This window comes from Lactuca saligna, chromosome 8 (assembly GCF_052625555.1).
Source record: "Lactuca saligna cultivar CGN05327 chromosome 8, ASM5262555v1, whole genome shotgun sequence".
Taxonomy (NCBI): domain Eukaryota; kingdom Viridiplantae; phylum Streptophyta; class Magnoliopsida; order Asterales; family Asteraceae; genus Lactuca; species Lactuca saligna.
The window spans coordinates 20,463,554-20,535,642 of record NC_136424.1 but is presented as its reverse complement, the minus strand read 5'-3'; the positions used below and the strand labels follow the sequence as shown (position 1 = coordinate 20,535,642).

The window sequence follows — 72,089 nt, the reverse complement described above, 5'->3', positions numbered from 1 at the left end:
TTGGGTGCAGCTTGGGTATGTTAGGCGTACACTTCGGTACGCTAGGCGTACCTATTCCCGTGCCAGTATGTTGCGTATACGCTAGTATGTAGGGTGTACGTGGTTTAGATATTTAAGGTTTTTGCACTATATAAGCACCATTATAGCCCCAAGACTTTTCCCTTTATCATCCTCCATCCCAAGATCGACCCTCCTTGCAAACCCTAATCTATTTTGAGCATTTTGAGCTTTTGGAGTGAGTTGTGGACTTTCTTGTTTGTGAAGAAAGGTCTTCAAGGAGTAGGCTTTGCTCTTTAGACTTTGGATCTAACATCTTCTCTTCATTGTGCACCATTTGGAGGTATAAATCTCCAACCTTGGCTCATATTGTTCTAGATCTTGGTTAAGCTTAGATTTTCTTCTCTTTTGTCCCAAAATCTAGGTCTTTATGGGTATAAGGTACTCAAAATCCTTTAAGTCGTCCTTTTATACATTCCAGAGCATTTTAGGTCATTAAAATGCAAGCATGGATCTTGGTTTATCCCAATGCAAGAGTTATAGTTTAAAAAAGGTTTGAGCAAGTTAGGTTTTTAATGTAGGGCTTCTTGTAGAAATGCAAAGGCATAAAGTTTGCAACTCTATGGCCTTAAGGATCTTATTAAGCTCAAATTTCAAATTTGAATGTATGGTCTTTAGGCATTAAGACCTTATTATGAGTTTTGCCTCAAGGGTACGTACATAGGGCATAATGCCCAATACGTTGTACATACTGCACCTCAGCCGCGATCCGTCCTCATTTGGTCGTGTATGTAGGGCGTACCAGTTGGTACGTGGGGATGTACGTCCCATACCCAACTTTTGGTCATTTTGGGCCTTGAATCATTGGACTTTTCTTGTTGGTCTTGGACTATATACTTTCATGGTAATGGGTCACTTTTAGATTTGGGCATGTTGGACTTTGGATAATCTTTAGGGTTGGGCCTAGTATTTTGTTTTGGGCTTAAATGATAAGGGTAAATTGGCCCTTTTACCTTGGATATTGGACAAATAAAGTAGAGTTTCAGCTATGGGTTATGTCCCAATTACTAATCGGGGATTTATTGTTTAGTCAGAGCGAGGATTTTTTTGGTCCAGTAGCCCATTGCTTGTTATGTACAATGTTAGATGCCTTGTGAGAATTATATGAAAGAATAATATTTGGCCCCTGACACTTGTATGCAAGACTTGGATTTGGCCCTCGACACTGAACGGAAAGACCATGGATTGGCCCAAGGCAGGAAATGATTATATGACTACGATTTGACCCATAGCATTTATTTTCTTTTATGTTTGGTATGTTGTATTTTGGGGGAACTCACTAGGCTTTATGCTTAAAATTTATGTTTATGGTTTCAAGTACTTACAGTTCAAAAGGGAAGGGCTCGGCGTGATGGCACAACATCCTCCCCTCATGATTTTACGCATTTGATATATGTGTACTCTGATGTTTTGGATATTATGACTTTGTGTTGATTATGAACAATTAATGAATGATTTGATAACCTTTTAAAAGAAATTTTTTATTACTGTTTTTGGGTCGTCATATATATATATATATATATATATATATATATATATATATATATATATATACACACACACACACACACTATAACACCCAGAATCTTGAAGAGCAATTGTAAGGAATGGATCACATTTTGGAGCAATGGACACGACATGTTGGAGGAACCAACACGACGTCTCTAGTTGAAGAAAAGTATGGTTCTCATTAAAGTCAACACGGCGTGTTGGTGTCTAAACGCGGCGTATTGGAAGCTGGGAAGGAAACCTAATGTTTAGGATGTTGCACCCTATATAATCTCTTTAAGCCGCAAGGGCTGGTCTCCTTACTAGCCTCAATTGACATTAAAACTCTAAAATCGGTCTTTAAGTCTCTTGTTTGTGTTCTTGAGCTAGTAAGAAGTTCTTGGTGCTCATTGTTGGTCTTTGTGAAGGAAAATGAGATCTTGAAGTTGTATCGATTGGGGAAAGGATTTACATCCAAAATCATCATCTTATGAGGAAGCTTTTTAAGGTATTAAGTTTACATCTTATCTTGTATGTGTTTATATCTCTTCTTTTTTGCTTTGTTGTGCTTTTTGTCCCTTTTGGGTTGAGGAGAGAGTGAAGACGTTTTAAGGGCTTATTATTCCATATATGTGTTTGTATTGGTCCCTTTGAGCATAAAGGTGCAAGTTTTATGAGATTTTAGGTGTCATGCATGCATTAAGTCAATTAGTAAGTCCCTTCTAAGCTTAAGAGCTTCATTTAGGCATGCATAAACATAAAGTTGGAAACTTTATGTGGTTTTCCAGCTCAAGGAAGTCAGATCTAGGTTTTAGGGTTATATCTTCAAGGACCAAGTGGTTATTGGTTAAGCCCTTGCATAATCAAGCTTTGTGGGTTGGGTTTTTGGACCTTTTGATAGTCGCTATGGGTAAAGATGGAAACTTTACCCTTCTAAGTCTCATTTTGGTGTATATCTAAGCTTTGGAGCTCTTGGAATCGGAGATAGTAGCTTAATGTATTAAGTTGTGGAAACTCGAGCAAACACGACATGTTTGCAAGCCAACATGTCTTGGTGGCTGGGGTTTTCCCAATTATCTGGATTATGGAAGAACACGACGTGTTTGCAAGTCAACATGGCATGTTTGGTCACCATGGATTGTTGACTTTGACTTTGACTAGAAGTTTGACCAGGGTTGACCATGGGATATATTGGGCCCTGGGTGTTTATTTGGAATTGGGCTTTTGGATTGTTGAATGGAGCCTTGGTTTTGGGCCAAGTTATGAAAAGGGTAAAAAGGTCTTCTACCCTGGTTTGGACACTTAGTGCGGGTCAGATCCGATTATTGATGGATGTTTAACTTGTGATTGATTACGTGGGGATTTGTCAAGCCAACAACCAGGAATTATCTGAATGATTCGACAGTGTGAGGTGATTTTTTTCAGTATGTTTAGTGGGTCGAAGGCACCAATGCCGGCCCATGGTTTGCAATGTAGGGTGCTAGATGTTTGTGTGGCTCTTGCATGCGTATGTGCTTGTATGCTTACTGGGCGGGGCCCAATGGTTATTCTGTATCTGGTTATACATATGCTTTGTATGTGGGCGGGGCCCAATGATTGTGCAGTATGTTATTATCTTTGTGATTTTTGCATGTCCGGATATTTATATGATTATATGGTTGTGTAAGCGTGGGCGAGGCCCGATATACGAGTGTGGGCGGGGCCCGTATCTCATTGGGCACGCTCATTATGCAAGTGTGGGCAAGGCCCGTTACACTCATTAGGCGGGGCACGTTGATTTACATATCCATATGCCAGAAGGGGTCCGATGTCGGGCAAGCCCGATGACCGGGCGGGGCCCATTATGTGATTATTTGTGTATGTATGGTATGTGGTATCTTTGAGAACTCACTAAGCTTTATGCTTACGGTTTTCAATTTATGTTTCTGGTACTTTGGTTTTCAAATGGAAGAGATCGGGATGATTGCAGAGCACACACCACATGTTTCTGCATTCTATTATTTACTCTGATTTGATGATGTTTTGATAAATCTTAGTTAACTTAGTTTTATGGAAATGTTAGGTATTAAAGATTTATTACTCTAAAAAAGAAAATTTTATGTCATTATTTTTGGGACGTTACACATGCTTGTCATTCGGATGTCTAAACCAAATTACTAGGAATATTTTACATATTATTCGATTTTGGTTTTTTCTCATACCTTTATTACCATTTTTTAGAACAAACTATCTCTCACGCATACACTTATATCTATTCATAAAATACTGCTTAAATCCATCTATTTGGCAAACATTGCATATATGATTGAGTTTATGAACCATTAGCAAACATGACCAAATAATTTTGCTATGCAAGATAGAAAGTTTTGATCAGGTTGTAGGTGCCCCTGAGGGTTCAATAAATTGGAAAAACTTCATAAGTATATCTTCAATATAAAATTCTAAAGGATCTTATTCGAACAAATTTTCAATTAAAAAAAAAGGTTTTGGAACCGCAAAAGTTTTCGATCAACAATGTATCATCTTTCACATCCCTAACATTTTTCTCTTCCACATCAAAGTCATATTAGTTTTTATCTCTCTTCTCTAACTATTGTTAATCATCTTTGAAACATGGAAATGTTCACCTTCCTCATCATTCCTATCCAACCAAAGTTTTTAGCATTGTCGCATGATTGAAACATTTTTAAGAACTTAAAAATAAAGGTGGAAGAGGAATAAGATTATATAAGACCGTGCGAATGGGTTGAAATGAATAAGATTTAGTGAGTGTTTAAACTTTTATAGAACCATTTATTATAAAACCCTAAAAAACTAGCGATAGTGACTTGGGAGGCAACTGTCCACTTGTTATTCGGTGCAGCCATGTCGTTGAGGCATTCGGTGCAAGATTTGAGCATACCACATTCTACGGGCGATGTTCCGATCGGCACCTCATTGCCCTCCTTCCACACCCTAAACCCTTATGTATATAAGTATAATATATATTTATGATTAAACGTAAATCCCGAATGGCTATAGAAGTTATTAACATTTCCCGCTTTCAAACTGTTTTCTCTCCGCTTTTTGGTCACCAACACTTATGTTAGTTAGTTTTATAAATAAAAACAACTATCACGTGATTAATATATTAAAAGCTTTACTTAATATTTTTAGATTTGTCTACCTTCCCTTTTTAAATAAAAAAATAAAATTTTTTGAAATGATGGAATAAAAATGTAATCGTTAAGCCTTAAAAATAGAAAACTAAACATGCATTTTGCCATAAAAATTGGATCGTATTATTCCCTTAAGTTTTAGCATTCTTGCATTACGCACTTGCAAGCAATGGTATTCAAAACTTAAGACTCCATTTAACACGTCCATGGATAAAATCGTTGGTGAGATAGATTGCAGGTATAGATTGTATTCAATCTTGATGAACCACCTGAGATCCGCCATGTTCAATGCACAAGAGAAGGCCCAGGATAGAGCCACAACTCAAATCGAGTGCTTGAACGAGAAATCCAAGTTTTACGATCTTGGTATCATCCAAATCGATGTCAGTTTTAAACTGATAAAAGAACAAGAACAAGAAGATCAAATCCCAGAAACCAATCAAAAAAAGATCCTTACAGATCTCATCGAGCTCAAAGATCTGTTTCTTAGTCGTCTTAACGATACGAAATGTTCCATAATCCAAAAAGATAAAGATAAGATAATGATGGAACAAATGAGCTCAGACCTCGACATGTTGAAAACAACACTCCACCGTGCATTTAAACAAATCCAGAAGTCTGAAGTTGACCCTTTGGAGAAACAATGGAGATTATTGATCGAGAAAGAAACAATTTTGATAGCCATCAAAGGGTATCTCCATGATATTAATGTAAAATTGAAATCATCGATCAAATTCCCGGTTTCCAAGAACCAGAAGCCGAATAAGATTGATGGTGTCGGGAAGAAAGACGTGATCATATCGAGACTGATGGAAGAAAGACACGAGTCGAAGCTACAAACAATGGCGATTGATGAACACTACATGGTTCTTGTAAACGAATGCTGTGATGAGTTTTTGTGTTATGAAATCGAGACAAAAGTTAAGGAAGACATGTTTGTATATATTTTACACGAAGTTACAAAGGATTGGACCGAGTATCAGGAAAATGAAAGCATCAAAACGCAATTGAAAGATGAAATATATGAAACTGTTTTTCTCGAGACCATAAACGATATACGGATCAAATTAGATTTCGAGTTGCAGAAGATTCAAAACAAGATTAACAAGTGTTGTATACAAAACGCAATCAGGTTGGAACAAATTACATTTTGAGTTGCGAAATATAGTATACTAGGTTCTATTCCTGAGGTGCTAGACACAGAAGTCTCTAATATATCATCATGAGATTATGATGCTTGTCGAATACCATGATAAATATGTTGAGTCGTTACTCTCTCCTTTTTCGAAAGTCTTTGAGATGAAATAAGATACTCCAAGTCTCTAATATATATTGAGGTGGATTCGACTGTGTTTAACCAATGTAAGCCTTCAAAGTTTCGATAATGAAATGAGGATTTGTGATTTCAGGTTGGAACACATTAAGCAACAAGTCAAATCGATCTTGGGGCCGGTGGCCTCGATCAAAAAAGAAGAGTTGGTATACAAGAAGGCCTTTGCGAGAAGATGTCAAAATCTTTTATTAGCCGAAACCGAGGTTCTAAACCATATGAGAATGCTAAGTGTTATACTAATTGTATGAAATTTATGAGATCATATTTAATGCAGATTTTTAGAAATTATTTGATTAATCATTTTAATGGCTGTGAAGGTCGATTTATTAGGAGATCAAGTTGAGGCACTTCAAGACCTACTTGGAAAGATTTACTATGTATTGGTGAAAAATTCTTCGGTTTTGTCGTATAATTGTGAGGTAGGTTTACAAAATATTATTATGAGAATGAAAGTATTACCTAGTTTGATGGATTATTATTTAAGTTATGTTTAAATCACGAGTCTAAAAGGTGTATGTTTTGATTCAGGTTATGGATATTTTGAAGTTGATTGAAAGAAAGTTGGGTTTTTGATATTCGGCCCAAATACTTTCAACTTGGACCCGGATTTAGTTTTTTCCAATATTTTGAGCTTTTGTGATTTCTATGTTGTTTCGTCTTCAATGTACAACGTGTAAAATTAAAATTGTCCGTCAATCACGTCTTATCATAGGGTTAATCGATTAATTTAGGCTTGAAATATTACTAATAAACAAAACGAATTATATTTCGAGTATTTTGGGTTCCGGTTTGGTATGTAATTTTTATTTATTTATTAGTTTATACTTTTTGTAAGGCTGAATTTTTATCAAGAAAAAAACTCTAGCATGAAACTAAAAAACTAAAAAAACACATCAAGAACAACGGATTTTGGAGTTATGAGATCCATATACACTTAAGTTAATTCATTTTATGCACTAAGAAAAACCGACTATATAGTCAAATAAAACATGTTTTTTTTGGACTTGTTTCTATAAAAAATCGTCGAATTTCTCAACTTTCAAATGCTCCACCAAGTAACCAAGATAATAACACGCAACATCAACTTTTTCAGACAGTTGAAATGATAATGTATTTCATTAAATTCTACAAGAAGAAAACGGGTCTATATATCGTATATCAACTCTACATGGGCTCAGGTTAGTTGCCCAATGGGCATCCATAAACCATTTTTTTATTGTTCTTTTTTTGTGGTATTTGTTCATTTGACCAAGATCCAATTTATTTTTAACGCAGACTGGAAACGGACCTTTGGTCCTTTAGGTGAGACTCAAGTACCCGGCTATTTCTTGAAGGTTATACCCGTTCTCATAAACAACGACAAACAAGTTATTCTGGTCTCCTGATTTCAATGGACAACTGGATGTGTCGAATAGGTGCACTTATTTCGAAAGTAACATATGCTAATGATGATAGTCTTTTTTGTTCAAGAGGACACTGTATCTAGAGTGCAGTAAGCCAGTAACCTGGTAAGCTTTTTTACACATGCACAGTACATTTGGTAGTAATGTTCCAGAATGGCCCAGTTGTTGTTAAAAGAAGTCTACGTCAACTTTAATTTATTTATTAGAAATAACACTAAACGTCATAACCACAGTACATTGTGTTTTAAGGAACAAAAAAGAAAAAGATCTGATAGGTTTGGTGGACATTCATGTGGTGTGGCAGGCTTATATGATGTCTGAGGATTATCAATTGATGGGGCTCTAGAGGTTGGGTTAAAAATATAGTACTTGTAGAATGTAGGTGAGTTTGGGAGGTAAAAGGTGTGTCATGTCAATTCTGCTAACATAACTCTTTGTCTTCTCAAAATCAATAACACATATTTCTTGTTGGGAATATTAGGGTTTGTAGTGGAGATCTCGATACCAGCTTGGATCGTGATATCACTTTCTGAACTGATATTTCTACCTTATGTCTGGGTTACAAGAAATTCAACCTAGGATAATTCAAGCGGACACTTACGTTTCTAGGCATAGAAAACGTAAGCTAATATGCTACTAATATGCTAAAGACTTCTATGAATGTGTGATGAAAAACGAGAGCTAAGAAAAGTCCCCCTTCTGGAAAGAAAGAGTTGTTTATATACTAAACACGATTAGGGTTTCATTAGGGTTGGGCCGTCATTAGTTGCTTTGGAAGCAAGTAATATTAATACGGATTAGGGTTACCAAAAACTAACGAGTTTCGTTAGTTTTACCATAATCACCCTTAAGAAATTGAGTTTTCCATTATGTTCCCACATGCAAAATTCGATGAGGTTTTGGGGCGCCAAGCGGGACCCCAGCCAGGGGCTCTGCCCCTTGGACCCCGCTAGGGGCGCTGCCTCTAGACCCCACCAAAGGGGCGCTGCTCCTTTGGAAACTGCGGACCCCCGACTAGTCGTCGAACCGGCTTCTGATTCGATCTTATACATGCGTGCACTCCGCATAACCCCCGTACATGTATTAGAGTACAAATCATGAAGCCCTTTAGCTTACATGTTAGTTCCAGTTACTTAAAATGATATGGTGACACTAAAATCATCAACATTTCTTTTACCACGCGTGATTTTATATACAGTGGTGTAGTCAAAATTTTAGTTTTGGGTAGGTCAAATAATATACAAAATATGAATGAGTGACAATTTTACAAACGATAACAAAATCTCTCTCTCTCTCTCTCGATATATATATATATATATATATATATATATATATATATATATATATATATATATATATATATATATATATAATTTACCTATATACGAGACGTTATTTTGGATGATAAGCCTATACACATCGTTATATATATGAGACCCATATTTAACAAGTTCATTATCTAAGTTTATGCCAAACTTTAAAGAATCTAAATGCAAAGTAACTTGCGAGTAATTTGGTTCGTTTATACTCCGAGTCCTTAGTCATGTTTAATAATAGGTTTCTTAATGAAAGATATGTTGGAATATGAGGATCTAAAACATGCAAATAGAAGCATTAAAAAACTTTGATCATCACATAGTGCCATGGATCCATGTTCAACGAATTACAAGCAATAAAAACTAATCTACACTTAGGGTTTAATGGAATACCTTCCAAGTATGAATTTTAAGATCACACTTATGGGTTCCGCTATTGTTTCACACCCTAATGTAGCAATCCATGCCAATAGCTTTAGAATCTTCTTAACTATGCGTTGCTAATGTCGACCACAAGAGAAAGTGATCAATGTGTCGATTTCTTGTTGACAGAGAAAGTCCAAACCCTACCTATAGCAGATAGGTTTCGGCCAAAGGTAAGAGGGAGGGAGGAGAGAGAGTATGAATGTGGCAGTATATAGGGGAGAGATGTAAAAAATGAAGCTTTATACATGCTCTAGCTCAATAATTTTTTTGGAAATATTGTCCAAGGTTATTAATTGTTTGACAATATTTATAATAATAGTATGGTCCTTTTGAGTCGGCTTCATAACATAATTAATAATAACAAAATAGAGAAAAATAAGTTATTAATTCATTAAGAAATTAATAAATTAATTGGAAATTATTTTTGGAATTAATTAAATAGTTTAACTAATAAAAGGACTTGAATATTAACTAAATCCTAGAGATTAATTGGAATATTCCAGAAGCTCTTTGAAGAATGGTAGGGGTTGTTTTCATGTCCTTGGATAGGGATAAGACATGTTTTGAATAAGGTAATGATTATCGTGGCGAATTTAAATTGCTTAAAGATTTATCTCCTGCCTATAAATAGACCATTAGGGATCAAACCCTAGCTGTCGATTCTTTCTGTAACCTGTCCACCCTCTCTCCTATTATTGTAAATTTTAGCCTCTCTCCTAGGGTAAGTGATTTTGAATAAACCTCCAAAGGGTTGTTGCTTATTAGCTTTTTGGGATTTTGGGTCTAACTACATTAAATGGATTCTCCATTAGGTCTTTTATTCATTGCAAGATTTGACAGTTACAATGTTTCAATCGAAGCAACAAGAGGTTAGTGTTTTAGCATGTCTTTAGTTTGATTTAGAGTAGGTTGTTATAACTAGTAAAATCTGGATCCTAGGGTGCATATACACATAGGTATTTTGTTTTGTTTTGGTTGCCTTAATCATGTGTATAGATACTGAGAGTTTCATTTTATTTACTTCTTTTTATAGTTTATTTTGCTTTTTTTTTTCATTCATAGTTTAGCTAATTTTTATGTGTATTTTCCTTTTTGTTATTTTATGTCATTTTGGGTACATTCTAGTTTCATGAGAATAATTGTATATTTTAAGGAGACTAGCGGATCGGGATCTTTAGGATGCAATTGGACTTGGAGGACAACAAGGATTTTGGGCTTGATAGCTATGGAGATGATTCATGGAGTGGGCTTGTTGAGTATTTGAAGGCTTGGTGGAAATGAACTTTAAATTTGCAAGAAATGGAAGAATATTCAAACGTGCAAAGCTTATGGATCGGGTGATTATGTGACCTATGAATCATTTGGGGGAGCCAAATTCGGCTTAAAATAAAGAGAAATTGAAGAAAAATGGGCTACAAGTTGATTGGACTCAAATTGGGCCAGTTGACTAAAGCAGTGTAGGCCCAACAAATGGAAATGGCCCATTCTCAGTCAGTTCATGCGGCCTGCACAAGAGTAAATAATACATAACTTACATTATCTAATTGTACTAATGGCATAAAACTCCCCGAACCTTTCAGTGAATTGTACCTTTGTATCGCTACCTATGATACAAAAAAAACTAAGTGGGTCATGTTGTGAAACCTAGTGACTACATAGGGATTTCAATCCCATAATGTTATAATATATATATATATATATATATATATGTGTGTGTGTGTGTGTGTGTGTGTGTGTTTCCAACTTAAATATCTATAAACTTGCATACCTAAACTTACCCACCCCAATCAATCCTCAAAGATCCTAGTCTACAATTATCAGGAAGGACTATCTTACCTAATAAATCATTTAGAATAATCAAGAGATTATTATCTGGAAGATGAGTAAACATACTTTTCTAGTTGCCCGATCTAGACCCACCATTTATGGTCATCCAAAGGATTATGCTGACATACCATTACAGTTGCCTAATCTGGGTCCACCATTTATGGTCACCCAAAGGTACAATAGACATACCATTAGAGTTGTCTGATTTGGACCCACCATTCCTGGTCATCCAAAAATGAATACGATTTATACTCCGATACGTATTTTGTAGCATCAACACTGGAACGTGTCATGGAGCAGAATTCTACTCTTCGTTCCTAGACTACATACGTATATCCCGAATGAGACTACCCGATATCAAAATTAATTGAACTAGGTATGTATAATAAGTTGTATCTTTATTAACAGGAATAACTACTAAACTCCTAATACGAACTCGGTCTAGAAAACACTATCCTATCTTAGTGTATATATTTAGCACAGAGTATTTTAGGCATTATAATACTTTTATTATTTTCCCTAATAATATTTCTATTATCGTTATTATATAATAATAGACATATATAGACCCATATATGGTTCGCATATCGTATATCCTCAAATACACTTGTAACAGATAACTAGGCAATGAGCATATAACTCATATATAAAATTTGTAATAGATATTTAATACTTTAATTAATACTTATATTAAAATCATGTTCATGAAAGCGACTATGTACTCACTTGAGATAGGTGGGCGATTGATGATCTAGGCAGAGTTTTTCCTAACACCTTAGATATTCCCTTGACGTGACCTACGTATGATTAATACATAGTTTTATTCTAATGATACCGATGAGTAAAAATTGTCTAGATCCTTACTACTCCTGATGTCTTCATCAAGATCTATCAAGTAAGGATCAGTTAGGCAAGAAAATTGGGATGCATAATTATTTCGGCATATAGCCATTCTGAAATCCAACAACCAATCCAATGTGACTATTCTAGACACCTCTCCTGTAAGTAGATCAATGAGTATAATGACTTAGAATCACTGATAAATCTTAATTATAGGTTCATAATAACAATTATGCTTATAATTAAAAGTTACACTTAACATAAACTAAGCGTAACTTAACTTACAGAGGTTCTTGATAAAAACTAGAACTAAGAAGGTAGAATACTGATTTGGGATCTCCTACTCGAATGACATTACTCAGTTGAGTACTCAGGGGTGTCGCAGAGGTAATATCTGACAAGCATATACAAATTGGAGTATTTATAGGCGAAAAAGTGATTTACATGCCGTGCACTAGGCTAACATGGCTCAATGCATGAGCTGACAAGTTTCTAATGACGGGTGGGGTTGCATGGCTACTTCTAGAACCTTGTTGTGCGTCGTGTGAGTGTCATTTATCAGATTTTCAAAATTGTGTAACGTCTTCATATGAACTTTGTTTTTTACGTTCCTTATATCCCCGGAAAGCTCTCGATGATATCTACAACTTTCTTTCAGACTTCGTCAGCTAACTTTGACTTTATTTTTTTCACACAGGCTTATATTGTTAAAGCCCGTATAAAATGTAGAACTTTCTTATTCAGAGTCCATTTTCGATTCTCCTTATATCATTGGGCTGCTATTAATGAGATCTTCAATTCTCATTTAGATTATTTTGGATAAAAATCGACCGATCTAAAATTCAATTTCTGAGTTGTAAATTGCTATGTTGAATCTTAGAAAAATCATAACTTCCTTTAATGAAGTCAGATTTAAATGTTCTCTATATGCACGCTCTCGGTTTAACGACTGCAACGACTTTCATTTAGATCACTTAAGCTAAAAAGTAATTTATCAAAAATTTAGTTTTTACAATACGTAGAGTCGTGCCGGTTTAATAGCAAAACTTGGAAAAAGCATGATTTTTTCATACGAAGTTGGAGTTCAACGTTCTTTATATGTACATAATCATTGTCACATACACTTTAACTTGGTTAAGATTATTTATCCTAAATAATATTCTATAAAATGTCATTTTTATAGCTTATTCTATTTAATTAACTATCCTGAATTTGAGAGTGTTACATTAATAAATTAATTGAAAAATATTTTTGGAATTAAGTAAATAGTTTTAATTAATTAAAGGGATTCAATATTAATTAATTCTTAGAGATTTATTGGAATATTTCATAAGGTCCTGGAAGAAGGGTAGGAGACGGTTTAGATGTCCCTTTGATAAACATAAGTCAGGTTTTGAATAAGGTAATGATTATCCTGGAAACTTTGAATTGCTTAAGGATTTATCTATTGCCTATAGATTGCTAAGGATCAAAACCCTAACTGATGATTCTCTCTGAAAATCATCTACTCTTTATCCCCTCTCTCATATTGTTGAAAATCATAACATCTCTCCTATGGTTAGTGATTTTCGAATAAGCCTCTCAAACTTGGAAAAAGCATGGTTTTGTGTCTAACTACATTAGAGGGATTCTCCATTGGGTCCTTCATCCATTGCAAGATCCGACAGTTATAGGATCTTATTCAAAGCAAAAAGAGGTTAGCACTTTATCCATTCTTCAATTTTAATGTAGGCTGCTATAACTAGTAAAACCTAGATCATAGGGTGCATGTACACGTAGGTATTCTGTTTTGTTTCCTCTGCCTTGATCATGTGTATAGTTAGAGGCATAGAAAACCCAACAAATTTTTTTTGATCATTAAGCAGTCTATATTTGAATAATGACATAATTATCTAACTACATGTTAGATAAATATATAATTATCTCGTTATATAATTAAATCAATTGTGACTATTGCAAATCAAGCCCTTTTATTTTATAGCTCTACTTAAACCATCAAAGTATTGATGAATAACAAACTAACCTTCATATTTATTATTCTTGCCATTTTAGGTTGTCTATTATATGCAACCTAATAGGCCTATGTATTTTAATTACTGGCACCAACTTGTTATGTCGGTAGGCATGTTTCTAATCAACTTCCACTTGCATATGACACAACTATATAACAACATTCCCAAAATAGGATAGGGTATCTCATACAGGACAAGTACTAAGATCAAAACCCTAAGATATAATCCAATCCTATATATAAGTGATCAAATATCACTTTTTTATATATATCCATGTGAAGAATAGACATGGAATATCGTCAATCTCATAGGTTCAATATTTTATTTCTCGGTAGAGATTCATGGAGACCTCAAAGGAAGACTGTAGAATTAATCCAATATCAATCCATGTTGAGTGTGGCCGTACTTTTATTTTTACCGTCAAATCATTAAGGGCCTAAGGATATCACTAGTGACATAGGTTAGAATGAAAAACTAAGCATTGAGTACATAGACCCACCTACTCATCATGTCATACATGATTGTTCCCTGTATAGCTGCCATTTATGGGCAACATTAGAGAAAATCAAAGCATAACAAATAGTGAGTCAAGAATCTTGTATATTTCCATTTAAATTCATAAGATATTACCATTCTGGAATTACTTGTGACATGTTCCATGAAGTAATATTCTATGCAGTTTCTATAGATAATTAACTAATATATCACATTAGTCGTAATTCACTACATCCTTCATGAAGAATGGCTGACTATAGAATTTTAGAATAAATAAGTATTTAGGGAAGTAAACAAACATGCAAATGGAACACAATAATGAATTAATGAAAGTAGTTGCTCTCTAACAGATATTATCATCTCCAATTAATAATCATTATAACAAATAAAGTGCATATTGTAAAAGTCAAACATAAAAGAAACTAAAATGATTGCATTTAGCCAAATTCGGCTTGTTACAACTCTAATAATGTCTACTTTTTTACAACCTCGTGATATTTTTTAAGTATATGTTGTGTGCGCTTATTTTTGGATCGGGTGTCTAAGCCCATAACAATAATTCGTATGTACTTGATTTGATAGTAGCATGGTCCTTTTGGGTTGGCTTTACCCTAGCAACTTGACACAATGACTGTTGGAGTGAGAGGTTGAATTTATTATTTGGAATAATAAATTGATTTATTAATGTATTATGAAAATAATATATTAATTAGAAATCATGTTACTTAAGTAGTATTTAAGCATAAATTAATTTGGAATTAAAGGAACTTATTAAAAGAATAGGGGTTGTTTTGCAAATCATTGATAGTTATGAAACTAGCCTGATGGACTACTTAATTAGGAGTGGATGAAAAACTATAGAGAGGCCCTATAGATTTCATCCAAGGCTTCTTAGTAGGAGTCCATCGGTTGCTTAAGCCTTAGGCAGAAAATTAGGGTTTCCTCCAGAAACCCTAGTAGCCCTCAGCTATATAAAGACCCCACAGGCTTAGGATTTTCGACTAATGCTTTCTAAGAAGAAACCCTAACCAAAATTCTAAGTGCATCACTCCTCTGTCCTCTCATCTTCTTGCTAGTGGTGTTTGTAATCCATTAGAGGTGCACAATTTGAGGCACTAAGCTTTCAACAGTCAAGGATCTACAAGGAGTTCATGTTATTGCTACATAATAAGCAAGGTAATCATCAAAGCCCTTTTGTTATATGATTTTAGAAATTGTATGCTAGATCTAGGGTTTATTGCTTTGGTATTCAATTGCATGTTCAACTAGTGAAAAACTTAGATCCAAAGCAATTAAGATTGCATGATCACATTGGATGTAGTTATGCTCATAACCCATTAGTGATATCAGAGCCTAGGATATTTTTCAGTTGAATCCGATGCATATGTGAATTGTTCAAAGGAAGAGGGAACAGATTCGTCAATCTGTTCATCAGACTTGACTAATTCATAGAGGAACTCGATGAGTTCATTGCAATAACTCGACGAGTCGGGCTGTCAGATCCCTAATTTTTCGATTTTGTTATCTTTGTTTGATTAGGATAATTACCAAATTCGTTTTAAATGTCTAAAATTGAATTTTCTGGAAAAGTAAATCTGTATCCTTATCAAATTAAGAGATTCTGGTGAAATTTTAAGATAAAGACAAAATTATTTGATTATTTTAATTATTTAAAATTTGATCTAGCATTTTTAACAAGTTTAAAAAATACCCCTTTGGTTTCGGAATTGAAAATTTAATTAAAAGTTTAATTTTGAAATCTTATATTCTAGAACTCTAGTATTTTAAAAGTTTAAAATACACCTTTATACTATTGTAAGATTAAAAGTTTAATTATATATATATATATATATATATATATATATATATATATATATATATATATATATGTATGGGAAAAGTGAATATACCCTTAAGGGTATATAAGCTTAGGTACCCAAACTCACCATACTACATCATTTTGTATCATATATAGACATTGTAATTGTCCAATGTTCTTATAATTCAACTTCTAACTTGAATTACTTCAAAGATTTTTATAAATTTCATATTTATTTTCCTCTTACATAATTGTCATTTTCAACAATAATATATATAGCCTACTAAGTATTCGACAAAAAGATGTGATGTAAGAGGAAGATGATAGTGAAAATTTAAAAATATTGAATATAAATCAAGTTAAGGATTGAAGTTTAACAATATTATAATGAATATATCAAACAAAACGACGTATTATTATGAGTTTGGGTACCTAAGCTTATATACCCTTAAGGGTATATTCACTTTTCCCTATATATATATATATATATATATATATATATATATATATATATATATATATATATATTTGAAAGTTAGTGTTACCGTTAATAGGCTTCATTTACGAAGCTGGTCTATAAGGGGTGCTTAAGGGAGCGACCTATAAAATGACTGTCATTAGGTATCCATTCTTACCCACCACACTCTTGACTAGTGAAGGATCGTTAGCCGAATGGGTAGGCTATGACATTAATCTCTAATAAGTATAATGATTAATAGAAAGTAAGTAGATGTTTTTATAAATTCTGAATCTTAGTTACTTTAGGAAAATATGAATTTGATGCTAATCCATGAAATTGCACTTTGTCAAGTTGTTAGAGGAGCATGTATGGTTAACGGGCACACTAACTTGGACTAACAAAGGGTGACAATGGGCAGCTCGTAAATTATCATTGATCAATGGAGCGTGTGTGGTTAACCGGCACATTGATTAGGTGGCAAATGACATCGAGAGTACAAAATGACATCGAGAGTACCATGCTAATTTGCATGGTTATTTACACCTTGTTTGTGATCCTCGGTATCCCGGTCACAAATTTGAAGGGCATAATCGAGATTAAACATGCAATTGAATAGTTAAATGAATCTCAGAGGATCTAGGAATTTCATTTCATTCAAAACCTAATTCATTTAAATATTCGTTTTCATGGTGGAATTGGTAAAGCGTCATTTACCTACCTTCAAATATTTTACAATTGGATGACGTCATCCCTTTTCTGAATTGTGAATTATTGTGTTGGTTCCTAGCCTGAATATTTCATTTTGGGTGTTATATTTAGTATTTCCTATCTAATCTAAAACTTCTTCTTCTTCTTCTTTCTTAGATGTCTACCTCAAACAACGCTTCCAGTTCTTCCAACACTTTCTCGCTCTTGAGTATCTATGCCAATGTGACACTCGATGGATCCAATTTTAATGATTGGATTCGTAACATCATAATGGTATTGCGTTTCAAGGACAAGGAATACGTCCTCGAAAAATAGCTGAATAAGATAGATGAATCACAAGCTACTCCTGAAGAAATAGTTAAGTATAGGTCACACTATAAGGATGCTACCAAAGTATCTTGCATTATGGTGGCCACTAGCTTTAGTGATTCTATGAGGACTATTGGCCTTAAGATATGTACAAGGACTTGATGGAGAAGTACCATCAAAGAGCATGTCAAGAAAGGTATGAGATAGTCAGGTCACTCATTACCACCAAGATGAAGGATAGAGAGTCCATCACGACCCACATGCAACGCATGCAACACTATGTGGATTGTCTTATGAAGCTCGATGAGAAATTTGATGAAGAGTTAGCTATTAATATAGTCTTGCACTCTTTACCTTCCTGCTATGATCAGTTTAAAATGACTTATCATTTGAGCAAAGATGAAGTCACTTTGATTAAACTTCAAGGCTTGCTGAGAACCACTGAAAGTGGATTGAAAGGAAAAGCTATTGACTCCACTCCTCCTACTGTTGTTGCTTCAATGAGGGGAAATCTCCCTCAAAGAAAAATTGGAAGGGAAAGTCTCATGATGGGTATTCTAGTAGTGGACCCAAAGGAAAAACCAATTCTGCTCTCCCTGCCTCACATCCAAAGGATGCAATGTGCTTCTACTGCCAAGATAATGGGCATTGGAAGAGAAGTTACCCCAAGTACCTGCAGGACATTAAGGATGGCAAGATCAAGCCTACCTCAGCAGGTATTTACACTATTTTGTCTAAAAATTCACCGCATTCTAATTCTTGGGTCCTTGATACATGATGTGGTTTTCAGATTTTTTCTGACTTGCAGGGATTAAGAGAAAGTAGGAATGTGGAGCTTAGGAAGATGAACCTGATAATGGGCAATAGAAGATCGTCACATGCTACCAAGATCGCCATTTATTCTTTGAAGCTTAATAGTATATTATGTTTAGACTTCAATAATTGTTGCTACTCATCAAAAATAACAAGGAATATTATTTCTTTTCATGGTTTGTACAAACAAGGTTTTAGATATTCTTTTAATAATGAGAATGGATCTATTAGTGCATATTATAAATGTGTATTTTAATATGAAGCAGTGCTTTGTGATGGTGTATATGAAACTGTGATGATAGCAGACAATTTAAGAAATAGTATGTTGCACATTCATTCATCTAATGCTTTAGACAAAGCATGTTTGTGGCATTTTCGTCTTAGACGTGTCAACAAGAAGCGCATTGCCCAACTCCAAAAGGATGGAGTGTTGGAATCATTTGACCCAAGGTCGGATGATACATGTGAGTCTTGTTTACTTGAAAAGATGACTAAATCACCTTTCACAGGTTCATGTGAAAGAGGTAAGGGATTGTTGGATCTCATATACATCGATGTCTGTAGGCCCTTCAGATCCACCACGAGGGATGCGAGTCGATTTTATGTGACTTGTACCAAATGATTACAACAGATATGGATATATCTACTTAATCAAGCATAAGTCAGAAACCTTTGAAAAGTTCAAATAGTTTAAACATGAAGTCGAAAATCAATTGGGTAGGAAGATCAAGATGCTCAGATCTGATAGGGGTAGTGAGTATCTTAGTATTAGGCTCCACGAATACCTCAAGGAATGTGGAGTTGTTTCACAACTGACACCTCCTTGGATGCCACAGCTTAATGGTGTGGCTGAGAGGTGTAATTGAACCTTGTTAGACATAGTTTGTTCCATGATGAGTCGAGCTTCGCTTATGATATCCTTCTGGGGGTATGTATTAGAGACTATTGCCCATGTCCTTAATCTAGTCCTGACAAAGAAGGTTGCCAAAACACCTCACGAGATGTAGACAGGAAAGGTTCCCTCATTGGCACATATCAAGGTTTAGGGTTGTGAAGCTTTCGTTAGACGAGAGACTCGGGACAAGCTTGAACTTCGAAGTGAACGATGTATTTTCATCGGCTACCCACAAAAGTCCTTTGCATAGTTGTTCTACAGACCTAGTGAGAACGTGGTCTTCATAGCATGAAGGGGAGTTTTCAGCTAGAGGGAACTCATATACAAAGAGGATAATGGTAGTATAATTGATCTTGAATAAATTCAAGAGTCAAGAGATGAAGGAACCTCTAACACTAGCGCTCAACCTGAGGAAGAAATTCCTATTGAACCAACTAATAGGTCGTTACCTCTTAGGCGTTACAATCGATTTAGAATGGCACCAAAGTTTTATGGTTTTCATATTACTATAGATGGTGATACGTTTATTAGTGATAGTACACTGATAAATTTGGATGAGCCTTCTATCTACAAAGAAGCCATGGTGGGCCCTGAGTCTCCTAAATAGAAAGAGGCAATAGACAGTGAGATCTAGTCTATGTATTAAAATCAAGTTTGGAACTTGGTTGACAATGTACCAGGTCATAAGACAATTAGGTGCAAATGGATCTTCAAGAAGAAGACCGACATGGATGGAAAGGTGCACACATTCAAGGCACGAATGGTTGCGAAGGGCTTTACTCAAACCCCAAGGGTTGACTATGAAGAGACATTCTCACCGGTGGCTAAGATCAAATCTATTACCGTTATGCTAGCCATAGTTGCATTTCATGATTATGAAATATGGAAGATGGATATCAAAACCAGTTTCCTTAATGGAAAGTTGGCTGAAGATGTTTGCATGAGTCAGCGAGAGGGTTTTGTGAATGTTAAGTACCCTAATATAGTGTGTAAGCTTCAAAAGTTAATCTTTTGATTGAAGCAAGCTTCTCACAAATGGAATCTTTGCTTTGATGAGAAGGTCAAAGAGTTTGGCTTCTCTAGAAGTGAGGATGAGTCTTGTGTATATGTCAAAGCTAGTGGGAGTATAGTTAGTTTTCTAGTAGTGTGTATTGATGACATACTACTCATAGGAAATGGCATTCCAACCTTGCAAGAAGTTAAGTCCTGGCTTGGAAAGTGTTTTGCCATGAAGGATCTAGGATAGGCTGCTTATATTCTGGGAATAAATTTTTTGAGAAATAGGAGTAGAAGACTAATTGGAATTAGTCAAAGTACTTACTTAGATAAAGTGCTAAAGTGTTTTAGCATGGAGAATTCCAAGAAAGGATAATTACCTATCCAGAGCAACACCAAGCTGAGTAAGACTTAGATTCTGAGTACCGATGCCGAGATAGCATAAATGCGTTAAGTTCCATATGCTTCCGCCATTGGCTCGGTCATGTATGTTATGACATGTACTCGCCCTGATGTGGCTTTTTCTTTGAGCATGATCAGTTGATATCAAGGGAACCCGTGTAATGCTCATTAGATAGCAGTTAAGAACATTCTAAAGTATCTGTGAAGGACTAAGGACTGGGTCATTATACTTGGTGGCAGTGATGAATTGAGAGTTACTGGTTATAGTGATGCCAATTTTCATACAGACCGAGACAACTTCCATTCTCAGTCTAGTTGGATGTTTACACTCAATAGAGGAGAAGTGACTTGGAAAAGTTTCAAGAAGGAGACTGTGGTTGATTCAACATGCGAATATATAGCTGTGAGCGAAGCGTCAAAGGAGGATATATGGTTGAATAATTTCATTGGATACCTTGGAGTTGTGCCAGCCATAAAGGAGCCAATGGAAACTTGCTGTCATAATGAAGGAACGGTTTCCTTGACCAAGGAACCAAGGGATCATGGAAGATCCATACATATCGACATAAAATATCACTTCACCAGACATCGGGTAGATGGAGGACTCCTCGTCGTCAAGAGGGTATCGTCAGAAGAGAATCATGCAGATCTCCTCACAAAGGGTCTAAGTAGGATTAAGCACGTTCAACATGCAATGAGCATTAGTCTGAAGGACGATATTAGTTTTAGTTATTAGATAGATATTTTAGAAACTTGTAAAAATATAAATGTAATTGACATTTAATGATTAAGTAATGGAGATTTATTTATACGTATTGTTTACTATCACTTGTCAATTGTTTATTTTGTGTTTCAACTTTGCATATTTTACTTCCGAATAATTGGATTATTCAAATTATCCATAATTGATCATACTTTGGAAGTAAGTAATGAATTAAGACTTTCATGAATTAGCTTGTATATTGTCTAAGTGTTTAGACATATCAATGGTTTGATGCAGCGTTCATGAGTACTCATGAAATGGGAATTTGAGTATTGGATTAAACCCATGCTCATAGAATTACTTCATGGAATTTATCATGAGTAGTTATGAGACGATAATATCATTTTTTAAACTGAAATATATGAGTTGTTGTTTACGAGTTGGTTTTGCATTGATAATGCGTAGACGCATCAGTAACTTGATGTTATAAAACGTATTGTTATGTACGATTTTATGAGTAAATAGTACAAGAATATAAGTCAAAGTTTATCTATTCCTTTTATCCCAAGGGGTAAAAGCGATATCTTGGGCCCCTCGATGATTTGGTGTTGACTTATGTGTCAAGCCTGATCAGTACTGAATTGATGTGTTCAATTAAGTTCTTCATCATACAAATCAAAAACCGAGAAACAAACTACTAGAAAATGAGAATGATTATGTTTCATGTCTTTGTCCACATGATATCTTGCACAACAAAGGATTATATGATCCCTTATCTTAAGGACACACAACTGACTAGGTCAGAGTTCGACAACGGCTTTTGAAAACTACGATTGCTGGTCAAAATTTGAAGTCATATGTGAAATTATAGATATTAGACTTATCCAAGTGGGAGACTATTAGATTAGATGTCTAAGCCCATAACTATAATTGGTATGTACTTGATTTGATAGGAGCATGGTTCTTTTGGGTTGCCTTCACCCTAACAACATGACAGGATGACTTTTGGAGACAGAGGTTGAATTTTTTATTTGGAATAATAAATTGATTTATTAATGTATTATGAAAATAATATATTAATTAGAAATCATGTTATTTAATTAGTATTTAATCATAAATTAATTTGGAATTAATTTTGGGATTAAAGGAACTGATTAAAAGAACAAGGTTGTTTTGCAAATCATTGATAGTGGTGAAACTGGGCTGATGGACTCCTTAATTAGGAGTGGACGAAAAACTATAGGGAGGCCCAATAGATTTCGTCCAAGGCTTCTTAGTATGAGTCCATGGACTGCTTAAGCCTTAAGCAGGAAATTAGGGTTTTCTTCAGAAACGCTAGCAGCCCTCAGCTATATAAAGATCCCATAGGCTTAGGATTTTCGGCCAATGCTTGCTAAGAAGAAACCCTAGCCACAATTATAAGTGCTTCACTCCTCTTATCTTTCATTTTCTTGCTAGTGGTGTTTGTAAGCCATTAGAGGCGCAAAATTTGAGGCACTAACCTTTCAAGAGTCAAGGATCTACAAAGAGTTCTTATTATTACTACATAACAAGTAAGGTAATCATCAAAACCCTTTTGTTATATCATTTTCAAAATTGTATGCTAGATCTAGGGTTTATTGATTTGGTATTTAATTGCATGTTTAACTAGTGAAAAACTTAGATTCAAAGAAATTAGGGTTGCATGATCACATAGGATGTAGTTATGCTCATAACCCATCACTTATGTGACCACACCAAGATCTCAAATGAACTCCTTCATCTATATAACATCCTTTACAAACCCATTAGCTAAAATAGGTTTAACCTATGTTGTCAAATAAACTATGCTATCTTACTTGGAACTCCTCCAAGTCACCACTCCCCTATTTAATAAGAACATGAATTCTAACTACAAGGAGGAATCGTTTTTCTATCAATTTTGGAAGCTTTCATTAGTCTAATCCTTTAGTTGGAGCTATTCCTCATAAGTATTTATTCATGAACATGTCTTTTGTGCTTCTCAATTACTTGATAATGCTCTTGATGTCCATCCACATGGCTTCTCCATGATTGACCTAATATTGACTCGTTATGCTCAAGGTATACCACATATCATGCTTAATAAATATCATTACATACATGGTTCATACTATAATAGAAGCATATAATACTTGATCCATCTTTTCTAGTTCCCTGTCTGAACTAGGAAACTGATTTATGCTTAATGCCAAACTATGTTGCATAGGTATGGACCTCTTCTTGGAGTCATGGATCTTGATTTTATTCAAGACCTTATTTGTATTTGTACTTTGGCTTAACCTAGTAAGGTGTCTAGATCCATCTCTATGGATCTTGATACCCATAAAGTATTCTACCTCTCCCATGTATTTCATAGAAAATCAATTACCTACCCAAGTTATTATACTTTGGAAAGTAGGGACATCATTATTATAAGGATTATTACATAAACAAATAGAACAAAGAAGACTATAATGCTACCACTATCCCTCACATATACAAATGGTTCATCTTCACTTTTGGAAAGATCTAACTCCTTAATTTCTCATAAAATCAAAGATTTTAATTGCAAGATGCTTTCTTGGGTCAATAAATGGATTTCTGAAGCTTACACATTTTATTTGGATTATTGGGATGTACAAAACCCTCACGTTGTGTCATAAACACATCCTCTGAAAATTTTCTATTAAGGAAAGTAGTTTTTACATCAATTTTCCATATTTAAATATTTAATAGTTATGAAATGCTCCTATGATGATCGGTATCCTAATAGACTTTAAAAGAGAAATTAGTAAAAAAGTTTCATCATTGTTACACCATGAGTTTGTGTGTAACCATTTGTCACCAGTTTGTTTTTATATGTATGTGACTTGCCATCTATGTTGTTTTTTTTGAAGACTCATTTGCATCCAAATGTTTTATATTCGGGTGATTTATCAACCAAGTCTTGTACTTGATTATTATGCATGGATTATATCTTTTCTTCATAACCACATTCCATTTAGTAGATTCTAGGACGTCATGACTTCATGATAACTAGTATATTAATTTATCATCTACAAATGATTCATTACCATTAGATATGAGCAAACCATATCTTTCTAGTTTATGATATATTCTACTATACTACTGACGGATAATAGGTGATACTATATTTACGTTCGTTAATAACTCTTTTATGAGAGACTCAATAGGTTCTAGAACATCTTGTTGAGTTCAAATGTTAATGTTGGTTTCTTTCAAAGAATATGGAGAATTTATATTAAATTTATGTTTTATATTAAAATTGCATTTTACATTAAAAAATAAACGTGTTATATTAATATTTAGGGTACCGCAATATTTATCCAAAGCAAAAGCAAAATCAAATTTACATTTACCTTCTTCCTTATTTTTTGAGGATTAAATTACCGAAATAGTTACTATGGTTTGGTCGAATTCTTAGTTTTGGTTCCTAAATTTAAAATTTGATATGTTACATCATTGTGGTTTGTGAAAATTACATTGTTGGTCTTGGATCAATATAAAAAGATCAAATTACCCTTTCCTTCTTTTTTCTTTATATATATATATATATATATATATATATATATATATATATATATATATATATATATATATATATATATATATATATATATATATATATATATATAAAACTATTTTTTTTAAAATCAATTATCTAAATTATATAAAATCATATTATTATTATTTATCTTTTGCTTTATTTATTTATCTTTACTTTTGTGTATTAAAAATCTTTTTATATTTTTGACGTTTTATTTTAATATATTTTTTAATGTTTTTTTTTTTGACGTTTTGTTCGTCAAATATAATTATTTAATGTTGTTTTTTATGTGTTTTTTGCTTACATCATTCACTTATATGTACGACTGTAAACTAACAGGATGTTCGGTGAACTGTTCGTAAATTGTTCGGCGGAAAGTTTGTTTATGTTGTTTATTTAATAAATGAACGAACATGAATAACAAATATTATTCATTTAGTTAAACGAAAAAACATGAACAATTGTCTCGTTCAATCATTTATGTTCGTGAACATTCATTTATGATGCTTGTTTACGTTAATTTATGTTCGTTCGTTTAATTTATTTATATTCATTTATGTTCACTTTTTTTTTATTATATTATCATATTATATGTTCTTTTATGTCCATATATGTTCAATTGTATTTATTTATTTTTGTTCATTTATGTTCGTTTAGTATAATAAGGTAATATAATAAAAAAAATTAAACATATATGAATATAAACATAAACGAACATATAATACGGACATAAACGAATATAAATGAACAACGATAAACAAACACAATGAAACATATATAAACATAAACGAAGATATAATATGGTAATATAATAAAAAATTAAACATAAATGAATATAAATAAATTAAACAAACGAACATAAATGAACGTAAACAAATATCATAAACGAACGTTCACGAACATAAATAAATAAACGAGACAACTGTTCATGTTCGTTCGTTTAACTAAACGAACGATAACTTTTGTTTACATTCGTTCATTTATTAAATAAACAAACATAAATAAATAAACATTAAAAATAATTATATTGGAGGAACAAAACTTCAAAAAAGAAACATTAAAAATATATTTAAATAAAACGTCAAAAACATTAAAAAAAAGTTTTAATCATAAAATCAAAGATAAATAAATAAAATAATAAATAAATAAATAAATAATATGATTTTCTATAATTTAGATAACTGATTTAAAAAATAAAAATAATTTTAGAAATCTTCCTTAATAAATGAAGGTTTTTTTTGCCACATGTCAATCTCTTATGAGTTTTGACACTTGTCATTTTGTGGTATTTTTGAAATAAATATTATCCACTTGTCAATTTTTGATTTGTTTAAGTTTTTAAAATTAAAGTCATATATTTATATATGTAAAGTATTAAATATAATCTATATATAATTAAATTGCAATGAATACATTTTTCCTTTCTTATTTTAAAGTTTTACATTAAAAAAATATTTACTGTTTACATTTTAATGTTTAATTTTTTTTAAATTAACCCGTATAATATACGGATCTCATACCTAGTCTTCTCTAATAAATGAATGTTTTTTTACACTTGTCACACTCTCATTCATTTTGACACATGCCATTTTGTGGTTATTTTGAATTAATTTTTATTCCATATGTAATTTTGTGGTTTTCCTATTTTATTAAATTGTATATGGTATTTAAATTTAATAATAAATGCATATCAATTTTATTAATGGATTTTCTTTATAATTTCAAAACTTTAAAATAAAATGTGATTAATTTGCTTTGATTATTTTATCTAAATGATTTGTTTAAATTTAGAAAAAAAAACACTTTAATTTTAGTAATTCAATATTTTTCTTATGTTTCTTATAAATTCAAATTTCTCAAATATTTATACATATTTAATTAATTTAAATATACCCATATAATACATGAGGCTCACACCTACTACTCCTTAATAAATGAAGGTTTTTTTTTTTTGCCACTTGTCAATCTCTCATGAGTTTTGACACGTGTCATTTTGTGGCAATTTTGAAATAAATATTATCCACTTATCAATTTTTGGTTTGTTTTAATTTTTAATTAAAGTCATATATTTATATATGTAAAGTATTAAATATCATATATATGGTATTAAATTATAATAAATACGTTTCCTTCTTTCTTATTTTAAAGTTGTAAATTAAAAAATATTTCATTTTTATATTTTATATTTAATCATTTTTTAAATTAACCCGTATAATATACGGGTCTCACACTTAGTAATATATATAGTAATTCTATTAAAGTAAAGATAAAAACAATAATATAGGTGTATAATTGTAAATTAAAAAAAATAATAATAAATGTAATTTGCGTGATCAAGAACGGGTACAATTTTTACAAACAAAAAAATATAACCTACTAAATTTGATCAATCCTCATTCCTCAGGGATCATTTCTATAATCTACTCCTTTTTTGTTTTTTTTGTTTTTTTTTTTTTTTTTTTTTGCAGTAACAAAAGGGGTAAACGGAGGTGACGCACTTCCTGGACCCAACAGAACGGCAACTGTGAGGTGGCCCTGACTTTTTTACGGTACGTCATCCACTTGAAGGCAATTAGGTGGATGGGTGACCCGCTCCGGGATATTTAGTGGCTCTCCGTTTTCATTACGGCGTCGTTTATATCGTCCACGGCGTTTCAAGTTGCCGCCGGGGAATATTTACTCTGACAAACTCATTTTCCGGCCGTTGATGTCCGCTCAAAAACAAATCAATTTCTGCACCTAAATTAGATTGGACTTCTAATGAATATTGACCATTGGATTTGTCCATATCGACGGTGACTATACTTGATCTAATCTATATATACAAATTACAAAGTATTTAAAAAACGTAGAACGACAACTTCAAAACTGTAAACACTCTCATATTTTACACAAGTTAGACCATCATTGATTATCATCATTGTGAAATGTGATAGCATCATAAGGTGTAATCAAACCGGATTCAATTGAATACTGGCAAACTTGCAACTCGATTCGATTAAAAAACTTGAGCTCGAAACTCTGCTCGAGCCTTAATTTTCTAGCTCCTACTCGATTTAATAATTGAGACTTTTGAGCTTTGCTCGAGTCGACCTGATTAGCTAATAAAAAGATATAATTACATTAAATTGTGATACAAATATGATTAAGCTCTTGAGTTTTAATAAACTCTGTACTATAATATGAAAATATGAATAAAACAAATGATGAAAATGTTAATATAACTATGCTCGATCAAGCCTGTGAGTTTCATGAGCAGAGTATTCTAATACTCGAGCTCGGCTCAATGTTGTATTCCAGTATTTTCCGAGTTGGTCTCAAATATGTTACTAGATGGCTCAACTAGTTATACTCCTACTATCATTCACCGAGTTATCATTACATATAGTTAAGGGAATAAAATGTAAAGACCTAAAACAAAAGAGACTAAATTTTAAAATATTTACATCATCAAATAAACTCGTCAACTATGGCTCTCAACACCCGACCATGGTTAAATCTGACAAGAAACAGAGACAAATCGACTACAAGGAAGACGACGTTCTCTACAAATATTATACGATTTTTTTATTGTTTATAAAAATTGTTGTTGGTGAATGTCTGCTCCTTTTCATATATAAATAATAAAATCTTGAAGAATACATATATTCTGGAATCGCTGTGTTCTTTCCTTCTCACGTCCTCCATTTGTCACTTTTCTTGAATTTCTATAGACTCGTCTTTTTCATTCTTCGTTCCTTCTTTCCTTTTTGATGTTATTGTTGAATTCCATGTTGAATTGACTTTCAAATCAACGAAAGGGAACTGATATTAAGTTCTTTAATTGTGATAAGGAAATTTGACGACTATGGTTGTGAAATGAGATCGTGTTTCTTTTTTGGCGGGAATTATGTGGTAAGATTTACCTACTATTCTTCTTCTGGTTGATTGAGTAAAAGTGGTAAAAGAACTGAAAGCTATATCTGTCCGGAAATTGAATGCAGAGGTAGACATAGACTTTAGGGCTTTGATTTTAAGGAGGTTGCGTGTAAAGATTTACGAAATCATATTCATAGCTGTTGCTATTTGAAGTAAGGAAGATCTGTTTGGGGAAAAATGGATTCGAATCGTGAATCGATGGAATTGGTGCAAGAGCGTAGCATGGACACCGATAAGCTCAGCTACGAGATTTTTTCGATCCTCGAAAGCAAATTCTTATTTGGTTACGACGAATCGAAGCTTTGGAAACCTAAGCAAGTTTCTCCGGAAATATCTTTCACGCCGACGTCACTGGCGGTGGCTGATGACGGTGGTGTTCAATCTACGACGAACCAGAGAGGTAAAATCTGTGTGCTCTCGATTGATGGCGGAGGAATGCGGAGTATTCTAGCAGGTAAAGCCCTAGCTCATCTAGAGAACGCGTTGAAAACGAAATCCGGCAATCCGAACGCGAGAATCGCCGATTATATCGATGTCGCCGCTGGCACAGGTGTCGGAGGTGTGTTCACGGCGATGCTATTCGGAAGCAAAAACCAGAGTGTTCCGATTTTCAAAGCGGAGGACACGTGGAGGTTTCTGGCGGAGCAAGGGAAACGGTTGTATCATCAGAAATCGAGTTCCACCGGCGGCGGCGTTGGAGGTTTATTGAAAAGGATTTTCCGCGGCGGAGGCGGAGGCGGTGACGGAGGGATAAACCATGCCACGGCAGCATTTGAAAACGCAATGAAAGAAGCATTCGTGGTCAACGGTGAGAGTTTGACCTTAAAAGACACGTTGAAGCCGGTTTTAATCCCCTGCTACGACCTCTCCAGCTCAGCTCCGTTTCTCTTCTCCCGAGCGGACGCCATGGAAACAGACAGCTTCAACTTCCGTCTATGGGAGGTCTGCCGCGCCACGTCAGCTGAACCGGACTTATTCCAACCTGTCCCAATGAACTCCGTCGATGGAAAAACCCGATGTACTGCAGTTGACGGCGGTTTAGCCATGAGCAACCCCACAGCGGCGGCGATCACCCACGTGTTACATAATAAGCAGGAATTTCCATTCGTGCGCGGGGTGGAGGACCTTTTGGTACTTTCACTGGGCACCAGTCAACTTCATGAAGGGAATTATGATTACAATCAAGTCAAAGGGTGGAAGGCTAAAGATTGGGCTCGACCCATGGCTCGAATTTCCGGTGATAGCTCCGCCGACATGGTGGACCATGCCGTCGCCATGGCCTTCGGTCAGAGCCGGTGTAGTAACTACGTCCGTATCCAGGTATCTTCCCACTTCCATAGTTTCATATCCAATTATTCATGGGTGTTTCACTTTCCACTTTAACATTTTTTTTTTTAAATATAAACTTATGTAAAGTAAAAGATGTTAGTATATAATGATTTTACACTTCCCTTAACAAAATGACTTATTATTATTATTAATCACGTATTCACGTTTCAGAATTGTCTTGATCTATTTTTTCGTTGTGTTTATCTAAATATAAATTATATTAATTAAGAATAGTATAATCATAAAAGTCTACTACACGTGCAAAAAAAAAAAAAATTACAAGGGCAATACAAGGTTGATGGAGAAAACATGTTGTTGGTAGTCAATCACTATATATAAATAGGTAAATACCGATTTGTATGGTACGAAAATAGTGACGTATTTATATTTTGATAAAACTTTCGGTTTATTTTTTTAAAATATTTTTTTATTGGTTGAATTTGATGTCAATGTCAACATGTCATTAAAATCTTGGAAAGTGGAATACATCTGATGAAAAAGATGGTATTTTTAACTCATTTCCATATGTAATTGAGAGTTGGCAAGCGATTAAAATGGTTTTCTTTACTTTGGAAAGGGAATATACCCATATGGGTATGGAAAATGATGTGGATTTCTTTTTAGATAAAATCCGTTTGTACTAAAATATAATTTCTTTTTGTTTCATATTGTTACCAATATAAATAAGACTTTTTTCATATAATGTTTTATATAATTTTGATTAAATTTTTTATTTCATAGGCAAACGGGTTCACCATGGGTCCTCAAAGGGCCAATATTGATGCGGATCCTTGTCCCAACGATGCTAATGTACTTATTGGAATAGCTGATGAGATGTTGAAACAGAAAAACGTGGAATCAGTATTGTTTGGGGGTAAAAGGATCGGAGAGCAGACTAATTTTGAGAAACTGGATTGGTTTGCCGAAGAGGTCGTGTTAGAGCATCAGAGAAGGAGTTGTTGCGTTGCACCTAATGTTGCATTTAAGCAACCTACTTTCAAACAAACATAATCGCTTCATCATTTAAAAAAGTTTGTGAGGGCTATGGACCGAATATTTTAAAAACATTGGGGACTGGTTTTGGAAATAATTGTTTGCTTGTATATTTGAATTTTTCTAAAAGTCAAAATGATGTTTTTATTGAAAAACCGAAATTTTAAAGTCGGTTTTTTTAATATAAAAATCGAATCACACCAAAAAGTCTAAAACAATGTCACCATATTATTAAAAAACACGAAGGTTTCATTATGTGTATATTGTTATATTTTTTTTAAGAACGGTCTAATCTTAAATTACTATATATGTACATCACATCTCAATTAAAAAAAGTCACTCATTACTGCTAGAACAAAGACCTTTTGATTTGTATATAGTTATATAATATCCAACTGTTATAGAAATAAAGTTAGTATCTCATTTTTACAAGACTAGACTCATAGACATGTCATTGTTGTAGTTACATATTTTTAGTTGTGTAACTTTTTTGTTTTCATAGTCTTATTTTTATTACAAAACGTTTTCACAATAAAATACAATATCAACATAGATTTTATTGATTTAAATATCATATACAATAGAAGGACTGATGGATGTATCATTACGAAAAGGACTGTGGATAAGAAAGAGATTAAACATACTTAAAATTGAAAGTTTGGTCCTTATGTATGTCAAAAATTAAATATTTGGTCTAAATTTTTTTGAAGTTACACAAGGTCCATAATGTTTTATTTGTTGTGAATTTTGAACAAAATTATTTGAAAACATTTAAAATACCGAATTTGTAATTTTAATCTAGTTTTTTTTAATTATTTTCTTTACAACAATTAAAAAAAGAAAATGCCTCTCATTTAAATTCCTTCCCGGACCAAAATTACAACAAATTTTTTATTTTGGCCCACTAATGCAACTCTAAATCATTTTGGATCAAACATCACATTTTTAAGATACCACATGGACCAAACTTGCAATTCCAAGGTTTTAGTTTCCAACTTTTTCTCGTATTCCATCTTTAAATAAACCTATGTTCATTGGCCTTGCTTTATATTTATACTAAATTCTCACACATTGCACAAAATTTAATTATATAGCTTAAATATTAGAATTATATCCCATTTAAAATAATTTAAGAGCATTTGGTTCTTAGGTTGTTGTATTAGATATTACACTTTAATATATTTTTAATGTCCCTTACAAAAAAAAAATGGTGTTCATGCTTTGAATATGACATGATATCCTATAATGTTTAGGATCAAACTTATTATGGATGAAGTTTATGGCTCAAATTTATCTTTTTCATTGGATCTTTAATTTGACCTTGTGTATTTAATTAAAATATGTTATCAATTCGAGGTATATTAAAAATGTGACTGTTGATATGTGTATTTCTATGGATGAATTAGTTGTAAAAAAATATAGTATGAAAAGAAATTTAAAGAATTGTTTTATAATTAGACTTTAATGACCTTAGGTACTATTTATGCAGGTCAAATTAGATTTAAATAATGTTGAACATTTAAAGATTATTAAGTGGTCTAGTTGGTAAATCATAATTGATAGTATTTGGATAAATAATAAATTCCTTATTTACTTAAATATGTTGTTTGTAGAAATTTTATTTTAAAAAAATTGAATAAAATAAATAGTACATGAAGATATGAAATGGATGTGTTCATGTATTCATATAAGAAATATACAATTTTGCATCAAATCTAGTTTTTCTAAGAATAAACATTTTCAAATATAACTAATGCATGATTGGATATCTATTTTAGAAGGTTTGATAATTTACAATTTTACATATCAATATATCATATATTTAAATTTAAGATCGCATATTTTATAAGCTTTTAATGTCAACTTTTGTATTTTTGTCCATATTAGGATGATATTCGATAGTTATTTAAAGCAAATAATATTTTGGTAGATGTATTATATATAATATATGTTTTCCTCTTTATTATATAACTAGATTATAACCTGCATTAAACGCGGTTAACGTATAAAAAGCATACAAATGTCTACAGATATTACATAATAATTATAAAAAAAAATTATAGTAATGGTATTATTGAAATGTGTAGAACGACCTTTTGTATACAATATTTTTTATTTTATTAGTTGAATGACCTTCTTCATTACATATGGTTATGATATTGTTATATAAACATAAGTATTCTAATTAGACGTTCATTCCATAATAATATTACTTAATTTGAGTCTATATTGATAACCAATATACCGTTTTTTTTCACTGAATTAAATATTGACAACTATTTCATTTATTCAAATAAAGTCATAGAGTATAATTTATGAAATGTTAAATGTTATATGGATTTAATTTTAGTATATCAACAATGAAAATTCTCTTCTAAATCATGATTGATTTATTTTAAATTGATTATGAATATATGTGCTAACTTTTATGTTTGTTCTAATTTATTTGGTGTTCACAAGAATTTTACATTAGTTTTGGTACAACTCAGAATAATTTTAGTATATCAACAATGTAATTTAGTATATCTTTCAACAATATGAAATATCAAATAATGTCATTTCATTACTATTGTGATAATTTAGTTTATATATTGCATTTTTACTAATCTTAACAATCTTATTTTTTTTCTAATAACCGTAGTGTTTTTACTAATTGTATTTATAAATCTCCTAATATATTATAAATTTTATCTTACTTTCTAATTTTTCATAACTATACTATTTTCAAGATTTGCTGTCTTAATAGTTTTTTTAGTCTATAATTTTATATTTCATTGTACAACATTATCGTTTGTATGTATTCTGAATTTTTATTTTAAAATTGCTTAATGTTTATATCTTGATATTTTTTTTAATAAACTCGTGTAATAATTATGGAATATATATCTAGTTTGAATTAATATTTACTTCATTCACTAAATTAAATTCCTTATTAAACGAATATATTTTGAAAAATAATAATTATAATGTGGCAACATTATCTAAGACATAAGTGATTGATATACTTTTAAAGGGAAAAAATCAGGATCATTAAAAAGATTTATATAAAGAAAATACAAATTTAATTTGGATGAAATTATGGATGAAATTACTGACGGAAATTATTTTGGAGGGAATAGTATTTTGTAAAGTATAATACTATGACAAAATTCGAAATATGTATATTGTTCTGTAAATTTATAAATTTTATTGTTACTATATAAACATAAAACATAGTAGGTTGGTATGTTAAAAGAAAAAAAAAAAATTCAATGTATGTAACTAAAAAATGGAATTTGAATATGAAAATTTAAAACTTAAAAGTATGAAGACATGTTATAAAAAAATGATTGAAAGAGCTCTAACCACATTTGACCAATTTGTTAGTGAGAAGATCATAAATGGATCATTTGATAATGATCAACGAATTATTTCCTGTATGAAATAGTGGATTCGAAATGTTTTAAGTAATGCTAAAATAAATATGTATATTGAAGTGTTTTAAGTAATGCTAAAATAAACATGTATATTGAACTGTAGATGAACATGTCATTTTCATGCAAACGACATGTTTTATGGTATCATCTAGAAAAAAACTTTAGAAAATAAAATTTTTTAAGCACATATACTTAACTTATATCCTGATCAACAAGGTTCATCAATTGTTTCTCCCTTGAATTTTTAATAATCATTTTCATGAGATTAGTCGACGCAACCCGACTAAGAAAATCTGGAACAAAAATAAATAAATAGCGGTTGTATTATAAATGGGTAATACAATAAATATTTACGTGTAGATAATGTAGAATGTTAAAATAAAATATTACCAAATGCAACACGAGTGTCGATTCCTGATTATCAAATACTGGAAAAATCAAAAAATCATAAGGATCCACCATGACCATAGTTGTCAACAAAATTGTTTCCATATTTAATTTCAAATGATGCATAAATAGATTATATATATATATATATATATATATATATATATATATATATATATATATATATATATATATATATATATATATTATTTACTATTAAATCAACCTAAAAATGTAATAGGATCAAACCAAAATATTTTAAAATCATACTAAAGTTAACTGAATTCTTATGACATAATAATAATAATAATAAAAATAATAATAATAATAATAATCATAATCACCTCTAATATATAAAAATAATATTTTTCTAAATAGTGTCAATTCCAAAGATAGTTAATTTCTGTTTTGTTAAAGGTGTGTAATATCTTTTCCTCTTTATTTGAAAAGTTTCAGAAAAGTAGTTAACCAATTTCATGTAATTTGTGACAAAGAAAATCGAAATATATGAATACATATATTTGATATAGGAACAAAAAAATAATCAAAAAAATATAAAAAGCAAAAGAAGGTGCTGATCTTCTATTGCACAACAATGGAGCTTTGAAACAAAGAATGATGATGGAAGTTATAAACAATAAGAATGATGTTGTAGGAGAATGTTTGAAGAAAAGAAACGATTGAAAATACGTTTGAGCCGCGAATTCAATGATGAATCGTATATGTATGTGATAATTTAAATCTGATTTTTTTGTATTAATGGTTTCCTAATAAAAATGGATTTTTGATATTAATGGTTTACTAATATAAACATATTTATATTAATGGTTGATATTAATGCCTTAATTAAAATGATTTGTTAATAATATGTTCTTAAAGCTGATCATATTAAAACCTTTATAAGAGGAAATTCAAGATTTAAAATATGGAAATATTTTATTGGAATTATATACATTCCATTTTAAAGGATGTAAGTTAATTTTGTTTAATAATTGGAAAACTTTTCTTGGAATTAAATACATTCCATTTGTGGAAGATGATGTTAGTAATTTGATCTAAGGGTAGAAGACATAGGATTGAAATAAAATCAATGGCCCAGATTGTTGTATCAATCCGGGAAATCAACAAATGATAAAAGTCATAGGCGTACAAAGCCGTAAAGCTGAGAATAAGAAATGGAAGTGTCAAGCCTAAAAGGAGCGCAAGCGATCCTAAAGACTTGCCATGCAACATCAACAAATGGAGACCTCTGCCACTTCAGCATCGGTCAAATAATATGAAGGAAAACTCCCGAAGTGTAACAAGTGTAGCTTCCATCATAATGGAGCTTACCGTGAAATGCAATGCTGCAATTGCAACAGAATAGGGCACCTTGCTCGTGGTTGTGGAGCACCAACACAACCCATCTCCCAAGTCCCTAGCACCAGAGTCAACCAAGCTTGCTATGGTTGCGGTGAAATCGGACACTTTAAATGGGATTGCCCCAGAAGGAGGAACAACGAAAGCACTCGAGTCTGCATCACTCCGACCCTGCACACCACTTCAACCACCGATGTTGGTGTAAGCCATATATGTAATATATGCGGTGAGATAGGACACCTCAAGAAGAATTGTCCAATAACAAAGAACTCGAGCGCAGAAGGGAAAATTCTAAGGATCACCGCTGCTGGAGAGACTACTCCAGATTCACGTTGAAATTCTAGTACGTTTCGTAGCGTTAATGTTAGACTTATAAACTTTTAAAAACTAGTGCAACTAGAGTCATATCTTTTGCGAGATCCCATCAGTATTAGGGATGGTGGTGCTGCTTGTACTTACTTGTTGGCAATATACTTTTTTCGTATCTGTAGTATCATAGATGAAATAATATACTAAAACTCTTTCGTAAGTTGCACCGTTGTGTTTTGTAATATCGTTCTGAAATAGTCTAACGTTAGTCGTTCTGACTAAGCCCGACATTGTCGTGTGACTTGAGTTGATCCGACCCTCACAGTGCCCATTTTGTGCGGAAATTCTTTTCCGTGTAATCAACTTTCTAGTCGAGCCATCATTCTAGAGCTCCGAAGTACTCACACATAGAGTGCCATATGTTTTGTATCCTTCCCAAAGTAACCTCAGCAAACCTCCCCGGAATACCACTCGTACAGTACGTCAAGTTCAAATCAAAAGACCCATACGGTTAATCGATCACTAAGGAATGTATATGCAAGGGTAGTACGTAATCAAAGTTCTTCAGGCTTAAAATTGATGATTCCACTTTAACTTCTTTCCTAGTTTGGATGTGAGCTTAAGGAAGAATCATTTATTCGACTGCCTTTTCAATCTTAATTATATACGACTCGTATACGCAAAACTGTGATTGATGAACCATGTATGAGTTCTAATATGAACTTCAGGATGGAGACTGCTTAAGATTACGAGTGATCGTGCTGCCATGCGAATAAACTTAGAAGCCAAACACATGCCTTTCCCGCTGATTGGGAAAAGAGAGACAGATGGAACAAAAGTACATATCCTTTTCCTTAATTAATGAGAAATCATACTTTCTTTTAGATCTTCACAACATCTAATCAACCACAAGGTTTTTATGTCATAACCAGTATGAATTAGTTGAGTCTACATCAAGCCGACATCAAGCGCTTTGAGAAAGCAGTTCATCTTAACCTCCCTATCGAAGAATCTCTAGTTATTTACGACGACAAATCAAGTACCAACCTTCAGATCAGTTCGTGTATTCAAACTCAGAAGTACTTACGAAAGGAATATCATGCATTCCTTGAACACATCGACAAGACGAGCCGAGAAGTGAAGGACATTCAGAACATCCCAAAAGTACGCGACTTTCCCGACACCTTTCTAGAAGGACTACCGGGATTACCACCACAACGTCATGTTGAGTTCATAATCGACTTAGTTCCAGGGGCTACCCTAGTAGCCAAATCACCTTATCATCTAGCTCCAACTGAAATGCAGGAACTCCCCAGTGTGCTTAACGAACTCCTCAGAGGGGGATTCTTTAGGCCAAGCTTCTCACTTTGGGGAGCACCAGACTTTTCTGTAAACAAGAAAGAGTGTTCCAAATGCTAAAGTAAGCCTGGTGCACCGCACCAATATTATCCCACCCAAAAGGGATAGAAGATTTCGTGGTGTAATGCGATGCATCCAACCAAGGGCTTGGTTGTGTTCTTATGCAAGAGGAAAGGTCACTGCCTATATCTCAAGACAGCTTAAGACGCAGAAAGTTAACTATACAACACATGATCTTGAGTCAGGAACAGTGGTAATTGCTCTGAAGAGCTGGAGACACTACTTGTAGGGTACAAGGTGTAATATTTTCACAGACCACAAAAACACTCAACACATATTCAACCAAGAAGAGTTATCATACCAGTGAAGTGAAACGAAAGAAGCAAAGCCGTATCCCGATAGTGAATGGTTCGCTAGAATGCCAAGCGAGGACCTGAGTTCACCTGGGAACGTGAGCATCAAATGAAACTTCTATCTATAGCAAAGTGATCAATTCTGCTTAAACTCTAATTTCGGGACGAAATTCCCTCTAATGGGGGGATGATGTGACAACCCGATATTTCAAGACAATGTAATGTAACACCAGTCAATTTTTAACTCTCCTAAAATCTTATTTGGGTTAAATAAAGTGGTAGGAATCTTATCAAGGTTTTCGTACATATAAAGAACACTAAAATCCGAGTTATAACGAAGAAGTTATGACTAATCTAAGATTCATAGCAAAAACTGACAACACTGATAGACGTAAAACGCGAAGTTTCAATACAACAATTTTTAGCCTTAGGTACCTAAACGAAAGTTGTAGACATCATTAAAACGTAAACGTACGTAAAAAGAACGTCAAAATCTGACTTCGTATGTGGAAGTTATGATTTTTCCAAGATCTGGATATAGCAGTAGACAGCTAAAAACTCGAAATAGAGATCGAGAGACTTTTGGCTGAAACAACCTAAATGAGAATCGAAGGTCTCAACAATAGTAGCGCAACGGTAAAAAGTCTGACGAAAATGGACGTCAGATGAAGAAGTTATGGATTTATAACGGAGTTTTCGTGTCCCGACCTACTAGAAATAATATATTAAAAATAAAGTCATAATTAGCCAACGGAGTCTAAACGATAGTTGTAGAGCATAATCTCACCTACGTGTCGATATAAAGAACGTCGAAAACAGAGTTCGTATGCGAAAGTTATGAATTTCTGAAGTTCGGGGCGCGAACCCCAAAGTTGCGTCAGACACCACGATGTGGTAACAGTGCCACGACATGGCAGGTGCACTGGAGTCTGTCAGAACCACTTGCGATGATGCATGCAGCGATGACCAGCCACTACGACGTGCGAAAAGGTGCCACGACGTGGCGAGGGGCAAATTCAGCCTTATAAATAGAAACCGAAGGTCTTAGGTTTTGGTTGTTCAATTCTACCTTCCTTGCTACTTTTACTCTGTGTCAAGCATCCGGAGACTACCCCGAATTACCGGTAACACCTCTAACACACGACGCAAGTCCCGAAGTTCCGAGATTTCCGATAAATTGACTTCTTTCCAGTAGAAGTTCTGCGCGACTTTCGTCCCACCTTTTTCAATCTATCAAGTGAGTTCATACCCCTATAAACTACACTTTCAAAAGCTTTATAAATGATTTTTATACACTGTTAAGGGGGGGGGGGGGGATACAAGTAAACACACGGTTATCCTCGTGTGCAAGACATAAATATTTTGTTATACTTTTTATTATATAATCAATCATATGTGATTTATAACTGTGTTTCAAGCAAAGGATTTCATATACTTTATAACTGTGTTTAGAGCAAAGGTCTCTTTTACTTTACACTGTCTTATCAAACAAAATATTTTTTAATCATTTTATACATTGACATGAAGTCATCAACATTTATTATTACACTCTTTAAATGTTTTACAAAACTTCCTTTTAAACTTATATATTTTGTGTACATATGTAGATATAAAAGTACTATTCAAACAGTTGAACTCACTAAGTGTCACCGCTTACCCCTCTCAATGTTTAATAATTGCAGGCAATAAGCAACAAGTATAGTCATATATTGTTGGAAGATTTAGAATAGTTTATAATATTACTTTTGTACTTTGGTTTATGTTTGTATAAAACTTTAATATCATGGGTAGTTATGTAATATACTAAAACTTAGTCGGTTTGTATCCAGTCGTTTGTAATCAAACTATTAATGTAAAATATTGTTTATAAATATGCATGTAGCTTGTTTTGGAGTAACATTGTCAAGTATGAAAGTTTGGGACTTTCACTACCACATGATCGGATCACTGTGGAGGTTTCGTGAGCCCTACGAGAAGAGTTACCCGACATCAATAGGCGTGTCACTGATAGAGTGGTTGCTAGATTCGAGGGGCAGGCCCCAGTTATACAAGCGGTTGATGGGGTGCTCAAGGTAACTCGGAAGAGGAAGTTTGGTTTGGATGGATAGTTAGGTAAGAGGAAGTGGTAACATGGTCTGGGTTGACGAACCGAGCAGTTGAGTGCGGCGAAAGCAAGTGTTAGAAACCCAAGGGGTCGCGGCGGATGCACGAAGGACAAAGGGGTACAAAAGGATGTTCACAACTCGTCTTAGTGCGAAAGGTGCGGTTGGAAGGGTCACCTCCACCGAGAATGCACGTTGGAAGTAGAGTTGTGCCATCGTTGTCATTAGACTGGTCATTTTAGGGCAAATTGCCCCGGCATAGTGGTTAGGACTACTCAGGATTTATCGTATGTACTTCTGTAGGAAGTCAAGATCAAGCTGCAATAGATCGCTGATATGTAATTTGAATTCCCCTTTCTGTAATAAAATTATGTTGTAATTACTCTTGATCAAGTAATTGTAACTAATTTGGATTCTCATTGAGTTGTGGGTAAGTGTATCTTGGGATCTATTTATCATCTTTTGTTTGGATTATATTTTCAAAGAATATCAAATGCCAATTGTATACCATGAATTTCTAGTAGTTAGTGAAGGATCGTTTCCTTTTTGCTGGTTTGGGGTGTTCAGTGTCCTCCTGGTTCGTAGTAGAAATCGGTCAGGGGTATTATATGGAAGGTTTGTGGTTAGCTTCATCAAGCTAGTCCATATGTATCGACGGGATATAGTAGTTTCATCATCTATTTCGATATGAGCGATGGTGGCCTATGGGTGAACTTATGGGTTCTAGAATTATTGACATGGGGAGAAGAGTGGTAGAAGAAGGATACGGGTGTAGTTGCATGAGTTGTTTGACCAGTGGATGTTCCATGAGAATTGTATTTTTTGCATGGTTCGTGTTTGATTAGAGTTCAGTGGTTCTACGAGGATTCGTCATCCAGAGTAAAGGTTAAGGTTTATAGTCGCCAGCATGGGAGCTTAAGGGCATGGTACAGTAGCATGAGAAGTGGATTGAGGTGTCGGTCTGGACCAGATTTCAAGGGTGCACTTCAAGATTTCATAGGAAGGACGATCATAGGTTTTAACTGGTAATTGATCGTTAGCTTTTGGTAAGCACAGGTTGTTAACAACGAATTATTAAAAAGCAATAAGGATTGGGAATCATTCAATTCTCACATTCTGTGAAGACTTAGTAGAAGCTAAGTGGGGGAGAAACGGTCATGTACTTTGAAGAAAGAGCGATTTTGAAACTGGGATAAGCTTCACATCCTTTTCAAGAAGAAAGATGGCCTAAGAGGCTGTATGGATTGGGGATAATGTGAATTAGAAGTTCGGAAAACTTGCCATTAATGAGATCGCATTCTCGGAATGTTTGATAGCAGGCTTTAGAAAATCAGGTTGGGAATTTCAGTCAGGGCATGAGCTCAGCTTGGGATATTAGATCGTGCATGTATGCTCGACCTTAGGTGTGCTCGGATTAGTAGTCAGAGAAATACCATCATCAGCGGTCGAGTTAGCATTGGAAGTGTTGTAAGATTGTGGGATAGCCGTATTATTCATTGGTAGCCAATCATCATGGAAAGTGTTGTAAGACTGCGAGATAGCTGTAGCATTCACCAGTGGCCAGATAGTAGGAGAAATGTGGTAAGATTGTGGGGTGGCCCATAGCATTAGTCAACAGATAATGTAGAAGTGTTGTAAGACTGTAGGGTGGCCCATAACATTCACTAGTTAGCAGATAGTGTTAAAGTGTTGTAAGACTATGGGGTGGCCCGTAGCAACCACCAATTAGTAGATAGTGTAGGAGCATTGTAAGATTGTGGGTGGCCTGTATCTTTCATTAGTTAGCTATTAGCATGGTAGTATAGTAAGACTGTGGGGTGGCTCGTAACATACAGTAGTGGTCAGTAAGTATGGTAGCATTCACCGATCCTTATTCGACAGTGAGAATGTGACAGATTTGTGATTCACTCACGAATTCCTTCAGATAGTTTAAGCCAGTGCGGGTCAGCCACACGAATGCGAGTAGGCTACAATATGATTGGATTCGAGAAGCGATAAGTCGTTGGAGACCAGGAGAGATGTAAGACTATAGTTGTTCTGGTAGCATTCACCTTTTGTAGTAGATTCGGTTACGACAGGTAGCCGGACAATATGATCGGGAGGATTAGCAAGAATAATGGAGCCATAAGTGGAAATATGATTAGAGCAGACTTCGATAGCCGAAGTTATCTTTGGAAGTCGCAGGAGGCGGCTATGAGGTTGTTCTTGAGCTCAGCAACCAGGTAGGAATCCAGAATTCTGGATAGCGGCAGAGAATTAGGATTTTGTATAGAGCAGCTTGTGGACAGGAAAATGCTAAGTCACTTGCAGTTAGATTAAATAATCTCAAAGTAATTGATTTGACCCTGCTACGCAGCACTCATATGAGTCTAACCGCTGCAGGGATAAATCTTCTACTCGAAGGATTATCTAAGCCTTCTGTCAAGTATAAGAATTTTGTAGTAGGGGTTATGGTTAAGGGCTTTATTTTCTAAGGTTGCATCAAGATCATTAGAGTTGGAAGTTCTATGGTTGATCAGTTGTTCGATGAGTTTTGAGCATGGTAACAAGGCAGTGCAAGCGGTCTATCAGGGAGACAGACCATTATGGAATTCAGACTTTAGGAAAGCAGAAGTGGTTTACGGAAGCTTGAGGTTCGTTTCTTTGGGATGGAAGTTCGGATCGATTTCGGTTGACTTGAAAATATTGTCTTATGTGCAGGATCATCGGTTGCATTCCTTGGATCAATAGTTTTGGATATAGGTATTGGTAAGGAGTGATTTCTAGGATGAAATCTAACTTAAGTGTGGGAGAGTTGTAACGCCCTGTTCCGAAACTCTTTCCTAATTTGGGATTGTGGCTTGAAGATGGGTTATCATAAGGCTTTTTAGAGAAGAGATATCTAGACCTATTTAGGTACAGACAAAGTAACTGAGGTGATCTGGGAGTTTGGATTGTGCCTTAGAGCTAAGGAGTAAATCGATAAAGTGGCAGTTCGAGCTCCTTATCAATTTTGGATTTTTGTTTGGAAGGTTTTGAGGTGAGGATAGGTTTATAGATGTGTAGAGCTTCTTGCCACCTTTCCGTGGATATAAAGATCATCAAAAATGGAGTTGAAACAAAGAAGTTATGGCCGTTTGAAGTTGGAGTGGTTCGGGTGGTTGATCGTTGACTTGTTGACCGAGCTCATTTAAGGCTCACGACATGAACAAGGAGTGCTCATGACGTGAGGAGCTTCTGATGCACTAAAACCCTAATTTTGGGGTTAAAGGTATGAGATGATTAGGGTTGCTCCTCCTCAGCCTCTTTCACTCCCAAGACCTTTGGAAACCCTAATCTCAACCCCCATTGAAGTTCTTGGTCATTTTGGTGTTATTCAAGATTTTGGAGGCTTTGAAACTCATTAAGGAGAAGAAGATCATTGGTGGTGCATTTGTTGACATCTTGGTTGCTTTATCAGATAGTTGAGGAGCTTTTGGACCTTTGTAAGTCCTCAAGCTCATGCCTTTCCTTTCCTTGCTTGCTAGATCTAAGTTTCCATGCATTTTATGACTTGTAATGTTGGTTAGCATGCATGGAATCCATAAAGTTAGCAACTTTATGGATTATGATGGCATCTTAAGTCTTATATGTTCTAGATCTAGGCTTTGGTCATGGTTTTGGACTCCAAGTTTGAGTCTTGCCCCTTTTTCCTTCATTTTGACCAAGTTGGTGTTTAAGGTATGTATTGGACATATTTGAATGAAAAGCTTTGATTTTATGCTCCTTAGGGTCAAGGAAGACCCTCTAGACTGTCCCATGTTAAGACTTAATGGATTATGAACTTAATGCTCATTTTTGGTCAGATCTACACTCACGGCGTGAGGAATGAAGCCTCACAAAGTGAGAAAGCTTTAAGGAAGTTTCGGACAATAATCACGACCTCACGACGTGAGCAGTCCCTGAGCAAGTTTTGGACTCTTGGATTGTGGGCTAGCTTGGAATTGGACCTGTCCTTTGGTTTTGGCTGATAATGGACGAAGGATTGTAGAGTAATGGACTTCTGGTTAGGCTTGCCTTGATGGGTTTTCCTTAATGGGTCTTGGATAATGAATTGGACCTTAATGGACCCAATGTAGTTAGGCCTTGATTGGGCCCAATGAGCTTGGACCTTTGGCCCATCGGAAAAATCATAGGTTCAGAAAAGTAAATGGGCTTTAGGGAAAGGCCCATGTACGGATTTGGGCCTAATTTGGAAAACTGGGCTATTGATGGGTTTTTATGGCTTATATAGTTTTGGACCTTAGTTATGGTCTTGTTGGGCCAGGGTTTAAATGGTCATTTTACCCTAAGATTTGGATTATGGTTCATGGTTGCTAGTTGGATATCGTGTTGGTAATTGTTAGTTTGGGCATCAGGGCAGTAGCTAGGGAGTTCGGGCAGCGAGCTTCAACATTCGAGATGAGTCTCCTCACTGTGTATGGGTCTAAGGCACCAATGTCGGCCCCTTTATGTATGGTAAGAAGACCCGGGGGTTATACCTAGGCATTATGTATGAAAGACTAGGAAGCGGCTCCTGGCATACAGTATGCTATTATGTATGGTAGAAAGACCAGGGGGTGTTTCCTGGCACACTGTATGCTAAGTAGCTAAGTATAATAGATTGTATGCTAGTTATATTTGTGATTGCTTGCATGGAAGACCCGAAGGTAGCTCCTGGAACTTGTCTGTAATATGGCTGCCAAATATATACCATGGAGAACCAACCAACATGTTACCATTACAAATTTTTAACTTTTGAAAGTTAGAACAAAGTCGGTAATATACCATTACCAATTTGTACCAACCAAACTTGTTGGTAGCCAAACAAGTTGAGACCAAGTATAGATAGTATGGTACTGGTGGCAAAAAATTTATACCAACTATAGTTGGTATGGTACACGATTTGAGTAAAAATCAACTGATACCGTACCATGTCCAGCCCTAGTCGGTAAGATCTAAGGGGTGGCCCCCAGCTTGGCAAGAAAGACCACGTGGCGGCCCATGGCATAACGACAAGATGATGTGTGGCACATAACATCTTATTTGATTATGGATATGTTTGATATGTATGGTATGTATGGCTCAGTGGATATGTATGGTATGTGGTATTTGGGGAACTCACTAAGCTTAGTGCTTACGGTTCACAATTTTGGTTTCAGGTACCTTCAGTTTTCAGACATGGAGCTTGGGACGATCGCATCACATTCACCTATATTATTTCGCATTACGTGATCTTTGGGATTAGACTCTGATATATATTTTAAATGAAACGTTTTCAATGTTTGAAACAAAGTTATTAAGTGTTTCTTATAATAAAAATGAAATGTTTGGTCTTGAATTTTGGGATGTTATAGTATCACATCTCAACTATATGTATGTTGCATGGTATTTTGTGGTTGTATGTTATGTGATATTTTGAAAACTCACTAAGATTTTGCTTACAGTTTATTTGAGTGTTTTCAGGTACTCCCGTTACTAAGGGGAAGGACCCGGCTTGATGGCGCAACGTTCACTCTAGCATTTTCCGCATTTATCTTTTTGATACTTTGATATTTGATACATTCTGATTTAATGAATTTTTGGGAACAAATTATGGTTGTATTTTATTCTCAAAAATGAAAAAATTTATCTGGTTTGTGGGCTGTTACAATTTTTTTATAAAAAATAATGGCAAATGGGGAACAAAAAATATTGGAGCTAAGCAAACTCATACGTAAATGTTGGGACTAAATACAAACTGTGAAAAATATGAAACTGACACATCATCAAGACATGTTGGTGATGAGCCAAGGGCTGAAAAATAAAATATTTTTAAAACATATTAGCAAATAAGGAACAAAAAATAAAATTGGGGCAAAAAAAGAACAATGTTGTAAATATAATAACTTTTGTGGAATAAACCCTATAGGATTAGGGTAAAAAAATTAGTCTCTGCTCTCTAAGGACTACAAAGTAAAAGGGGTTATGTATCGGTTATATCAAATTTCATATATGTACTTTTTAGCTATAAATGTGGATTCATTATTGAAAGGGGGATCAGAAGAACTTCAATCTTTTTAGTGGAATAAAAACAGATTAGTAAAATCGCACAATAAAGCTTTAGTGACATATAAAAAAATATATGATATAAAATATAAAGTTTTTAGTGGCATTTTAAATTTTTATGTCATTAAGAAATTTTAATATTAGTGATATAAATTTTTTGGTGGCATTAAATCTATTAAATTTATAATGATATAAAATATACCATTAAAAACATTCTATAATGCATAAAAAGATATGTTGTCAAAAATATATGCTACTAAATGTTATTTTATTTGTAGTAGGACATGGAACATGGAAAATGGAAAAACAGAAGAAAAGACAAAAAACAAATAAGAAACTAAAAGCTTGATGGCTAAATTTTATCAAGAAACAAAAGAAGTTTTGAATGGATCATCATCAAAGGTTAAACCTTACTTATACTAAAAGGAAATTGAAACTTAGTCTAACAGAGGAAAAAGAAAGATCAAAAATAAAATAAGGAAAGTCGCCAAAACAAATTCGTATTACACCAACAATTTATACATCAATATAGGCACATGCATTCTATCTACCATGCAAAAGTGTAATCGTATAATCCTCAAGGGATGAAACATTATCAACTTCACTGTAACATTCTTCGGTGAAAAAAGCTGGTTGTTTGGGTGGAGGCAGTGCCCCCTCACTAACCAGCATCAAAACTACTGACAACATAGTTGGCCTATCTTTTGCATGATGTTGCACACACAATAATCCAACATGTATTGACCGTAGTACTTCAGACACCACACAAGAGTTGCGTAAAGATGCACTAATGAGTTCAATGGACTTGCCTTCCTTATAGAGTCTCCACGCCTGAATGAAGCCGAATTTCATGTTAAAGAACAAATAGTTTTTGGTCCTTTTTAGTCTACAAGATTAACTTACATGTCCAAGAAGGTTATCGTTGTGAGCCTCGTGAGAGAACTCTCTGTTTTTCTTCCCACTCACAATCTCTAGCACAAGAACCCCAAAGCTAAATACATCTGACTTTATAGAGAAGCGCCCATGTACTGCATACTCAGGAGAAATGTAACCACTGCAACCAAGTTCATTTAATATAAAAAAATTAGTGTGATTTCGAATTTGTTTGTACTTTTCCCCTTGTAGGGCAATGTTTTACGATTCTTACTATGTTCCAACCACCTTCTTTGTCTTAGCCATGGCATCCTGTCCTATAAATTTCCGAGCAAGGCCAAAGTCTGATATTTTTGGATTCATTTCACTGTCCAGCAAGATATTACCTGCCTTCAGATCTCTATGGATGATTTGGAGGCGGGAATCTTGATGTAGATAAAGAATACCCCGAGCTATACCATGAATAATGTGAAAGCGTTGAGGCCAGTCCAGGAGTAAACCTTTGGTTTCATCTGCCAAATATGAGCTACTTAATTATTCCATGCATGTTGCTACAACAAGTGTGAGAGTAAGGCATTAGAGAGAGTCAAACCAAATAGAAATGAATCCAAGCTTTTGTTATCCATGTATTCATAAATTAGAATCCTTTCATTTCCATGAATGCAGAATCCAAGGAGCTTGACAAGATTCCGATGCTGAAGTTTGGCAATACAAATGACTTCGTTTTGGAACTCTTCAAGTCCTTGTTGGGATGTTTCTGAGAGACGTTTTACAGCGATTACTCGCCCATTTTCCAGGACACCCTACAGATAAATATCGGAACTTATGATTCTAATATTTCTTTGTCAACACAGACATGAATTGCATAAAGGAATCAGCAAGTTACCTTGTAAACGGGACCAAAACCACCTTCTCCAATCTTATTATCAATGTTAAAGTTATTGGTAGCCTCGACTATTTTATGCAGGCTAAAAAAAGATAGCTCATCAAGGTTTTCCATCTGAACAGTTGTATGATCTTTATCAGGGGTATGTGTCCTATGATCTTTATCAAGGGTATGTCCCCCGCTTCCTGCAAAATGTTCATTTTCAATTTCTCATGTATACATGAATCTGCCAAAAGTCACTCTTGAAGACATTTAATGTTTAATTTTTGGAAGAATAATCTATGACTTGTTTTACCTCGTTCCTTTTTGTGAAGCTTTTTCATTTTCTTTCTACATGCATATGCTACTGCAGATAGAAACAGTGCAGCTGACGAAATTGAGAGCATCAGTACTAACAGTACTCCATTCTTCTTGTTGAAGCTGAGTTGGCCTTTTGCTAATCAATAAAATAATTAGTAAGGTTACAATTCAAAATCAAACACATTTAACATGCCTGATAATTTTTTCTTTTTTTTGGTCAACATTCTTATAAATTATTTGTATAAGTATTTCTTGTTCGGGCATCCACAAGGTATTTAATGGTTGGCTACGTCAACATTCTACTATTCGTACAAGTTTTACCAAAAAGTTTGCTTCAATGCATCGATTGAATAAAGTTTAATGAAATATATTTGCCAAATCTTATTTATGACATATTTACTCGGCCTCCATTGAATGTCATCATTAGTTTAATCATTGAATGTCAATTAGGCATATACATTTGAACGTCAATTAGACATGATAAGTCATTCTATTCTTCCATTGAAGTATATATATATATATATACATATATATATATATATATATATATATATATATATATATATATATATATATATATATATATATATATATATATATATATTATGGATGCTCTTAGGTTTTAGCAACGAAAAGGATTAGCTAGAAAACACAAGATAGTGTAATAAACAAAATAACTAATTTTTATATATACGGATTTCGCAATTTTAGAGGATAATGCTGCTAGAGACCCACAGCTCAACGGGCTCAATAATTTCACAGTAATATATATAATAAACTTTGTGTACCTGCTAACTCAGAGGTTGCTATCCTTATGTAGAGTTGTTGATGATCATCACATTCTCTAATGTCCATAAGCTCATCAAACCATATCAAACATCCACTTCCTCCGTTTCTGATATCTAAATTAGCATAAGCAGTACAAGAGCAATTCCTTCTGCATACCATTTCACATTCTCCAAGGGACATGCTCTCGTTGTACCATGAACGTCGTGTGTCTGGAAAAATCACTCCTGAAATTTTATGGAAGACGTCTGGAGTCCTACAATCCAATGGCTTTTTACGTTGACACCCACTCGACCAATCTCCTGCATTCCATTCTTCTGGGACTTTTGGTTCAAAACCTTCCAAACAACTGCAAGGTAGAGAACTTTTCATGCTGCATCTACCAAAAGGACCACATGGTCCATAACGACTACAAGCATCAACCACTACATTTGCATACTCAACCCATTCTTGGGTTCGCTTGATCCACTGCAACCGCCGTGCCATGCCATCCCACGCCAAAATAAGCCTCTGAATAGTTGTACTCTTGAGTTTATATCTATAATATATTTCTTTCTGATTCACAACAAATTCGGTGGAGAAAATTGGATTCATGGTTTCCTCAGGAATCCCTTGAAAGCCAACACCATTCCAAAGTCCAAGCCTCAAGGTTTCAGCTTGACCTTCTCCCAAAAAAATCTGTGGATATCCATTTGTGTCTACCCGGAAATAATACAAACCTGCAGAAGGATCATTAGGGCTCTTCCAAGATGTGAAGTACCTCTCTCTTCCTGTTATCAAATCCTTCCCAAATTTCATTCCTGGTAGCAAAGTGTCACCAGGGTAGTCAAAACTTTGCCAGATTGGATTTTCATTGTTGCTTCTTTCATCCCACACCACAAGATTTCCGCTGTCCAAAAGCTGTGCCACAGGATTCATATTCCTGGCGAAGACCGATGTCACATTTGATGACCAGATGACATTATTACCACCAATGTAAATCTGTAGGATTCCTTCTGTAGTGAGTTCAAACACCCCAGATGCATCACTGATCGGTGTCTGCCTGTTTGCAACCCAGACAACTGTACGAGGTGATATCTTCTTGTACCATATCCCCAAATATCGATTCTTTGACTTTCCGGGGCTAAAAAACCCCAGTTCGTAGATCTCTCCATCTGAAACAATGGTGTTGCCATCTTTGATTGGTTGATTTATATGTAGTCTATCAAATGCAGCAAAACATGACACGATCAAGAATATAATACTGGAAAGCAATACAAGGATAATCCGACAAAGCTCCATTAACTAATGATGTGGTCTTGAAAAAATTATTGGAGGTAGACGTACATAATAGCCTGAATTTTGAATATTAAAACTTATTCGATAAGTTATTGACTTCAAACCTTCAGCCTTGAAAACTTGAGTTCTACGTGGGTTTAATTTTGTAGGTCATATATTCGGTTTGACCACCATTTAGCCCATGAACTTCAGATCCAAAGTCTGATTATATTCGAGGTTATTCAAAAATTTAGACACGAAAGATGAAAGGAAATTTAAATACATTTCGGTAAAAATATAACGGGGAATCGAAAAACTCCTTGGCTGAAAAACTTGAATCAGCAAAATGACTACAACCGTCACTAATTATAACCATTACCATGTAAAGAAAATTCACTATTATTGGATTAGTGGATCCACAAACAAAATATCAAGCTGTGACAAAGAGCTTAACAATTCAATTGAATTATTACCAAGGTACCAAAGAAAAGCACTAATAGTGGTGGAATAATTAATTCTAGGTTTCTTCAAATTCTTTAATTAGGGTAACATGGTTGTACTCTCTATCTCTCTTCATTCAAAACATGGGGAAATGCGAGAATATATATATATATATATATATATATATATATATATATATATATATATATATATATATATATATATATATATATATATATATATATATATATATAGACACACACACTAGCAAGAGAACCATACAATGCAACGGTGGGGATAGTTTCTTTCGATGATTAGTGTTTTTTCGGCGTGACTTTTCTAGTATAAAAAATATGGTATCGAGAGATTAGTGTCTTTTCAATATTCGGCGAATAGTTTATTTTGCGACAATCCGAAACTTTTTCGGTTATTTTTAACCGATTTCCTTTAATAAAATTTGAATTTTATTGGATTTTCCGTCAAATTCTTTGATTTGGAAAACCTATTATGTTTTATATAATTAGAATTATAAAACGAGTCAGAACCAAAAATCGCGTGAAAAACCCGTAATATCTCGAAAATCTAACAGTTTTCGGTCTAAGTGAGTGTATGGCCGCACACCCGTTCACGGTTGGTACCAGGTGGACCCATCACCGATCATACCCCCTGCCTATAAATACATGACCCCCACCCTCAACACTTTTGGCCGAAAACTCTATCATTCTCTCTCTAGAACCCCTGACCGTACACCCCAAAACACCTCAATTCTTCGGAAAATCGTCGAGAATCATCATTGGAATTAGTTTTAGAGCATCCAGAACACGTTTTTCACAAAAATACAGCATCCTTGTTCTTGAGTGTACGGCCGTACACCCTTCATAACTGCAAATCTTCATTAACCGTAAACTCGTTCACGGCCATACACATTCAAAGGCCGTACACCCTTCGAGAGGCAGTCTACGACCGTACACTCTCTCTACGGCCGAACACATTCCCTAAGTGGTGCAATTGACTACAAAACCACTTTCCTCGATTCAATCAAGTCCCGATAACATTCCTTAACAGAAGCAAGTGTTTTTCTAACACTTTATCTAACGAAATCGCTAATTTAGATACATATATATGTATTTATTTGATATTAAGATTCCGTTAAGTGCCACATACAACAACTCGAAGACCTTCGTTTCCAGTTCATACCCCTACATTTTTATGATTTTTAATCGTTTTCAAGGGGGAAGTACAAGTCAAACACAAATAATTTAGCGAACTAAAACAAAAGGGTTTTCAACTAGTTTAAAACTTATGCAATTGAAACAATCTAACGATTTCCATAAAATATATAGATATTTTATCCCTTTTGTATTATGCGGAGCATAAGGGATGTTTCCTAAACATAATTGCATAGTTTTCAGAACAATTCACGAACATAACATTTCAGTCAAACTATAATAGGTATAGTTTGGAGAATTCATTATTAGTTTTACCGATACGAACTACTTACTTGATCAAACATATAAACTATGAAAAATTTAGTTTATGGTATTCATTACTATGTTCAAATAACAAGAGTATAACACTAAGTAATTATTTAAGTATAATTATTTATACTCTACCAAGTATACAAACGGTTTCAATTACAAGAACACGATACAGAACAACACGTAAACTAGTTAATACATGATTGTGAGACGTCTCTTCATTTGTACCCTTCGGGGTACTAGTAAAATCCTCAACATTTAGTATAACTAGAGTCTCCTGAAGGGAGAGCGTGAGATTTGTGAATAGATCTATTCGGGACTGACAATCTCACGCCTAAACTGGTAGCTACAGTTAGGCAGGCATGCCTGGGGTGATAAGTATCATACCATACGACGCTTGAAGAAATATCGATGAGGTCACTTTTCATATCAAGCATGGTTATACGAACTCACAATAGTATAAACTAACCTTTGTTTACAGGATTTTCATTCTTCACTAGTTTTATTTTAAATAATAGAACTACTATACATTACACTGGAGGGTTTCTAGGGTTACAATACATGGTTTTATTTAAGTAATAAAACTACTATACATACTGGTGATAGCCAGGGTTTTCAAACAGAACAAACTATACATACTGGTGGTAACCAGGGTTTTCGAAACAGAGCACAGTAACGAACAAACATGTTAGAAAATATTAGATTTTCTTGGGAAGCATGCATACATTTTTTCAGAACTCGCTGACATGGTTTTCATTACAAAACATTCTTATAAACTCACCAGCTTTATGCTGACAGATTTTCAAAATCGCTTGTATTCTCAGGACATCAGTAGACGGGTACTCGAGCCGGCTATTGAGAAGACAAAGCATTCGGAGTCTCGTCTTTATATTTTTTGCTACTTTTGATGTATAAAAAACAATGAAACAAACATATGTAAATTTTCATATTATATTGTAATGGTTGTGTTTACTCTGATTACTATGATGCAATTGTTGTGATACTACACATGACGTCCTCCACCCCCAGTCGTTTCCACCATTTTCGGTTTGGGGGTGTGACAGATTGGTATCAGAGCTATTGTTTATAGTGAACAAACTATACCGAACCCTACAAGGTATACGACTATAAACAATAAAGGGGCTGAAGTGCTCTGAACTAAAAGTATACTTTTTAAATATAAGTATTTTATAAGAAGTATACAAGTATACATACGTACCAGACACAGTATCACAAGTAGAACAAAACAAAAGTATTTGGATGTTGGACACTGCTGTTAAACCTGGCAGTTATGTAATCATGTCTAAGGTCAATATACCCTGATCAACTATATTTATTTGAGACATTTCCAACATGTGTTTGGGAGTGACCGTAGTGTTGCAGCAGGCCTAAAACTTACCAAGTATATATACAACAAGATATCAATAGAACATAACATACAACTTAAAATACTATAGGAGTATTTTAGCTAGAGCTGAATATAGTATATAGATTCATTCCAGAGTGTTGCTACTCATTTCTTCTTAGCGATAGTTTACTTGTATTAGTAACATTTTCTTGTTTATCGCTTAGTAGAACACTTTATCTATCAGTATGAGATATATCTTATTTCATATCCCTTGATTCAAAAATCTAGGGGACTTACCATCCTATTCTTCCTAATTTTTTTAGAACAAGATGCCACTGAAGAAAAGACCCAACAGAAAGAACAACAATCCCCCAATAGATCCGGCGCCACCACCTTCTCAGTTTGATCCTGTCATGTTCCAGGCAATAGTTACAGTCGGTGTGGCTGCCACAATGTCACAGATTAATTCTGACGGACCTAGCGGGTCGGGAAGTGGTACCCATCCCTTCAATATTGATGGTAGTCATACACCAGAAGGAGTGTTCTTACAAAGATTTCATGAACGCAAAGCCCAAGTACTTCGACAATAATGGAGGTGTCATTGCCCTAACTCGATGGATTGAGAAGATCGAATCGGTCTTCGAGATCTATGGGTGCTCTAAAGCAAACAAAGTGAAGTTCGCAACCTGCACCTTCACTGATAGAGCATTGACCTGATGGAATTGTCGAGTCAAGTCCTTAACCCTGCCGGTGGCAAACACCATGAGTTGGGAAAGTTTAATGGAACTCATGCTTGAAGAATACTGCCCAAGGGGCGAGATGCAGAAGTTAGAGCACGAACTTTGGAACCTGAAAATGAAGGGTTCTGATATCGCCACCTATACAGGTATATTCTGTGATTTAGCTCTCCTCTGTCTGGGAATGGTCACCCCGGAAAGAAAGAAAATAAAGAGGTACATTTGGGGATTGACGCCCTCAACTCAAGGAAATGTCTTGGCTGCTAAACCTTCCACTTTTGACAGCACAAAGTGCCTGGCGCAGACCCTGATAGATCACGGGGTTAATCTTGAGGAAGTGGCAACCACTCCCAAACCACCAAAGGCGAGTGGTGGGAAGAAACGTTCTGGAACAAGCGTAAGGGCCAGTCTTCTCATGAGCCCTCCAAGAAACAACAAGTAGTGGCAGTTCATGATGTTACCACTCCTACCGTTGTTCTTGCAGCTCAAGCACCTACCAATAAATATGTTGGTACCCTTGCTCGGTGCGACAAGTGCAACTATCATTATCACGGTCCATGCTGTGAAATGCTATGCAACAGCTATGGCAAGAAGGGGCACACAACTCGAGTTTGCAAGACACTAGTCCAACCAACCAATCAGGCTACTGGAGCAAGCGTTGGTCAAGCCTGTTATGGTTGTGGGGAAATCGGGAACTACAAGAGAAATTTCCCCAAGGCGACAAAAGCTAGCAACACAGAGAGAGTGCTAGCGATGGGCCAAGAAGAGGCAGTTGTTGATCCCATCGTTGTTACATGTACGCTCCTCCTTGACAACTCTTATGCATGCATTCTTTTCGATTCTGGTGTGGAAAGAAGTTTTGTTAGTCATGCATTCAAGCATCTTCTCAAACATAAACCCCAACCCTTAACTGAAACATTCACCATTGAGATGGTTAACGGTGAGAAAGAGAGCACTAATGATGTATTTATAGGTTGTACCCTTACCCTAAATGACCATTCTTTTCCAATCGACCTTATGCCAATTTCCATAAAGATCTTTGACGTCATCATCGGCATGGATTGGTTGAGACCCAATTGTGCTGATATCCTTTGTTATGAAAAAGCCATTCGTCTCAATCTGCCATTTGGCGAAACCCTCATGATTTACGGTGATAAAGTCAACTCAAACCTCTGTATCATTCCGTGCATCAAAGCCCAGAAATATTTGAGAAAGTAGTGTCATGTGTTCTTAGCCCATGTTGTTAATGAGAAACAAGAAGTTAAAGACCTCGAGAGCATACCTAAAGTCTGCAACTTTCCTGATGTCTTTCCCGAAGAGCTTCCGAGAATCCCTCCTGAGCGCCAAGTCGAGTTCTGCATTGACTTAATCCCTGGAGCTACCCCAGTAGCTAAATCCTTATACCGTCTAGCACCAGCAGAAATGCAAGAGTTATCCAGCCAACTCAATGAGCTACTCAAAAAAGGATTCATCAGACCGCGTTCCTCACCCTGGGGAGCTCCAATCTTATTTGTGAAAAAGAATGATGAATCTTTTCGGATGTACATTGATTATCGAGAATTGAACAAGCTTACCATAAAAAACTGTTATCCTCTTCCTCGAATCGATGACCTCTTCGACCAACTTCAAGGAGTCAGCTATTTCTTGAAAATAGACCTAAGATCAGGGTACCATCAACTACGAGTCCATGAAGGTGATGTTCCCAAAACAACATTTTGGACTCGATATGGTCACTACGAGTTTGTAGTAATGCCATATGGTCTAAACAACGCACCAGCGGTATTCATGGATCTGATGAATCGGGTGTACCGCCCTTTCCTAGACAAGTTCGTGATAGTGTTCATTGATGATATACTTGTCTACTCCCGAAGTGAAGAAGATCATAGGCAGCACTTGAGGCTAGTGCTGCAAACTCTAAAGGCGGAGAAGCTATATGCGAAATTCTCCAAGTGCAAATTCTGGATTTGAAAAGTAACTTTCCTTGGTCACGTGGTAAGTGAGGAAGGAATACACATGGACTCGTCCAAAATCAAAGCGGTTGAGAATTGGTCAGCACCAAAGACGCCCATAGAAATCCGTCAATTCTTGGGCCTTGCTAGCTACCATCGCAGGTTTATCCAGATTTTTTCCAGGATTGCTAAGCCTTTAACCACCCTGACTCGGAAAGGTGTACCCTTTAGTTGGAGTGAAAAGCAAGACACTGCATTTCAGACATTAAAGTAGTCCTTATGCAGCACACCTATCATGTCCCTGCCCGAAGGGACAGAGGACTTTGTAGTCTACTGTGATGCATCCAATCTGGGCCTAGGTTGTGTGCCCATGCAGCGAGGAAAGGTGATTGCTTATGCCTCAAGGCAGCTGAAAGCACACGAAGTCAACTATACAACTCACGATTTAGAGTTGGGAGCAGTGGTATTTGCATTAAAGATATAGAGACATTATCTCTATGGAACCAAGTGCACCATCTTTACTGACCATAAAAACCTACAACACATTTTCGTCCAGAAGGAGTTGAACACGAGGCAACGACGATGGGTAGAGCTACTCATTGATTATGAATGCAAAATACGCTACCATCCTGGCAAGCTCAATGTGGTGGCGGATACCCACAGCCTAAAAGAGTACTCAGGACGTAGGGTGAAGGCACTGACAATGACTATTCATTCCCATTTGTCCGTGCAGATCAGAGAGGCTCAACTGGAAGCCTTGAAACCAGAGAACAAGTCGGATGAAGCCTTGAAGGGAATGGAAAAGAATTTAGAGATCAAGGGAGGCAGAGTCTGTTATTTCATGGACCGGATTTGGACCCCAAAGCTCGGTGGTTACAGGGAGGTTGTCATGAACGAAGCTCACAAGACTAAATATTACGTTCACCCAGGTTCGGATAAGATGTACCTGGATCTCAAGAAGTTATATTGGTGGCCAAACATGAAAGCAGAGATCACTACCTTCGTGGGCAAGTGCCTGACTTACGCCAAGGTGAAAGTTGAATATCAAATGCCCTCAGGTTTGCTCCAGCAGCCAGAAATACCTGAGTGGAAGTAGGAGATAATTATTATAGATTTTATCACTAAATTGCCCAAATCTCCGAGTGGGTACGATACCATATGGGTAATTGTCGACCGATTGACCAAGTCCGCCCACTTCCTGCCAATCAAAGAAACATTCAAGATGTAAAGACTTACATGAATCTACATCCAAGAGATAGTTCATCTGCATGGTGTGTATGTGTGTCCATTATCTCCGATTGGGATAGCAGATTCACCCTGATGTTTTGGCAGTCACTGCAGAAAGCTCTTGGAACTAAGTTGGATATGAGCACAGCTTATAATCCTCAGACAGACGGTCAAAGTGAGAGAACCATTCGAACATTGGAAGACATGTTGAGAGCATGTGTAATTGATTTTGGTAAGTCGTGGTACCTCTATTTTCCCTTGGTTGAGTTCTCCTACAACAACAATTATCGTACCAGTATCAAGGTTGCACCTTTTGAAGCCCTTTATGGTCGTAAGTGCAGATCCTCTCTATGCTGGGCTGAGGTGGGCGACACGCAGCTAACCAAGGGATAAGTCCCGAACAACACTTTCACCGGTCCATAAATCATCCGTGAAACCACAAAAAAGATCGTACAAATCTGAGAATGACTAAAGGCTTTAAAAGACAGACAAAAGAGCTACGCCGATAAGAGACGAAAACCCTTAGAGTTCCGGGATGGAGATCGTGTTCTATTGAAGGTCTCACCCTAGAAAGTCATGATACGCTTTGGAAAGCGTGGAAAGTTGAACCCGAGATACATAGGACCTTTCGAAATCCTTTCTAGGATCGGTCCCGTAGCTTACAAACTCCGTTTCCCACAAGAGCTTAACAATATCCATCCTGTCTTCCACGTCTCAAATCTCAAAAAGTGTTTATCTGACGAGACCCTTGTGATTCCTCTTAATGAGATTGAGATCAACGAGAACCTAAACTTCGTGGAAGAACCAGTCGAAATCATGGATTGAGAGATCAAACGATCGAAACAAAGTCGCATGCCGATAGTGAAGGTCCGCTGGAATGCCATGCGAGGATCTGAATTCACTTGGGAGCACGAAGATCAGATTAAACAGAAATATTTGCATCTCTTTCCGAGTCCATGATTTGTATTCTATATTTGAATTTCGGGACGAAATTCCCTCTAACGGAGGGATGATGTGATAACCCGAAACTTTTTCCGTTATCTTTAACCAATTTTTGTTAATTAAATTTGAATTTTATTGGATTTTCCGTCAAATTCCTTGGTTTGGAAAAATTATTAAGTTTTATATAATTAAAATTATAAACGATTCGGAACCAAAAATCACGCGAAAACCCCGAAATGTCTCGAAAATCTAACAGTTTTCGACCTAAGTGAGTGTATGGCCGCACACCCGTGTACGGTCGCACACCTATGTATGTCCGCACACTTGTGTACGGGCGCACACCCGTTCACGGCTGGTGCCAGGTGGACCCCACCACCGACCATACCCCTAGCCTATAAATACAGTACCCCCACCCTCATTTGAACACTTTTGGCCGAAAACTCTCTCATACTCTCTCTAGAACCCATGACCGTAAACCCCAAAAACACCTTAATTCTTCTGAAAATCATCGAGAATCATTATTGGAAGTAGTTTTGGAGCATCTAGAACGCGTTTTTCACAAAAATCCAGCATCCTAGTTCTTAAGTGTACGGTCGTACACCCTTCAAAACTGCAAATCTTCATTGACCGTACACTCGTTCACGGCCGTACACCTTTACTGGACATACACCCTTCGAGAGTCAGACTACGACCATACTCAGTTCACGGCCGTACACTCCCTCTACGGTCGAACACACTCCCTAAGTGGTGCAATTGACTGAAAACCCACTTTCCTCGATTCAATCAAGTCCCGGTAACATTCCTTAACCGAAAGCAAGTGTTTTTCTAACACTTTATCGAAATCGCTAATTTAGATACATATATGTATTTATTTTATGTTAGGATTCCGTTAAGTGCCACATACAACAACTCGAAGACCTTCGTTTCCAGTTCAACGTTTGCACACAACTAACAGTGAGTTCATACCCCTATATTTTTATGATTTTTAATCGTTTTTAGGGGGGGGGGGGGGGGGGGAATACAAGCCAAACACAAATTAATTTGCGAACTAAAACAAAAGGCTTTTCAACGAGTTTAAAACTTATGCAATTGATACAATCTAACGATTTCCATAAAATATATAGATTTTTTTATCCCTTTTGTATTATGCGGAGCATAAGGGATGTTTCCTAAACATAATTGCATAGTTTTCAGAACAATTCACGAACATAACATTTCAGTCAAACTATAATAGGTATAGTTTGGAGAATTCATTATCAGTTTTACCGATACGAACTACTTACTTGATCAAACATATAAACTATGAAAAATTTAGTTTATGATATTCATTACTATGTTCAAATAACAAGAGTATAACACTAAGTAATTATTTATACTCTACCAAGTATACAAACGGTTTCAATTACAAGAACACGATACAGAACAACACGTAAACTAGTTAATACATGATTGTGAGACGTCTCTTCATTTGTACCCTTCGGGGTACTAGTAAAATCCTCAACATTTAGTATAACTAGAGTTTCCTGAAGGGAGAGCGTGAGATTTGTGAATAGATCTATTCGGGACTGACAATCTCACGCCTAAACTGGTAGCTACAGTTAGGCAAGCATGCCTGGGGTGATAAGTATCATACCATACGACGCTTGAAGAAATATCGATGAGGTCACTTTTCATATCAAGCATGGTTATACGAACTCACAATAGTATAAACTAACCTTTGTTTACAGGATTTTCATTCTTCACTAGTTTTATTTTAAATAATAGAACTACTATACATTACACTGGAGGGTTTCTAGGGTTACAATACATGGTTTTATTTAAGTAATAAAACTACTATACATACTGGTGATAGTCAGGGTTTTCAAACAGAACAAACTATACATACTGGTGGTAACCAGGGTTTTCGAAACAGAGCACAGTAACGAACAAACATGTTAGAAAATATTAGATTTTCTTGGGAAGCATGCATACATTTTTTTCAGAACTCGCTGACATGGTTTTCATTACAAAACATTCTTATGAACTCACCAGCTTTATGCTGACACATTTTCAAAATCGTTTGTATTCTCAGGACATCAGTAGACGGGTACTCGAGCCGGCTATTGAGAAGACAAAGCATTCGGAGTCTCGTCTTTATATTTTTTGCTACTTTTGATGTATAAAAAACAATGAAACAAACATATGTAAATTTTCATATTATATTGTAATGGTTGTGTTTACTCTGATTACTATGATGCAATTGTTGTGATACTACACATGACGTCCTTCACCTCCGAATGTTTCTGCCGTTTCGGTTTGGGGGTGTGGCATATTTAATCAAGCGACATACAGTTTTAGGATAATCAAAATGTATAATAATTAAATAATTGTTCGTAATTGTTTATAAACAAAAAAAAAATTTAAAAGATATTTTATAAAATAGCAAAAAGATAAAATTATTAAATTATGGAGTGTACCAGACAACTATGGGTCTTAATTGGTCTTCCAAACCGTTTCCAATTCTATGTAATTGGTCGTTTAGAAACATAACCTTTTTTTTATTTATTTTTTTATTTATATAAATAAGTATAGATACAATTAAAACATAATATTAATACCGATGAAAATATGTACTCATATTGTATAGTCAGTCTAGAATTGACTAAGTTTTTTACTGTTGAAATAAAAAAGTTTAAGCTTAAAATAATATAAAATAAAAGATCATACATTTACATTAAAAACAGTATCAAAATAGAAAAGTTTAAGCTTTAAACAAACATTATTTATATTTAACAAAAATAAGGATTAAAACTTATTTATATTTGATGGTTTCGTAGGTCGATAGATTTGTAAGATAAATTAACATTTTATGTATGGTGTATATAATACCTGTCTTTGCAGGTTTGTTAAATTTTAAATTGATATTTGTTTCTTGTAAACTTCACAATTTAGTTTCCAATGGTGCCATTGTTTTAAATTTGTATTACCAAGAAATTTAAAAATGACGGTTGAGCTTCATTCGTGATGCTGCCATTGTTTTATGTTTGACGGTTTAATAGTAGTGATTATGCTGCCATTGTTTTAACTCAACTTAATTATTATAATATCTAAGTTAATAATTTATTAATTAATTTTATAAATTATTAATAAAAAACGTTATATTTAATTATTTAAATATTACAGAAAAATAGATTTAAACGAAAAGGGGCCTATTGTTACAAATTATAATATTATCTCATATTTGAAAAAGAAAGTGGCCTCTAAAAAATAAATTGGTTATATACTAATCGCATTAATTATAAATGTACTAAAATATAAATTGCTGATTAAAGTAATATATAAATGAGAAATGGTGTTTGGAACTTTGGTGTTGGAATAAGAGCTGATGGTATGGGAGTTTTTTTTTTTTTTTTTTTTTTTTTTTTTTTTTTTTTTTGGACCAGATCATTATTTTCTTCCTCTAAACTCTAAACTCAAAGAATGGATGAAAAGCTTCATTCACTATTTTGTATTTTTTTAAAATAAAATTAATTGATTTTTATGATTTATAATTTTTAAATTAAAAACAACCAAAAAATTTAACTAAAAAGAAAATGCATTTCATTAATTAAAATAAAAATTACAATAAACTTAAAATTTAAAAAAATAGAAAATTAAAAACACACACACACAAACAATAACTCAAACAAACCCACAACAACATATGTAAAATATTTTCTTATAATTTTTTTCCACTTCTTTATCAAGAGCTCGAGAGCCGGTCCTTAGAGATGGTCGGTGTGTTCCATCAAAAACTCCATATCATCCATTTCTTGTCTCTCCACCCGCTCATTCTTCATTGCTTCTTCTTTTTCTTTGTCGAACGCCAAACGTTCGGAGAAATTAAGATTATATCGATCAAACGACGCTGTTATTTTCCGCATTTCGCCAAGGTTCATGCTGAAATCTGATGCACCTGAAGAAGTCATTTTCCCTTCATTTTTGCTTTGTCCCTACCCATCAGTCGAACAATTTCTTCTAGCTTGAGTTTGTACTCCTAATTTAAATCTAGACCGACCCGACCATCAGAGGAAGTTGTGTAACCACTAGAGCCCGTTTTCGTTCGCTTTGATTGTTGTACTCCAAAAATAAAATTTTGTTCATATTTTTTCCACATAGGACATCTAACCAATAATTTCCAACAATCGTATCACTTGAATGGTTTTCCAATTTCCTCACGGTAAAATTGCAAAACTTCTTGAAGTTTTTCTTCATCGCCGTGGCCGCTCTTTTGTTGGGTTTTTAGGTTGTTGTACAACCCGTTTACTTTTGAAACCCCATTTGTTATTTCTCGAAACTTCGAATACAGTTGGTGTTTCGTATGGTAGTCGTTACCTTTTTCTAGCTCCTCCCGAAACCGTTTCAAAATACGAAACCAAAAATGCTCTCCCGCTTGTGCATTTCCCATCTTCGAATAATCAGAAATGTCAACCCAAGCTTTTACCAAAACTAGCTCTTCTTGTGGAAGCCATGTTGTCGGCTTTTGTCTTCCCGGTTGTGCGACATCCTTGCGCGCTTGTTTTTTTTCTTTATGTCGTTGTGGGGGTAGTGTGGGTTGAGTTTCGGGAACCATCTCTTCTTCTTCCGAGTCATCCAACTCATCAACAAGTTGGAATTGTTTGTGACAACCCGAAATTTCCATTCCGTACAAACTATATCACTTCAAATGAAGTTATAGCAGTCACAGTTGATTTTCAGACTTTTCGCGTAAGTTTGAGTAATTCATGGTTTACACTTCAGGAAATATCTGTTATTCCAACATTCTATTATATTAGAGATCATTTCAGGAATAAAAATATTTTCTGCCAAAAATATCTCAGGACTATAAATAGAATTATGAACCAAATTCATTCATTATTCACATTTCAAACTAGAGAAAAGCCATTTTCTCTCTCACGGATCTTTGGGTTTTTATACCAAAACGTGAGTAACTCTTTCTAGTAGTGTTAGAAAGCTTATTATGTGCTTATAACATGATTTAGATGGCTAAATCATTAGATCTAGGAGTTTACTCCCCAAGGTGTTCTTAAGCGGTAAACTCCCGAAACCGTGCCTAGATTGACCCTTGTGTTATGCAACTGCCTTAGACTCATATGTATGTGTGTTAGGGACAAGACAACAACCAAGAATCACCTAAGTTTGGGAGTTCACGGCCCAAGAGTTTCTTAGGCCGTAAACTCCCTTTTCAAACTCAAAATGGTGTTTTAAGGCACATAAAGCTTTAAGACTATTATCAAGACTTGTCCCCATTTAATCTAAGGCCTTAAGCACATCAAAATCACTTATCAAAGTGAGTTTACGGCCAAGGCTTTGCTCTTGGGCCGTAAACATGAAAGAATGGCACCAAAGTGTGCCTAATGTCTTCATATGCTTGGAATAAAAGCCTAGACCTTATACCACCTATGCTTGAGGCTTGAAAACAAAAAGAACACCATTCCAATGGAGTTTACGGCCGTAAACTCCAAAGGAAATGGAACCCTTTCAAGGACTTAACCACCAAGTTAGAATAATTCTAGGAATCATTTGGGACTTCAAAACACACAATACCCCCATGGTTGGGAGTTTACGGTCGTAAACTCAAGAGTTTACAACCGTAAACTCCATGTGTGATGGTATATGGGGAGTAAACTCACATATAGGGTCCTTTGGAACCCTAAACACAAGTGCCTTGTCCCACAATAGCTTAGATGCAATCCTTAGGGCTTAAAACACTTATATAAAGTGTTTATTATGTCTAGGATGTCTTAACATTATCAATTAGTGATTTGAGACTAACTGAGTGCATATATGTGTGATTATATGTTCATTAGGATCGTAGTGTGTGTACAAGTCCTCGCTTGACACCTAGCAATCCTATACCGTTCAGTTCATCCCAATCACCAACTACACGTGAGTTCATACCCCTAATCAATGTTTTAAATGATTTTAAATGTATTAACGGGGGGGGGGGGGGGGGGGGATACAAGTAGAAAACAATATGTTATTAAATCAATCTTATGTATTTTATAACTGTGTTTTCATTCAGCAGATTTCACATACTACAAAATGTGATGCATAAAATGGTTTTCTATCTTAAAATACCTTGATAACAAAAGTATTAGTTTTGAAATGTTTATTAAAATGACATCAAGTCATTCTTAATTATTGTTCAAAACTCCTAGATAACTTGCAAAACCATTATTTTACCTTCTTGAATCAACTAAACTTATGTGCATATGTTCATTTATATGATAGCGATTATAGTTTTCATCCTTCGTTCACTTTCCCACACCCTAGTGTGTCGAGGGTGCATAAATCTACTTGAACAACCACTTACCTTCCAGTTAACTATCATAGGGATAGTTAGAAGATATCAAACATTATTCCTACTACAAGGAATCACACAAGAGTCAGTTCATTCATGAGTTTATACAAATACCTTACATGATACATGAGTACACGTACTTAGGAATACATGATACATGAATATGTTTACATATACTTACCTGTTACATGAACACACTTACATGAATACCATACAGGAACACTTCTACATAGGTGCATTATCCTGTATTTAGTTACCTGGATACTTGTACTTAGAACTATAAGGATGATTTATTAGTACTTACTGTGTAAATTATCTTTCCTATCCCGGTTCAATGGGATATTTCGGTGGGACTTACCATTCCGAACCCCACTGATTAGCACCAGTGGTCGATGGATGTCTACGGATGTCTAAGGTTGTTACTTAGTTAGTAGTCAGTGACGGGACTAACCATCCCTCTGTCCAACTGTTGCAACAGTGGATGAGATGTGAATCTTCGGAGGATCATTAGGTTAACGCTGTTATGGGACTAACCCTCCTTCCACCCTGCTGCCGCTACAGAGGATGAGGGGACACTCTTCGGATGTCCATATGGTCTATCTTTAGCTTCGGCGATGTCGTGTTAATCCTGGTCACCCAGGGGTAATACTTACATGATTATACTTTTTCCTGTTTACTTTATTTTGTGATATATTCACATAAACGATGAGTTAGACTAAGCACTTTTAGTACTAGTCAATAGAAAGGAAAAACTATAATTCTACTTACAAAACATTCGGGTCTTGGTAGAAGACTACATAGTCATAACAAACATTCGGGTCTTGGTAGAAGACTACATAGTCATAACAAACATTCGGGTCTTGGTAGAAGACTACATTGTCATAAACAAAACATTTGGGTCTTGGGAGAAGACTACATCTCAAACTGATAGAAAATAAGGAATTTTCTAGGGTTTTTCATACTTACATCAACATTTTCATTTAACGATTTACATGGCCTTCATAACAGATTTTCACAAACAAGACAATGACACTTAAATACTTATGAATTCACCAGCTTTAAAGCTGATACTCGCTTTCAAAATAACTTGTATTCTCAGGTCATCAGTAGACAGGTACGGATGTCAGGTTTTGAGAAGACGGAGCTCACAAGTCCCGTCTTTTATTTTGATTGTATATTTTTGGTGTCTTACTACAATGAAAGAACACACATGTATTAAAAATTTACTTATAATGCAATGGATGATGTTGTTGCTTGTTTATTATATTACACTGTTGTGATACTGTACATGATGTCCTTCACCCCTGAACGTTTCCGCCGTTCGTGGTTTTGGGGTGTGACATTGTTGTTGCGTTTGGTTTTGAGTTTGGGTTTGGATTTGAGATTGATTTGGCGAATGTTGATCGGGAAAAACAACAAAGTTTGAAAACATTTGTAGAGTAACATTTGGAACTTGGATCGGGTAATATTGTCTAATATTTTGATATTGAAATTGTAGTAGAGATTGAATGAGAGCATTGAGTTGGGGATGATAAATTCTTTATGATGATGAATCGATAGCAAAAATGTTTCGAGTAAGGGTACTCAAACTCGAAACATGAGATTTTTTTTCCCTTCTATCGCAGGTTGGGGTTTGATTGTCGGCATTCATTTTTTTTTTTTTAAAGAAAATATATGTTGTAAAGGGTTTATTTGAACGTTTATTGAAGATAAATAGTTATGAATATTTATAGATATTTTAAAAGGGAAAAAAAAACAAAATTAGATTTTAATGCATATAACCGTTTTATATATATATATATATATATATATATATATAGTTAAAAAACTGATAGTTCAAAAAAAAAAAAAAAACAAAACAAAAACTTTTCCACAAATCAACGAAAGAGAGAGACGCAACAAAGGGTTTCCTCACCCATTTCCGCACCACCCTTCCCCGCACCGACGGTGCGGTGTTTCGCCGTACAGGAAGAGTCCCACTGCCTTTTCCCGCTGTACATTCTGTCTGGCCTAATAATTATTTTTAATAAAGCTTTTTATCTTGTCAGTATTTACAACGGTGAATGTTACTACTTTCCACTAAAACTCTAAAAGTATCAATTTGGTTAGATCAATTTCTTAAAAATAAATTCACGAATCATATGTTTTCTTTGTTTTCTTTCTAAATCAGCACGAAAAAAATAGCAATGATATTTTACTCCTCTTTAACTTCATTTTTCTTAGAATGCTACGTATCTTTAACTTCATTTTCTTTTTGTATCAAACACATCATGTAAATGTAATAATTATTTTTAATAAAGCTTTTTGATGGATTAAAAATTAAATATTAAATCTTACTCAAAGATTTAACGTGAAGGGAAATATTTCAAAAGAAAGATTAAAAATTTGGTTAATATGTAACTATTGAAAATATTATATATATATATATATATATATATATATATATATATATATATATATATATATATATATATATATATATATATATTTATTTATTTTATAAATGTGAAATCTAGCTTTAAAATAGTTACAAATATATTTGAAATCTTAAAAAAATTATATATGTATGCGATCGTGTTTCAAAAAACCAAATCTGAAATCATCTTTCATAATCTCGTGCATATATCCAGGACCTGTAACACAAAACATACAAACACACATACACACATAGTTAAATAGATTGTATATATGATACCTTAGTAATGGCATCATTAGTGTAGATCTAGATCCACGATTAAAACCATATTTTTGGAACTTTGATGTTATTTATGTTAACACAGTACTAAGCAAAAAGAACAAACATAAAGCTAAGGCTAACGGGTAGGGGGGGGGGGTGGGGATTTTCACACATCTTGGGCTGAGGTGGCACGCCTCCCCACGCGTGAACACCGTCCCCAAGTCCGGGTGGGTGCGTGTGACGTGGCTCTAGAGACGGGACGAGACGACAAATGAGAAATGTTCTTTTTGTAATGGATGGATTTTGGTGGGAACGGTCTTCTGACCGTTTAACAAAAAAAAAAAAATTTAAAATTTAAAGACACTCAACTTCATCTATAAATTACCTATTATTCTATTTATAATTTACACTTCAAAAAACACTATTTACATTTTATTACCATATACAAAAAACACATCTCTCTCATATTTTTTTCTCTCTACATGGATTCAAATCCAAACACCCAAACACCTCAAACACCGCTAACACTCCAAATGCAAATGTTAACTTCATGCAATTGTTAACCTCCGCAATCAAACAACAACCTCTATTCACCACTTCATACCCCCAAACTTCTACTAATAACAACAACAACAATTCAATTAACCCCAATTTCAAGCTTTTCAACAACAACCTTCACAACAATTTCAACAACCTTCTTTTACACCTCAATAATTTCAACAATCTCAAGTCTGATTATTTCAATCTCAACCTATAAATCTCGACAATGGTGACGATGACGAACGCGTCCAAGAAACATAGCAACCAACTCGTCGAAGGCAAAAAAAAAAAAAAAAAAAAAAAAAAAAAAAACAAAACAAAAGATCCAAGAAAAAAAGAACTACCGCATGGAACGAAGACGAAATGAGTCCTGAGATATGGCCAAAACACCGACGAGGGGTCAAGCTATCCAGCAAAATCCTTCTTTGTCTTCTTTTTGCTTTATCTCCCGTTTTCCTACGTCCAACTCCTCATATGCTTCCTTTTTGTCCCGAACATGTCTTCTCTGCTAGACAACATATTTCAAACATAATAAGTACATTTTTTTTCCCTATAATTAACACATAATGTAGCATAAAATATAAAGATAATGTATGAGATATATAACTAAATAAGCACACATCAAAATACCCCACACTTGACTTTGGCTTTCCCCTAAGCAAAATGATTTTATTCTTATCATATCAAGATTTTAGCTACCAACATCGCACAAAACAATCCATTTTGAGCCTCTCCATTACTCCAAGAGCACAATTAATGTATTTGTATATAATTTTTCCTAAGAACCTCCCCAATCCTAAATATCACAATTTTCATAAACACTTGTCCATTTCTTTTAAACAATTTCCATTTTATGTATCCTTTTGAATCCATCTCCAGAAAACTTTCTTAACCTTAAGGTATTTTTGGTTTAAACCCCCAAACACACATATGAAAAAATAACCTAGAAAATAAAAAATACAATAAATAACTTAACAATTTTCGCCTTTGAATCTTTGATGATAATTTTTTTCGTCTTCATGGCATTGTAGATTCTTTAAAACTTTTCAACTCTTTTTTTTCTTTCCTTTTTTCTTTTTTCACAACTTTTTTTTTACATTTTTTTTTCTTTTTCTCATTTTTTCACTCAAAACTAAAAATCCTAAAAAAACAAAAAAACGTATGATAAAGCAAAGGAACTTAACTTCAACCTTTATTCATTAAAGATATTAGTCTAATGTGCAATGAATACATAAACTCTCTTGGATACATTTATGCAACACGATGCTAAACGTATTGCGGCCCTCAACCTAAGCAAGGTCGTGTTTTTGTTCCATGATTTCACCAGGATAAGGAGGCCACAAATAAACTAGAACATATATTGGCTCAAATAAACATTGAAACTCACATTGGATCATCCCACATAACACTAGAAACCTAGATCTCAACACAACAAATTTTTTCACTAGATTCAATTTTAGATTATTGTTTCAAATCTTTCTAATAATTTTGAAATGCTAGTTATTTTGACTCTATATAAAAATAACACATTTTCCAAGTTCAAAAGTATAGTTTTGAAAATATCATTTTGACTTTTCAACATTTAGTATATATATCAGGTATAATATTCTACTTATCAAATAAGTGCTATACCTAAACGTTTTTTGAACCTAGAGTATAAGTAGGGGGAAACTTATACATAACATTAATACTTGTATACGGAAAAGCATAATGTTTCTAACAAATTGCTACCATGAGCCTGTAACCACTGCTATGACACAATACCTTTAATCAAACACACTCATGATTTCCATGAGAAACAATACACTCATAATTTCTATGAGAAACAACACCGTACACTTCATCGACGCCGGAACAATAACAAGTAAAAGGATAGTTCGTCACTTGTTTATGGTTGATTGTAGCTAACAATCACAAGTGGGGTTGTCAACCCGTATACTAATTATACATGAATTCCTCGCTCACACGGGATTAACGGTTACAGTTTAGAGGATTTCCACTAAGATCCCAAATCTTAGTTGATTAATACAATTACTCGTGTAGACTTCGACGACTTCTTATAGACCTAACAACAAAAACATTTTGTGTCTAAAACCCTAAGTTACTAGACTTTGCTTTTAAACATTACTCCTAACTTCATAACATTTAGGTAGTATAACAACTATAACTTGAAGTAAAACCAGGTTTTATCTTGACATAAAACAAATAATAACAACAACATATAACATAGCAAGTTTTATATTGATATAAAACCAACAATAACGACATACATACTTTTTAACATATAGAACTTCCGAATATAACTTAAGAACTATATCACACACAGCATATATATATAGAAACCCAAGTATAACTCAAGATCTACATTAGTATAATAACATACTAACAAGTTGATAAAAATTGTATATTTTCAAAATATTATATTTAAAATAACTATAACCCGGTTAATATAACTATCTATATCGACACGAATATACTATCATATAGACATAATATTAACATATGTATAATATTTAGCATGCATTTCCCCCCGAAATATTAGAAAGTGGGGCCATGAAACTCACCCTAGTAGCGTGATTTTATGTAATCCAAGCAGAAACAGTCAGCGATACGAGGTCGTCGGGGCTCGGGATGCAAGATGGCTTCAGCAAGGGAGAGAGGAGAAAGGGAAATGGTGTAAGGAATAGCTGAGGTCGGACCTGCTATTTATAGTAAGGATTTGGGACTCTCACATTGTGAGTTTTATAAAACTCACATCGTGAGTCTTGCATGCTCATCCCGTAGACTTGCCATTTGCGTCCCTAGCTTCGGAGGGTAGCCATGTGACTCCTCACGTCGTGAGTTATCCTTGTTCACGTCGTGAGTTTGGATCTTATCCCTTCGTAGCCTCATCACACACCTTCTAGATTCCGAGATGTGGAAAAATGACACCTCACGTCGTGAATAAACCCTTGTTCACGTCGTGAGTTCAGTCAGATTAGGGTTTCTGATAGCTGAATCTTCGGAAGGTCGTAACTTTCGCATACGAACTACGTTTTTGACGTTCTTTATATCCACGTGTAGGTATTTATGAGTACTACAACTCTCTTTTAGACTCAAATGGCTAATTCTAAGTCTATTTTAAATTATTCTTATTATAGAGATATATTGTGTTCGGTTTATCACAACTTCCTTATGAGAAGTCAAATTCAGACGTTCTCTATATCTTTGGAATCGTATGGACATATACTTTGAGTTATATTACAAAGAAAGTTCGTATTTCTATTAAAATTTATCATGAACCACATAGTACGTTTATCACATTACTAGTTTACAAAATTATATGATTAGTATAATCACATGTGATTGTCTATTGACCTATTTTGACTGGTGTTACATTCTCTCTCCCCCCCCCCCCCCCGTTAGAATAATTTCATCCCGAAATTTATCTTGTGGATGGGATTTTGTCAAATAGTTGGGGGTAATTTTCTTTCATCTGATCTTCACGTTCCCAAGTAAATTCAGGTCCTCGTAAAGAGTTCCATCAAACTTTCAGTATGGGAATACGACTTTGCTTTAATCGTTTGACTTCTCGATCCATGATCTCGATAGGTTGTTCTACAAAGTTGAGTTTGGTATTGACTTGTATCTCGTCGAGAGATACAACAAGAGTGTCATCGGTTAGACATCTTTTGAGATTTGCTACGTGAAAAACATCGTGTACATTACTTAGCTCTTGAGGCAACTTG

At 34.7% G+C, this 72,089-nt stretch overlaps 3 protein-coding genes across 6 annotated transcripts; 2 read left to right on the top strand and 1 right to left on the bottom strand.

Moving 5' to 3' along the window:
* Nucleotides 1–4,834: 4,834 nt before the first annotated feature.
* LOC145012563 (WPP domain associated protein) lies at nucleotides 4,835–6,762 on the top strand. The gene is made up of 4 exons (XM_078971363.1): nucleotides 4,835–5,835; nucleotides 6,113–6,239; nucleotides 6,354–6,455; nucleotides 6,565–6,762. Exons 1-4 carry the CDS (start codon nucleotides 4,910–4,912, stop codon nucleotides 6,607–6,609), a joined length of 1,200 nt encoding a protein of 399 aa, XP_078827489.1. The 5' UTR covers nucleotides 4,835–4,909; the 3' UTR covers nucleotides 6,610–6,762.
* A 21,913-nt stretch (nucleotides 6,763–28,675) lies between these two features.
* Nucleotides 28,676–31,404, top strand: LOC145012515 (patatin-like protein 6). Of its 2 annotated transcripts, XM_078971316.1 has the most exons (3): nucleotides 28,676–28,922; nucleotides 29,012–30,266; nucleotides 31,017–31,404. In XM_078971316.1, exons 2-3 carry the CDS (start codon nucleotides 29,124–29,126, stop codon nucleotides 31,284–31,286), a joined length of 1,413 nt encoding a protein of 470 aa, XP_078827442.1. In that variant the 5' UTR covers nucleotides 28,676–28,922; nucleotides 29,012–29,123; the 3' UTR covers nucleotides 31,287–31,404. The 2 variants fall into 2 exon arrangements, with proteins under 2 accessions (XP_078827442.1, XP_078827441.1); XM_078971315.1 differs by having other exon boundaries at nucleotides 28,676–30,266.
* A 15,655-nt stretch (nucleotides 31,405–47,059) lies between these two features.
* Nucleotides 47,060–50,737, bottom strand: LOC145011222 (G-type lectin S-receptor-like serine/threonine-protein kinase At4g27290). 3 transcript variants are annotated; one of them, XM_078969882.1, is made up of 7 exons: nucleotides 49,446–50,737; nucleotides 48,653–48,793; nucleotides 48,358–48,542; nucleotides 48,064–48,274; nucleotides 47,746–47,983; nucleotides 47,502–47,652; nucleotides 47,060–47,429 (listed from the first exon to the last, which is right to left on the bottom strand). In XM_078969882.1, exons 1-7 carry the CDS (start codon nucleotides 50,722–50,724, stop codon nucleotides 47,142–47,144), a joined length of 2,493 nt encoding a protein of 830 aa, XP_078826008.1. In that variant the 5' UTR covers nucleotides 50,725–50,737; the 3' UTR covers nucleotides 47,060–47,141. The 3 variants fall into 3 exon arrangements, with proteins under 3 accessions (XP_078826008.1, XP_078826009.1, XP_078826010.1); XM_078969883.1 differs by having other exon boundaries at nucleotides 48,653–48,787; XM_078969884.1 differs by lacking the exon at nucleotides 47,060–47,429 and having other exon boundaries at nucleotides 47,510–47,652; nucleotides 47,760–47,983.
* Between the last annotated feature and the right edge of the window lie 21,352 nt (nucleotides 50,738–72,089).

Excerpts from the sequence above, each read along its gene's own strand:
- LOC145012563 (XM_078971363.1), top strand. The coding sequence starts at position 4,910 with ATGGATAAAATCGTTGGTGAGATAGATTGCAGGTATAGATTGTATTCA. Across the intron at positions 5,836-6,112 it reads TGTATACAAAACGCAATCAG|GTTGGAACACATTAAGCAAC; the intron begins GTTGGAACAAAT and ends TTGTGATTTCAG. Across the intron at positions 6,456-6,564 it reads TTTTGTCGTATAATTGTGAG|GTTATGGATATTTTGAAGTT; the intron begins GTAGGTTTACAA and ends GTTTTGATTCAG.
- LOC145012515 (XM_078971316.1), top strand. The coding sequence starts at position 29,124 with ATGGATTCGAATCGTGAATCGATGGAATTGGTGCAAGAGCGTAGCATG. Across the intron at positions 30,267-31,016 it reads GTAACTACGTCCGTATCCAG|GCAAACGGGTTCACCATGGG; the intron begins GTATCTTCCCAC and ends TTTATTTCATAG.
- LOC145011222 (XM_078969882.1), bottom strand. The coding sequence starts at position 50,724 with ATGGAGCTTTGTCGGATTATCCTTGTATTGCTTTCCAGTATTATATTC. Across the intron at positions 48,543-48,652 it reads GCTTCACAAAAAGGAACGAG|GAAGCGGGGGACATACCCTT; the intron begins GTAAAACAAGTC and ends AACATTTTGCAG. Across the intron at positions 48,275-48,357 it reads GTTTTGGTCCCGTTTACAAG|GGTGTCCTGGAAAATGGGCG; the intron begins GTAACTTGCTGA and ends ATTTATCTGTAG.